Genomic DNA, 72,089 nt, shown 5'->3' on the forward strand with positions numbered 1-72,089 from the left:
CATATTTTCTCCGTTATTGATCATTCCTATTCGGAGTGCAGGATGTCTTAATGTTTTTCGCACCTGTTTCTTTTTAGATTCCTCAACCTGAGCCATTATTCATAATTATATTTCGGGTGAGAGGGAGAACATCAATTTCCTGTTGAAGGCCCTGGCTCGCCTGTAAATCTGGAACAGAGTGTGGGCCACTTAAGCTACAATGCCTTTGTGATTTACTGTATTTAAAGTACATTTACTAATATTTAAAGACATAGACTGTGTGGCCTTAAGCAGTGGTTCCTCATACTGTACTGTATTGTTATTGCACTGGTGTTTGTGGACATTAAAATGCATTGGTTAAACAGTGGCAAGGCAGTTAAGGGAGATTCAAGGCAGTGTACGCAAATAATGTTGTGATGATAACTTTACGATCAACATTTAAACTGGTTTCACCTAAGTGGATAGGAATGAAGACACCACAGTTACTGTAAATAAATCAACAGAGAGGTCAAAGCCAAAGGGAAGTCTATATTTTTAACTTAACAAGACCTGATTCTAATGTAAATATAGCATGACACAGGGACCCACAGAAAACTACAGCCAAGACACCAAAGGGTTTGTTATAGTAGCAGGAAAAGTTAACATTTCAGAAACATTCATAGACATACATTCAAAAATGTATTGGGTGTCTTTAAGGTATAACAAAAGTGTCAAGTGAATTTCCTTCTTAATTAAACCTTTCCTATCCACGTAACCTGGAATACTACAGTATATGAATTTAAAAAAATGTATCATGCATTATATCCATTTTTACTTGCCAGCAGTATTTATGCACATTGCTTCAATTGTTTGTGCGTTGCTGGCACCAAATGTCCATCAGCAGAATAGTGGAAAAAACAAGCACCACAAAACGGGTGTTCCTTTCCTTTAATATGGAAAACTGTGCCTTGCCAGTATTTGTAATCCACAAGACATGTCACCACCCAATGCTCTAAATTGGAATGAGTCCCAAAGTGTTTTGCCGTTAAGTGTGCTCCTTGCGTCGTACACAGATGTCTGATCATAAAGGCATAAAACACAGCCTGCTTAAACTGCTGCCTCGTGAGACAGAACACGTGTTAAACATGAGCCATTTACTGTGTTACTGCAACTGATAAAAACATCATGCCAGACAAGAGGCATCCGATTCCTTAATATATCTTTTTTATGTACTTCTAAAAAGGCAGACCAGACTCATAAAACTTCCCTTGGCAGTTGTTAGTCCTTTCGATTAACGACTGAAAAGAGAAAATGTCCGTCATCATCTTCAACCAACTTTATCAAAAACTGTTTTCCAATGACAAAGATCAATCCTTGCTGCACTAACAGTTCATGCCAGTGCAAGTCCAAATTGTTGGCTTAAAACATTGCCATGAGCACAACCCGCTAACTCCACTAACCTACTATGTGTGTGTGTGTGTGTGTGTGTGTGCGTGTGTGCGTGCATGCGTGCGTGCGTGCGTGTCTGTGTCTGTGTCTGGGTCTGTGTCATAGATAGTATATAAAAGGTCTGTGTGTGTGTGTGTGTGTGTGTGTGTGTGTGTGTGTGTGTGTGTGTGTGTGTGTGTGTGTGTGTGCATGCGTGCGTGCGTGTGTGTGTGTGTGTGTGTGTGTGTCAACAGTGGGGGTTTTTGTAGAGCCACTTGCATCCATTTTGCAGGGATGTCCTAAGTTGACTCAATGACCTCAATCATATGAGTATTCCTCCTGTTGTTTCTGGGTGGATAGGAGAGCTAGGGAGTTGATGCATACCAAATCACTGACAATAACCCAATGACATACGGCTCTGTTGTGTGATGATTGAAGCTAGAGTAGAAGTGTCCTGACCCCTTATCTGGCAGGTAAAATGGAAAAGTTTAGATAATTTGTTCCCTCCCATTTGTAATTCATACTTTGTTTTCACTATTTACGTTTGCTCTACATTACATATCCACAGACGTCAACAGGCACCCCAAGTGCAAGGAGTTCTGAAACAACATCCATTGATAATGTATGGCTTGGAAATTGTTTGACCTGGGAGCTAATAACTTTAACAAATAAAAGGTAGGTTTGTCAGGCTAGCAAAGAATACAGAAAAATAGTGTCAAATGGAAAGTGTTGCATATTTAAAAGATTGTTGCTTGAGTATCACTTTAATGCTGCACTTACCGATACTGTATATTTATATAACAATGTATCACGTGACGACTTGTTTGTGAAAGATTCAAGATTCAAGATTCAAGATTACTTTATTTTGTCCCGAAGGAGATTTGTCTTAGACGTACAGACAGAAAGGATGCACAAATGATAACCTCACAGACAACTGTAACCTGACTCTGCTGTTCATCACATCGCTCTCATCGGTTTCATGTCCAGCAGCAACAGGCAGTTGTTATCAGTGATAAAGCTCTAGAAAAAACACTGTACAATACGTACTTTGCACCAAAAAGCAGACAGACACAGTTGATGTCCAATACTGGAACCAGCTAATGAGCGAAGATATTTCTTTTCCAGAAAATTATTTTGACCAAAAGCGAGGGAATATTTGACTAGCAATCATCGGATAAAAATGAATGATAATGTTTGTTGTTTTTTAAAAGGAAATACAAATTGCATATCATTTGATTATGAGCTGAGTGTTATTTAACCTTTTCTTAATGAGTTTTTTAATGCTTTCAACACAACAAATGAAAATCCACTGACTTCAATTGTATTGGGTAGGCTGCAGAACTCTCTGCAGTGAAGCTGTCAAAACCTCAGCTCATATGAACAAGGCGCCAATTATGTTGACAATATCATGACATGTACAGTATCGACTTCTGAAAGATTTTTTTTTATTATTTGGTTAGATTTCAGTGATTTCCAAATTGTGATATGTTTTATATAGGCGCTGTATTCTGTATGCTGTATGCTATGGAGTGGGGGTTAGAAAAGATACTATAACTGAAATGGCATGGGTGAAACCTACAATGTAATGTCCGAAAATGTTCTTAAGATGGCCATTGCAAGCTAAAATTAAGTCCATGGAAACTTGGAAATGGTTATGAAGGTCTATTCCTTATACAGATCACAAGGCTCCATGATGCCACTCCTCGCTGTGTAAACAAATGAAGAGGAGACATGCAACAAATGGTTTCACTATCATGCTGTTCTGCTGAGTATTGTGTTTGTGTTTGGTCATTTGTTTCTACCAGGGAAGACGATTTGCTTGTGAAAATAAATCAAAGCACATGCAAAGTCCTTTACTCAACTGCCCAGAGCTGTAGGTTAGGACTCCATTGCGGTGAAAGAAACGGCCAAAGAAACCATCTCAGTTTGGGCTACAGACTTGTGACCATGGGAAAAATCCTCTTCCTAATTTTATTTTGTTCAGCTGTTGAGGGGGATTTAGGAGAACATATCTTTGTTAAGAAGCCGGCAGAGACATGGCTTGCTGCTCAGACTTACTGTAGACTCAAATACACTGACCTTTCCCCTGTCAATGGCCAGAGGGATTCAGACAAGATCAAAGTAGCTGCAGGTGGAACCTTTGTCGAAGGATGGATCGGTCTTTACCAAGATCCAACCGGCTTGAATCTCTGGAAGTGGTCAGGAGGGGGAAATGCAACATACCTAAACTGGGATGCTGATCAACCGGATGACGGAGAGTTTGAGGACAATGCAAAAATGTATGCTTATGGAAAATGGCATGATGTGGATGGGTTAACACCCTTGCCTTTTTACTGCCTCAGTATCACCACAGTGATGGCCACAAAGACCTGGGAGGACGCTATGGAGCACTGCAGAGAGACTGACACTGATCTCACCAGCCTGCAATCTGAAACCGAGCTCCTTCTGGCCCAAAGAGCCATCCGAAAAGGCAACCTCGCTGAGCGGGTGTGGATCGGCCTGCGTTACCTGCATGACCGCTGGCTGTGGGTGAACGGTGACCCTCTGGTGTACCAGGCCTGGCCTCAAGGAGGGGATCAGGACCACCAGTGTCCCATGTATAAACGCTGTGGAGCTTTAACCATAGAGGGACAATGGGAGAATTTGGACTGCGACGAAAAACTCAGCTTTATTTGCAACTGAGAGATTCAGAATAGCCTAGTCCATCTAGTAAATACAAATTCAAACGGCATGACATATTTCACCATTAGCAGTCTCACCGTCCCACTGACTACCACCAGAAGAAATTAAATGCAATTTACAGAATGTGGAGGCGGGTATTTAAAAAAAAATGGAGCTAGTATAAATCAGATCCATATCGTCCCCCTCTTAAAATAATGGCCTAAGTAATTTTTTCAGTGTTTTCAGGAAACACAAAAAACTTAACCAAAGATTGATTGATTGATTAAATTTTATTTCAGACATATCAAAAAAAGAAAAATTAAAAGCATGAAAATACAATAAAAAAAATATGTTCAAATGATTTCACAAATAAAAATAAACAAAAAATAAACAAAAAATAAATTTGATCCTACCCCTTTTCCACAGCTCAATAACTTTATAATAATTTTTTATATATATATTTTTTTATATTTATACAATCCATATATCCATATATACTCGACGCCATTGCAAATGAGGGCCACCCCTCAATTGGTCTCACGAGGATAAATGATATATGATATTCATTAATAATTTCACTCAAACAGGTTATGTCAAAAGATGACTCTTGACATTGTAATAACAATTTCTGTCAATTATGTAAGATATTAGGAATAAACCCTTTATAATAATGTTTAACTTGTGACTTAAGCCATTTTACACACTTGTGAAATGTCCTTGAAAAAAAAATGTACAGTAAATTTTGACTTAGGCAAAATAAAATGGCCTAAAACACACTCTTGACATTTTGGTAATATGGTATAATTTTTATTTATTTATTATTATTCTTTCGGACAATTCCACACAATACACAATTATCACTTTCACATCATACATCTTAATTTGTGTTGTCCGAAGGGTGACGGAAGAAGCCTAAGGCTTATCGAGTCCCGCCCCCAATAATGGCCTATGTCAAGTAAAATCACATGATCTGTTCAACTGAGGATTTAGGCCATTTTACCAGAGGTGGCCAGCATCATGAGGAGATGATTTAAGCAAAAAAATCATTTTGGCCAAAAAGTGACTTAGGCCATTATTTTAAGAGGGTGACGATATTTAAGTTGTCTTTGCTTTTCATTGGGATGGTATAATGCTTTCTCACTTTGTTTTTAGGCGACTGCCTGGTAACTGTACCTGGATATGTGTGCTTTCTTAGTGAAATGTTAATTGTTTCCATAATGTTTACCTTCTTAAACACCATCCCTTAATTTAGTCTCCATATTTGTTACAGTCACACCCCGAACACTGTCTTAGATGTTATTACACGAGTAAGCCTTTGTAAACCAGACATTGATGCAAATACTAGATTTCTGAACATATGTAATTCCTTTGACATTTAAGAAACTCTCATGTTGAGCTGATATTAATTTACATCAAGTACGTTTTTCACTCTGCTAATCTCATGAATACTAAATGTTATGTCAAAACCTTGTAAGTTAGAATCCTTGTAAAACATCACATTAAATTATAAATATAGCCTAAAAGTTGTGTGCTGTGTCAATGAAATATGCCTATTAATGAAATGGAGAGATGGAATCAATATATTGAGATCCAAAGAAAGCAAATCAGAAAAAGCATTCTAAATATGATATAATAATGGCTTGATTGTCCAAAAATGTTGGAAAGGGGTCGTTTCAACGTTCTGCAATGTAACTAAAGTTAAAGTTAAAAGTTAAAGTTAAAGTTAAAGTTAGTTTATTCGTCAAATGCACAACATAACAGGCAAGCAGTCATAGCTGGCAATGAAATTTTTGTGTTCCAAGCTCTCCTCAATAATGCAACAATAAAAAATTTAAAAATAGTATAGAGTATATAGAGTAAAAGAGTAACAACGTATAGTGCAATAAGAACCAAATTTTAGATAAAATAAACCTAGAATATATGTACAGTATATATATATATATATAGTATATATATATATATATATATATATATATATATACACACACACATACACACATATATATATACATATATATACATATATATATACACACATACACACACACACAACATGTAAACATGTATGTAAAGAATACATATATATATAAGTGTCTCAGACAGCAGTTAAGGGACTTGCGGAGTTCAACATTCTTGTGCTGCTCGGAAAAAAGCTGTTCTTGAACCTGGTGGTTCTGGTTTTGATGCTCCGATACCGTCTGCCTGACGGTAGCAGAGTGAACAGTTCCTGGCTAGGGTGGCTGTGGTCGTTGAGAATGCGCTGTGCTTTTCTCCAACATCTTCGGGTGTAGAGGTCATGTATGGATGGCAGATCAGACCTGGTGATGTGCTGTGCGGTTTTCACGACCCTCTGCAGAGCTTTACGGTCGCGGTCGTTGCAGTTTCCATACCAGCTGGTGATACAGCCGGTCAGGATGCTCTCGATGGTGCATTGGTAAAAGTTGCAGAGTATTCTGGAGCCCATACCGAACACCGAACTGTTGACCTGCTTGATTTAAAATGACTTAGTTGGGATGAATTGCTTATAATGGTTATTTGTTGGTGTGATTTAGATTTTTTTTAAATAGTGAAGTGTGGTCATTGTGAAATTGGACATATTTTTTTATATCTTATAATACACTAAAATAGAAAAGACAAAAGTATAGATTTGTATACCAGGTAAACTATAGTATTGTCTAGCCCAGGGGTGTCCAAACTTTTTTCACTGAGGGCCACTTACAGAAAAATCTACGAAGGGCCGGGCCACTTTGCAAAAATAACACATTTATCAGGACATGTAGCTGCTCTGATGTTTAGTTTCATAGTGTCTTCGTAAATTGTAATCCTTCTTCACGGCAACACTTTACTTGCACATTAAAAAGACACATCCCCCCTCTTGTTAAATGCCATTGATACACCCAGTGTTTTCTGCTTTTACGTCTAATGTCCAGCTTGGTGAAAATAGTAGCCAGCTGAGATCCCGCCCCTCCAAGGAGGGTCCGGGGGTATGCCCCCCCGGGAGATTTTTTTAAGTTTTTAAAGTGAAATGCATGAATCTGGTGCACTTTGAGAGGGAAATTAAGAGGCTAAAGCTGAAGAATTTTGTATGAAAAAAAATGTAAACACTGTGTCAGATGAATTAGAAGCTATTGGAGAAGGACACATGGATTTTCCATAATAATATTAATTTAAATTAAAATATTATGCAGGGTCCTCTGGGATGGCCTTGGTGCTCTTTTTCTTTTATGGGACATATTTCTCTGTAATATAATGAGTGCATTTAGATTATTTAAAAATTAAAAGGGCCATATTACATTATATTTTTAAAATGTGCCACGGGCCAATCAATCAGTTTTGACACCCCTGCACTAGTGGGTTAACTAAGAAATGCAAAAAAAAAAATTATTATTATTTATTATTATATTATCTTTTTACCTGCCAGGGTCTCCTATTATAGAAGTATTCACAGGTTATTCCTGAGCTGCTCAACTTTTATGCCCCCTGTCAGCCATCTTGGTTTTGACAAATTGTTGCTGCTTTTAAAATGGTTGGCCACTGGTTGGCAATGTATGGGATGACACACAAGAGTCCACTGTAGTGGCTGATATGCAACTAGGCGATCTACACCCATGCATATTCAAGAAAACAGCTTTTGAATAGCTGTCCACTGTAGTGACCACTATGCGCGAAAGGGCTAGTATGAATTCTAATAATGTATAGCATATGATCATTATGTTCGAGGCTTGTGCTTTGATGGAGCTAGTTTACAAACAGCTTTCTGCAGTACATAAAAACACAGCAGAAGAAAACTAGTCATTCCCATAAAAGGAGAGGGTTTTAATGTAGCATGAACTCCAGGTCGCTACTAACACTTGAGGACTTTACAAGAGGACAATGTCAGCAGAAAAATACACTGACACAAGCACAGCACCAACGGAAACCACTGCCACTCTGGGGCTGGCTGTGTTCCAGCAAACAGGCAATCTAGCTGTCTCCAAATATGGAGGCAGAAAACAATATCCAGTAAAGTCCCAAGACCAGCTAATCAAAAAACTTTCATCTTTCAATTGTGCCAGCTGTTTACAGAGTTAAAAAAATCCAATTAGACAGGTAAAGTAGCACAATAGCATTACTATAAAAAGCAGTTTTTTTATAAAGAGCAATAGTTTATATTCTTTTAGCTAATACAATTAAAAGTGCATGAAGAAAATGCAAATGAAGCTTCAGACTATCACATTGACTATCTGCACCGTGTTCTTTATTACAGATTTCTCCCTCTTTCATTCACACTCTCGACTAGTTTCTGCATCAACTAAATCAGCTGATTATGGGTGTTTCTCTCTATTAGCTTAAACCTCAAGTCACCCTAACATCTGTGAGACAATTACTTTGTTCCCGACTAAAGTTTAAAATCGTCCTCTCCTTGCTGTCTGTTGTCATTTCAGTGATCAATGTGTACATCATCGCACAGATTTTTTTTTACATGTTTCAATTTCAGTAAAAGGGAAATGTAATATTACACATCACAATGTTTCCATTGAGAGGTGCCGTTTAACCCTTATGCCCTATTAAAAAAAAGTTACACTGGGACCGTTAAGTACATTTTGTGTATTTTGACCTTTAAACTGCATTAAAATGATGAAAGATCAATATTTTTTCACAATTTTTTTTTTCATTTTTTTCATGAAGGGGTTGTTATTCAATCTATGTCATGATTTAATTAATCACAATTAAAAATTAACCCTTTAGATGCCAGTTTTGATCATATACCACCAACCGCTTTATTGAAAAATACACTAAAATTCAATATTAAATTTATTTTTTTAACTTTGATTATTATTAGTATCACCGGCTCACCTATCTGAATACTAGGTGAGAAAATTGAATTTGGGGCATTATTACTTTTTGTATAATGTCAGATTGAATAAAAAAGTTACACTGGGACCGTTAAGTACATTTTGTGTATTTTGACATTTAAATTGCATTAAATTTATGAAAGATCAATATTTTTTCACAATTTTTTCTTTCATATTTTTCATGAAGGGGTTGTTATTCAATCTATGTCATGATTTAATTAATCACAATTAAAAATGAACCCTTTAGATGCCAGTTTTGATCATATACCACCAACCGCTTTATTGAAAAATACACTAAAATTCAATATTCGAATATTTTTTTTAACTTTGATTATTATTAGTATCACCGGCTCACCCATCTGAATACTAGGTGAGAAAATTGAATTTGGGGCATTATTACTTTTTGAATAATGTCAAATTGAATACAAAAAGTTAGATTTCTACCATTGACTTACATTATAACGAAACTTTTTGGCAACCCGCCTTTAAATTAAAGTGAATTTTTTTGCCTCTGATTTCCCATTTTACTGCAGAAAACACAATGCAATTGGGTAAAATGAAAGAGAATAGTAAAATGTACCCATTATATCACCTTTTTATCATCAAAATATGAGTTTTTATGATGAAAACAACTCACTAAAACTACAAAATAACAGCTTTTTTTTTTTTTTTTTTTCGTGTGTGAGTGTGTGTGTATGTGTCTGTGTGTGTGTGTGTGCAAGTGTAAGTGCATGTGTGTGTGTGAAAGTGTGCTTGTGTGTGTGTATGAGAGGAGAGAAATTACAAGGGGTACAGATTTACAGCCCTAATATCGTATGACACATGCAAACACACACCCCCCCACACACACACACACACACATACACACACAATCTTATTTTGTCATGGACATGCAGACATCAGTCCTTACTATCCATATCAGAACACCTTTGACATTTTTCTTTAGATTTTTTTGTCACATTGGCCAGTAATCCTGAAGTTTGACAGAAAATATGAAAATTTCAAATTTTTCCTCGTTTGTGTCATTTGGCATGTTTGTTCCTCGGTTTGAGACCATATGAAATGAATAAATCAACTAGAAATTAGTTAAAACCTAAAATGTGATGCCTTACCTTCAAAATGAATGCAAAAAATTATATAAATTCTGATTTTATCTTGCCATTGCCAAGGAATCAAAAATACTGGTTTTATGGCTTTTTATGAGTTTACGAAATGGCATCTTTTTACACAAGGATTTCAGTGTCTGTGATTTGAGTTCACACAGACTGACTCCTGGAAAATATTTTTTCACTTCAACCATTCTGACTAAAAGATGTGTTCACTAACTACACATCAAAACCATTTTATTGTATATTTTTATTTTTGTTATTGGTTTGCAGCCATGAATTATAAAAGGATGCCAATTTGTTGTAAAGGGTCACCATAGAGGTCAGTGGGGGTGGGCTAAAACAGGGCATTTTTTTTATTGACCTTATTTTTACATAAGTCTATCAAGTTTACTACAGAGAAATGGAAAATTACAGTCAAAAATATTTTTCACTTTAATTTTAAGGGGGGTGTCAAAAAATGTCGTTATAATGGAAGTCAATGGTACAAATCGTGTAGTTAACGGTCCCAGTGTAACAAAAACATCTCACACAGTCAAAATGAAGTGGAAATGGATGAAACTCAGAATATCAAAACTTCATTGTAAAACACACCTTCTTACCAAATTTTATGGCTAAGGGACAATCACAGCCAAAATTATCTCAAAAATGCGACCCCAGATACACAAAATTCCACCAATAGGGCATAAGGGTTAAGGCTGCTGGCTTAGCCTTCTATACCATCACTGACTTTCCCATTCCTATCTCAACTGCAGGTTTTCACTTTTGCGCTCATAGCTGGCACAAGCCTCGAACCTGTGTGTCTATGTACAGGTTTGTGTGCTACAAGAAGAATTGCTGCTTACCAATGTTTTGTCAAATGTTTTATTTCATTTAGAAGCTTACTTACTTAGCTTACTTTTGTTACACTGTTTACTTCCACCAGGCATTTTGTTTGCCATTGTTGTACAGCATTAAGTTCAAGTAAAATGGTCAGTAACTAAAATCGTCAGTTCTATCTAAGCTCGATAGCTAACAAAACAATAAGTTCACAAAGTTTATCAAAAAGACGACAGAGGAGATAAGCAAAAAAGATATACTGTAGTTCAGCACAGCTAATAACCTCCTATTTCAGACGTTCTGACTATCCGTCCTCTTTTACCTCAACACTGATGAGAAAGCTTGCTATAATTGGTCAACAGTTGCACTCGACACAGAACATTTCCATGGGTTTATTTTGCCTTCTCTTAAACCATTTAGAAGCACATAGAAGTAAAAAAACATGCTACACGCTATACTACAATGTATAGTCTCCACTGGAAAGACACCCTGGAGTGCATTGCGTCATGTTTTGTCCACTGGTAGGGCACACTTGGGGGCACTTTATCATCCCTGAGTCAACCAGTCACGGGATCAGTACACTTCTCCCAAGCAAGAATAAATAAGATATGTGCCCTATGATGCCAAATAACTTTGTGTACATAGAAAATGTATCACAACAAATACAAATATTGAGAATTATGTATACAGTCTAATAGCACCCGAAGACAAACAACATGAAATTGATGTACTCGCATCAGGTTCAGTTAGTTGTATTACTGAACTTTTTCTAAATGCTGTGAAATAAAACACATAAAAAGGAAGCATTATACAGCATATCTGGCTGTAGAATCCTGGGAAGCAGAAAGCAGAAACCGTTTTGGACTCGGCACCAACACAAGAAAGCTGTGAGTGTGTTTTTGGACACTGATTATGATAAGAAAGACATGAAGAGACAAGCATAGAGAGTGTTCTGTTGGATAAACAGACTGATAAACCCATGCATGCATCTATTTTTACATATTTGTGTATCTGTTTACAATTATGTGCAATTCATTGATAGTGCTTGTTCACTGATCTCACAGCTGCCACAGTGAATGCTGCATCATCGCTGTGTGATTCATGTTTGCTATAGCATAAGCTTTTCATGAGATGCCTCATTCTAAAAAAGTGGAGAGTCTGAATGTATCATCACTTTTAAGTGAGTGAAAAGAATGCTGCATTGTGCCCTTGATACATTTTTCAGGGATTCAGGTTGCAACCTCTGTAAGTAGCTCCAGGTGCCCGGGTGAGTGAAATTGACTGTTTTCTGTCTATGGTTTGAATAAAAAATTATGTCTCCATCTCATACATTCACTTGTATACACTTGCATGCACATGCAAACTGCTCATGACTGCAGTCTTGCAAGGAGTTTGCTCATTCCTTAAGTAATGCATGGCCTTCCAAGGGTAATTGAAGTAGCAACATTGCTTCTTTTTCTAATGCTTTCATTCAAGTAACAAATTCATCATGAAACTTCAGACAGTGCAGTCTTTGATGATTCAGTTTATAAATATGAAACATGAAGACATTTTTACATGTCACAGTAGGAAAACACAGTGTAAATAATAAACTCAGTGATGATATTAATTTAGCTGCTTCAGTTCCTGGTGTTACTGTGAGAAGTCAAATTTCAACCATGACCTTCTTCAGTGAAAAGAACGTGCTCAGATGTCATTGCTGAGCTTAGTATAAAACTTCCATCATGAGATAACAGGTGTATGAAGTGGAGAGGGTAACCCGTCTCTGGCAATGGATGTGAATATCTTCCTTGATGTGTGTCCCGCTGTCCACTGATCTGAGTGGAAGACCTTTAACATTCTCCCAGTTGATGCTGTGACCAGTTATGGTCTGGTGTTCACTGACTGCTCATGTTGTCTGCTTCCAATGCTCTTGCACTCTTTTTGCCACCAATGTATTCATCGCAGCTGTCATACAATTTATAAATTCTTCTTAGGGTGTACCATCTGAGATAATAGCATTACATACTTACTGGAAGGAAAGAGAAGAGCTTTACAGGTGCTGGTAAACCGACTGTGTGATATTCACACTGAGCCGGGCTAGCTGTTTCCAATGTTAATGCTAGCTAAACTGAGCCAACTGTCTGCTGACTGGGGCTTGATATTAACAACCCATAAGTGAGATGTTATCATTCTTCCCATATAACTCTCTTTCTTATTAAAGGGGAATAACCATATTTCCCCAAATGTTGGGGTGACCTATCTTATAACACAGAGTTTCATGTTTAATCTGAATAACCTTGATATCAAATAGCCTCTTAATTTCCTCCGTAATTGACATCTGACGAACTTTAAGCTTTGGGGGTCTATATCGTGGCTGCTTAATGTCTTCAGCTACATCAGCAAAGCTCGTGTTGGCCTTTTTTTTCCACTGTTCCTTGTTGGGGAAAAAATGTTGCTGTGAACCTGTCAGGCAAGACACACTGAGGAATGAGAGAATTCCAAGGGAATTTCTCAACACAGCTGTGAAGGAAGCAGACGGGAGGAGGGTAAGGAAGCTGAGAGGCGTCGTTCATCTTCATCAGACCCCCATTCCATTAGGGTCGGAGAACGCAGAGGAAGAAACATAGGGATGGGGGGGCAGAGAGAGATGTGGGTTATTTGTAAATGTTGCAGACTGAGATATCTGTGTTAGTCTGATGCTGCTGATGGAAAGTTGCATTCATTGGTATGTTGTAGTCCAACAGCATTGGGATGGGAAGAAAGGGATTTGTCTATGTGAGGAATAGGTAGGAATGAAGTGATGGATGATGAAGGAGAAAAGGAAGGAAGTAGTTAGGGAGGACGGGATGCATGGTTGGGGACAGATGGAGATGACAAGAGAGGACTTCAAATGAAAACAAGAACAAGAACAATCAAAAGATAATTAAACTTGATGTCATAACCTTTCCTGCATTGACGGTTAGTTAGTTAAGCTTAGTTAAGCATTAACAATGCTTAGTTAAGCGTGAACAACTCTGAGTTAAGCATGAACAATGCTTAGTTAAGCATCAACTAGCACAACAGTTAGTTTATCAAGCATTGAAGGTGTTGCTACATTTGCATACAAGGAAAGTTACTGTGATTCCAAGATAGTATGACCTGCTAAAGATTATTTTTTAAAGTATACAATAAATAAATGTAAACATTAAATGCAACATTGTGTTGATAGGCAGAATAATTAAAGTCACTAAAGCTCACTCTCCAATTTCTTTTTTTTTATTAACAAAACCTTTGGCATAGAATTAGTTCCATATCGCTGTTTGACAAGAAGTGAACACCCAAGAACTTTAAAGATAGAGACTAGATTCACATTGATGTTATTCATGTTGATAGTGGTTTGTCTGTAGCTTACCGACTTTCTGGATTCTAAAATGAGCTCTTTGGTCTTGTTGATTTTGAGGTTATTGTTAGATCTCCTCTCTTACATCCTCTCTTTACGCAGACTAAACAGCACAGTGGGATCATCTATAAACAACCTGATAGTGTTCGATTGGAAAACAGCCATGTGTGAAGAGAATAAATGACTGTTTACTTAGGCCTACTTTTGCTGTAATGAGCACAAAATTAAATTTGTTGTTCTTGTTACACTGTACTCCAGACACCAAGCATATATGCAGCAAATATACTGTACCCGAGGCAGGCAAATGAATGGATAAAGGTAGCTTTAAGGTTGCAGAGGTGAGGATAGACAACATTTCTTAAACAGCCTGAGCAGCTTGCCAGCGAATGTCTCCAACCAACATGCAATGATTTTCTTCTCAGTGTAATTCAACACATTTCCATGTATTTGGATATTAAGTACCAAGGGTTTAATTCTTGACATATACACGATGCATCTACCCTCGAGTGGAACAAGCTTCCATATTTGTGCTTTTCAAACTCCATACTCCCATAAGGGAAACGAAAGGTCTAGCAGCTGGCCAAAGGGTTATCCCCACCTCCCAAACGAGAAGGGTATTTGGATCACAAGTCTTCAGGCAGTGCGACTACCGTGCCTGGGAAAAGCCTTTTTTCTTCCCTGAGAGTGGGCCGCAGTGAGCTCCAGTGACTGCTAAAGGGAGGCAGGTGGGAGTCAAATCAGGAGACCATGGGTGCAGAGAGACAAGAGTGTGCTCGGAATAAAACCAGGTTTAAAGTGTAATGGCTCTGCTGTCTGAGTCTGGAGAAAGACAGGGGCTGGAAGGAGAAGGAAATAGGGAGAGGAAGGGTTTAGTGAAAATAAAGTAAAGGTGGAGTCAGATTCTCGAGAATGTTTGTTGTCAAAAACACATTTGTCAAAATCAGTGAATATCTCCTCATGATCCCGATACCTGTCAGTACTGTGTGTGTGTGATAAAAAAAAATGTGGTTTACACACAGCCTAGGTTCTGTAAACTGGCATTTTTCTATGTAAAGTGGGCCCCTTTTGTTTGTATACTCTTTGTTTACATACCAGATTACAGATCCAGCTGTGTATTAACACTGGATTTTTTTTCAGCGCGCACATACAGGGAGGGACAGGTAGTGGATCAAAGGAGATATTCATTGATTTTGACGAAAAGTGAATTTGACAACAAGTGTTCCCCAGAATTGCTGACTCCACCTTAACTAAATAAAAATGGGGGTGGAAAAAAGAATGATAGAAATAGGAAAGATGCAGAGAAAGAGGGAGAGAGTATCCCTCAACTCCACCACCTACTCTCAGTCTGTTGAGTTTAATTTAATATCAGTCAGGGTGGACAAGTGAATGAGGAAAGGCGATTTTCCCGTTTCAATTTCACGTTTACAAAAAGTTGCAGAAATCATCTGCCATGACCACCACCATGTACACCTGTAACCCAAGAATGGCTATAAGGTTAATATTCTGCAGGTATTTAATGTACCTTTATCTATATAGCAGTGTTTGGCTCCATCTTGTGGAGGTTTAAGGAAAGACTTCAGTATTCACTGTGTGGCAAGGTAATTGAGTAATTCAGAGAAAGAAACAAATTTAAAAGGTTGTCAGACATTGATGTTATGACAGCAGCAGAGCAGTACAACTTTGTTTATTTAAAAAAACATGGTTAAAATTCAATATAAAAGATTTCACCTTAACAACTATAAACACTTGTATTTGTATGTATTTATTTATCAGTGATTCTTGAGAAGCGGGACAAAAGGCCGTCTTCCAATATTAACTGCTGTTATGTTTAAGTAAAGATATTTCAAATTGTAAATGTTATTAGGGATTAAGAATAGAATGTATGGAGCACAATTATCCCCTCAAATTTAATTTTATCATTATTATATCAAATATATGACACTTGTTATATTCTCACGATGTCTAAAACAGTGTGTCCACAGAGAAGGGTTCAATCATTCATATGCAATAAACCTATTAAAAATGTACTTTAAACATTAAAAATAGCTTTTTTTCGTCTAAAGCAACACTGAATAATCTCTCATGTCAATAAAAACTTTTTTTCTACAACACATTCATGTTTTATAAGGTTTCTATGTGGTGGGACACTTTTTGCCACCACCGTCAGATAATCCATTAAAATGTAATAAAATCAGGCAAAATAAGGGGCAGCTGTCACTATGAAGGACCATGATATGTCAACACCGACTTACAATTTCTGAAGAAGTTATTTGAAATGTTTAGACAATTTTATTTTCATACTAGCACCTATCATCAACAGAAAAACCAAATGGCTGCAAGATGAACTCCATTTGTTTTGTTTTTTGTTTTGTTTTTTTATGCTTTATTGATAGTGTAGAGACATAGTTGAAATGGGGCAGAGAGGGGAGTGACATGCAGAGAACGACCGTGGGCTGGAATCGAACCCGGATCCGCTGCTGGCCGAGGCCCATGGGGACGCCCTACCAACTGAGCTAAGGGCGCCCCGAACTCCATTTGTTTTGTTTAAAAAACTTTAAATATGTCAACACCGTCAGATTTCCTGTCTGACGGTGGTGAGAGGCCAATGACGGAGTTGACATTCAATGTGAAGGCATCATATTTGGGTGTTTTTCAAGTTATAATAATTATATTAAATATAGAAATAGGGTTTTGTTTTTCTAATAGGGGAGAACGGGGGAATCTGAGGCATTAGGTAATGTGAGCCACCCCCTGTATCTAGGCAACGGAAAATATTTTTGGTCATGTGAGATACATGTTTTCAAGCCCCTCTCATTTCCGCATGGCCCTGAAAGAAAGGACCTCATGGTGCTGTGGTAAGCATGTTTTTTCACCTAAATAGGTTTTTTGCATGTAAAAGTAAATTTTCTTGCTGTCAACTTAATCAACTGTTGTGCCAAAGCAAATGTATTCACATAGAAAAACTTATATCATACGTATTGATGAACTACCAACATATAAAAACCATGTGATGATATTAGCTAAAGATTAGCCTGAAATGCTAAGAGAGGTAGTTTTTTCTCAAATTGTGGTGGTGGGGGAAAGTGAGCCAAATGTTGTGGGGGAAAGTGAGCCACTGTCTCACTTTCCCCCACCATGAGGCACAAGTTAAGTTTAGTCTTAAACTTATTTTAATGTAATATTACATGACATATGTTTTATTTTAATGTCATACACATTGTAGAAAAGCCATCATGCCAAGGAAACACACCAGGAAGACGACCTGGGGCAACCACACGGAAAGAGCACCTTCTCATCTTTCCCTGTAACCTTCAGGGCTGGAATGTAGAGTAGGCCTAGTTGTAGAGTATGACAGGCTGATGTTATAATCTAGTTGGGTCTTCTCTTGTGTTCTGAGTCCCAGGCTGTTCTCGCTGGTTCTGATTTTCCTATGCTTTGACCCCCAGACACAAGCTGGCTCTAAGGGTCCTGTGTTCTGACCCCCAGACTGTGTTCTAATCTAACTGGTTCTATCTTTCATTTGAATCTTATTAAAACCTTTTGAATTATAATATGTTGTATTTGATTTTGTTCAGAGTTACTTTCAAGTGTTTAGAAAATTTGCTTTGCTTAATTGACCAAACCCCATCATTCTTTTACTAGTCCGACATTAGTCGTTGGTCATTAGTTACAATATGTGTTGTTATGGTAGTTTCAGAGTGGAAAAAGTAAGTGGTTCACTTTACCCCCTTGATTTTTCTGGTCTGTCTCAGTTTACCCCACAGCTGGGGTAAAGTGAGCCACATGACAACTGTTTTTAAAACAATCATATTTTCACTGCCCTTTGTCTTGAAAAAATTCCGCTAATGCCCATTTCTAGGAAACACCCTGAATTAATGGGAAATGTGTAAATTTGAGTGATAAATCATTTTAGCTCGCTTAGAGGGGAGCAAATGTAAAAAGTGGCTCAGATTACCCTGTTCTCCCCTACTGTATTTACAGGATGATGTAAAAAATTAGGCAATTTGGTGTGAGTCTGTTAGAGCAAGTCTAATGAAAAACTGTAATGTGAATCTTGAATTAACGCTCAAACAATAAAATGCTGTTATAAAATCACTGTTATTGATTATTGATGGTTAAAATGACTACATCTGAGTTTTTGTCACCACCGTCAGATATGTCAAATCCATAAGATGTACTTGTCAACTCCGTCAGATATGTGTCAACTCCGTCAGATTTGTATTATTTTGATAATATTGCATAATGATATTTGATAGTTGTTGAGGAATGGTTTGTCATATGTGAAAATCTAACCAGTCACCTAACATGAGAATGTGTTTTGAAATTTGAAACACATCTTGAGAGGAAAATCGATTTTGAAAATATTTCTGTGGCCTCTGTCAGTCTTGGTGAATATTTGTGATCACTAGACATGTCATGTGTTATACTGAGTTAGTGTTGCACCCCGGAACCTTTGGACCGACACCTGTGTACCCCGCCGTTGGGTTATTGTGTTTGCTCCACCTGCATGTCTCTGTACGTTTGGCTACTATGCTGTGAGCATTGGTTTCAGTAAAGTCCCAAAACTGAGTACAAGTGTGCGTGCATTATTGCCCTCGGGTTACCACACTTTTGGCGACGAGGATTAAAACATCGATGACGGAGTAACGTTAGTGTCGAAGAAGAAGTTCCGTGTGACTTTTAGCTTGCAGCATGGCTACTACCACGGTCGGCACGCTCAGTGAATTCGTCGAGCTGGATGGTGACTGGATTGAATATGTCGAGAGACTGGAGCACTTTTTCCTGGCGAATAACATTAAGGAGGTCGAAAGGAAAAGATCGATTCTCCTCAGTGCGTGCGGTGCCAAGACGTACAAGTTGATACGCAATTTAGCAACGCCACGGAAGCCAGGCGAATTGTCATTCAAAGACTTGGTGAAGCTGGTGCAAGAGCATCACAACCCCAGGCCGTCAGTGATTGTTCAGCGCTTCAAGTTCCACACACATTCACGCAAAGCTGGAGTTTCAGTTGCTGCATTCGTGGCGGAGCTGAGACAACTGTCGGAATATTGTGAGTTTGGACCGGTGCTTGACGACATGCTACGGGACAGGTTAGTCTGTGGTATCAACAATGACAGCATTCAGCGCCGATTGCTAGGTGAAGTCACGCTAACTTTCAAGAAAGCGCTGGAGATTGCTCATGCAATGGAAACGGCAGCTATCAACTCTAAAGACATTCAAGCAGCTAACGCCAGTGTGCCACAGGGCGCCGTTAACCGTCTGTTTAATGAAGGGAGAGGCAAGCCGATGAAGTCAGTTGAGTGTTACCGCTGTGGGGGAGCGCATCTTGCTAATGACTGTGGTTTTAAAGATGCCGCTTGCCATAACTGCCAGAAAAAAGGGCACATAGCCAAGAAGTGCAGAGGTGCTAAAAAGCCATGGAAAAAGGAGTGGGAAGAGTCAAAACCCCAAATGAAAACGCATCATGTGCAAAGTGAAGAGCCGGAGGAGCAGTGTTCATTTAACATGTTTAATATGGACCTGAGTGAACCCCGGGCAGAGCCGATCTGCGCAACGCTGCAAATAAACGGAAAACAGCTGACGATGGAGGTGGACACGGGTGCCTCAGTTTCGGTGATAAGTCAAACCACCTACTCCAGGTTGTGGTGCTCTGGAAAAGCGCCTGCTTTAAGGAAGACTAACATCAGACTGAGACAATACACCGGTGAGTGCATTCCTCTACTGGGAGCTATAGAAGTAGATGTGATGTATGAAGGCCAGTCAGCTAAAGTGAAGCTGTTAGTGGTAGACGGGGAGGGACCTAGTCTGATTGGAAGGGACCTCCTAAAGAAAATCCGCCTCAATTGGGGGGAAATCATGCACATGAGAGTGGTTGGAGACATCCTATCAAAGTATGCAGACGTTTTTAAGGATGAGCTTGGCACCCTCCGCGGCACAACAGTGAAGTTAACCGTGGACCCCAACGCAAAACCACGTTTTTGTAAACCACGCACGGTGCCATACGCCATGAAGGCTAAGGTGGAAGCAGAGTTGGACAGGCTGCAGCGGTCAGGTGTTATTGAACCTGTGGAGTTCTCTGACTGGGCAGCCCCGATTGTGCCTGTGCTGAAAGAGGATGGTGCGGTGCGGGTATGTGGTGATTACAAAATGACAATTAACCAAGCCTCACAACTTGACACATATCCCTTGCCACGAGTTGAGGATTTGTTCGCCACACTGGCAGGAGGACAAACGTTTACAAAACTGGACATGAGTCACGCGTACCAACAGCTGTTGCTGGATGAGGACTCTAAACAGTATGTGACCATCAACACCCACAAGGGACTGTTTAAGTACAACCGCCTGGTTTTCGGCGTCGCGTCCAGCCCAGCCATTTTTCAACGCACCATGGACAACCTCCTGCAGAACATTCCCCATGTCGCTGTCTACCTAGACGACATTTTGGTGACTGGTAAAACAGAAGAGGAGCATCTGCAGAACCTCGACCAGGTGCTAAAGAGAATGAAGGAGGCCGGGCTGCGTTTAAAACGCAGTAAATGTGTTTTTCAGGCTTCAAGTGTCACCTACCTGGGTCACAGGATTTCCGCTCAGGGTCTTTCCCCCATGACAGAGAAGGTGAGGGCGATAAAGGAAGCTCCTTCTCCAAAGAATGTGGCTGAGCTCAGGTCATTCTTGGGCTTAGTGAACTATTACGGGAAGTTCTTGCCTGAGCTCTCCACTGTGCTCGCCCCCCTCTATCAGCTGCTGCACAAAGACTGTTCCTGGAATTGGCAGCAAGCTCAAGAGACAGCTTTCCAGCAGGTAAAAGAACTGTTGCACTCAGCAACACTACTCGTGCATTTTGACCCGGACAAAGACGTTGTCTTATCCTGTGATGCATCGCCCTACGGCGTGGGGGCGGTCCTATCGCACTGTATGGAGGACGGAGATGAAAAACCTATTGGGTACGTGTCTCGCACTCTCACATCAGCAGAAAAGGGTTACTCTCAGCTAGAGAAAGAGGGGCTAGCTGTAGTTTTTGCTGTGAAACGGTTCCACCAGTACCTGTATGGTCGCCCATTTACCATTTTTACCGACCATAAGCCCTTGCTGGGCCTGTTTAGTGAGACTAAGGGTATTTCACCCATGGCGTCAGCAAGAGTGCAGCGCTGGGCATTAACTTTGTCAGCGTATCAGTATCACATTGTGTATAAAGCAGGAAGTGAAAATGCAAATGCAGACGCATTCAGCCGTCTTCCCCTCCCAGAGTCACCAAGCCAAACTAACCTACTTCCAGAGACTGTGTTTTTGTTAGACAGACTGTCTGACTCTCCGGTGACAGCAAAGCAAATCAAACAGTGGACTGAAAGAGACCCGGTGCTGTCACAAGTAAAGAGATGGTTATTGCAGGGCTGGCCAGTATCAGTTGAGCAGGAGGAGCTCAAGCCCTATGTCAAGCGTCAGCTGGAGCTAAGTGTGCTGGATGGCTGTATCCTCTGGGGCTCCAGGGTGATTATTCCACCTGCGGGACGGGCTCAGATAATGGAAGTGCTGCATGAAGCTCACCCCGGGGTGTCGAGGATGAAGAGCCTCGCCAGGTCGTTTGTGTGGTGGCCTGGGATGGACGGTGCTTTGGAAGAAAAGGTAAAAGCATGTTCACAGTGTCAAAGTAACCAGAAGATGCCCGCACCTGCGCCTCTCCACCCATGGGAGTGGCCGGCACGTCCGTGGTCCAGGCTCCACCTGGATTTCGCTGGTCCGTTTATGGGCCACATGTTCCTGGTGCTGATGGACGCTCATTCAAAGTGGATGGAAGCACACATCATGTCAAATATCACAGCCCCAGTTACCACTGACACGCTCAGAAGCATCTTTGCCACCCACGGGCTACCAGATACGGTTGTCAGTGACAACGGGCCCACTTTCACAAGTGAAGTTTTCAAAGAGTTTGTGGAGAAAAATGGAATCCGACATATCCTGACTGCACCATACCATCCTGCTTCCAACGGTTTAGCAGAGCGTGCTGTTGAGACACTGAAAGATGGACTGCGGAAAATGACAGGGCACACGCTGGAGACTAAGCTGGCACGTTTCTTATTCCAGTATCGGATTACTCCACACACAACCACTGGTTTGCCTCCAGCAGAGATGTTGCTAGGGAGAAAGCCCAAATCTCATCTGGACCTCCTTCGCCCGGATGTAGGAGCAAAAGTTGCCCGATCACAGGAGAACCAAAAAGTGAGACGGGACCAACATGCAAAGGAGCGGCTTTTACAGCAGGGGGACTGTGTGTATGTCAAGAACTTTGCTAGCGGCTCAAAGTGGCTGCCAGGAGTTATTCACCGCCAGTCTGGTCCAGTTTCTTTTGTGGTTGACTTGTTGGACGGCAGGCAGGTTCGCAGGCACCAAGATCACGTGCGTGTCCGCACTGATGCAGAGGAGAAGGGGTCTCGGAGTGTTTCGCACAAGGACGGTGTGAGTAGCTCTATGGACTGTGTTGCACCTGTGTGCATTGATGGACTGTTGCTGCCCCCTGATGGACTGTCTGAGCAAACTGCCTCACCTGCCCCTGCCGCTGCCCCAATTCCTCCCAGTGCAGCACAGTCTGTTACCCAGTCTGTGGACTCTCCTGTTGCACCAAGAAGGTCAGAGAGGCAACACAAGCCTCCAGAGAGACTGAACTTTTAAACTAACAAAAAAATGTTGTGCATTACCGGATGTTGTTGATTGCCTGTTGTTAGAATTCTAAAGTTGGAATGTGAATTTAAGTTAGTTTTAGTGCAATATAATTTCTGTACTTTATAAGGGGACATACATGCAATTTCAGTTTGTTTGGGTAACCGTATTATAAGTGTTTACTTAAAGGGGGAGAAGTGTTATATACTGAGTTAGTGTTGCACCCCGGAACCTTTGGACCGACACCTGTGTACCCCGCCGTTGGGTTATTGTGTTTGCTCCACCTGCATGTCTCTGTACGTTTGGCTACTATGCTGTGAGCATTGGTTTCAGTAAAGTCCCAAAACTGAGTACAAGTGTGCGTGCATTATTGCCCTCGGGTTACCACATCATGGGTCTAGCATAAATTGAGGGAAAATTCATTTGTGTTTTTGGTGTCTGACGGTGTTGACACAAAATAAGGAATGGCAAAGTAAAAAGCCCATTTTGATAAAAAAGGACAAAAGCTGGGAGGTTGTGTCAAAGCTTAGCTCAGTTGCTTAGTATATGTTGGATACAAACATGTTATTTAAATTTGCCTAAACATAGGGTTTGTATTTTTTCAACATTGCACCCTGTTTTGTCCCACTTCTCAAGAATAACCGTTAAAACAGAAGTTCATGTTGTTTGATGTATCAATTACCTTCTACTGAAACGTCCACTAGGAGGAGGCATTGCTCTAGGAAGTTGTCTTAGAGTCAAGTTCAGTCTTTGCCAGATCCCATTCCCCTCTCTTGCCATGCTTTCTTATGTAACTTTACCATGCTCTGTGAGTTTGAACATCACAGTTCATTAACACAGGAACCAAATGTCCATGCCAGATTTAGCACATATCCCATAACACATTATAATATTATAAGAGGAGAGTCGAGTATGGCGTCCGTAGTACACAAACACAGCCTCACCCTGAACTTTCCTATGCTTTTCTGTCTCTGTCAAGGAAAGTCAATACTCAGGCTTCTGTTCTGTTATTGCTTCTTCATTTTTCTGTTCTTTTTTAATAACACCCAACACACAATTCTCCTCTAACACACACACACATACACACACTCACAAAAAAGGGGTTCCCACACACTTCACTTTTTTTTCCGCTGTAGCAGCAGAGAAGCCAGTTTAATCACCCTGTCACCACCACTTGCACTCTCTTTCTTCCTCCCTTTTCTCTCAGGACATGACTTTTCTCCACACGTCTCAATTTCATGGTCCTATTTGGATAATTACTTTGGAATTATGTTATGTAACATGTATTTCTTTCCGTCTTTTCCATATGTATTTATGTATTTTAAAGTATATGACCTTGGTATCGTGTAATTTGGTTTGTGCGACCTTAAAAGTGGTGTGGGCTGAAATATCACTGGCCTGTTTTTGTGTGAAATACCATACTGCCCGACTGCCAGAACCCCATTGGGGCAGACCAGAACCGGCAGCGGGGCACTTGCTCACTCCTCCCCTTGAAAAAATAAACTCCCTTACCATGAAACACCTGTTGCCTTCCCCTCCTCTACCCATTTTTCCTCCCCCTCCTGTGCCTTTTCTCCTTTCTTCTTACTCTCACACTCCCTCCTCTTAACCTACTTTTACTCAGTTTTTTCCTCTGGACATTTCCTGTTTACCTAAATCAGCCCTTTGCCATAAAACTGCTTGTCCATTGATGTTTTTGTGTATATTGTGTAACACCCGGTGTGCACCTCTCAGGTGACAGGACTTTTGAGAGAAACAGAACAATATTAAGCCATTTGCCACTCTGACATCACTTTCTCAAGTTGCTATATTCATATCACCCTAGTATGTCTTGTTACTGTTGTTCCTTCAGGGGCATCAGTTAGTTACGGAAAGGCTGCAGTTAATACAAACACACCTTTACTTATTCATCAGAGGTGGAAAATAACTGAACTTAGGTACAATTTTGAGGTACTATGTTAAATGTATTTCCATTTTACATGTTATCCATCCTGCATAACAGATACTTTTATTTTGTTACTTTGAATACATTTTGCTTCTTATCCTTCTGTAGGCTAATTCTATTTTGAATGCAGCACTTTCACTTGTAACAGGCTAGGGATGGTACTTTGTCTTTTACAGTGCGGTATTGATGATTTTACTTAAAGAAATAGTTTGACACAAACTCACAAGCTAATTTGACTAGGACGTAAGCTTAGATGACAAACTTGAAGATTTACTCCACTCACATATATTTCCCTTTAAATAGTTGCCAACCGATTTGCACAAAGACTTGATTTCCCCAAATGTAAAGTATAGGATATACATAAGTAAAGGAATTTGAATATTTCGAACGACACTGAAAACAATGATAACTTGTAAAAACTAGAGCAAAATTCCTAATAAAATAGGAGCAAATTTGCGATTGACTGTGACTCAGAATCGGTCCAAATATGACTTGGCGACTTCATTAGGCCTAAGCCTACTTATCACACAAGATTAGTTTAACATCTCTGCCAGCCAGACTTCTGAATCCCTCTCGTTCAGCATCAGCAAAGAAATTGAAAACAGCAGCAGTCACAGGACTTTCAGAACTCTGTACCGTGACCACCGGAGGATTAAAATAGATGGGGCATGACTTTGTCTCCTTGGTCACACCATTAGAGCGATGACTGACAGCTTCCTGAGGTGGTTTCCTTTTTTTTTTTTTTATTTAGAGTCATGACTCCGCAACCGCTAATGTGTTTTTCAGTGAAACACTAGTCAGACAGGTAGCTACATGCTGGTTGTTGGCCTATAAAAAAAACAAGAAGGCTAAATAATAAAATAATAAAATAAAAGCAACTAGCCAGTTTAATTTCCTAAAAGCTAAAGAAGATTAAATTAATGAACATACTGGTCAAACACAGGTAAATAAGAGACATTTACAAAGTTCCAAGACCGATAGGCTATATAGACATTTTGTGAGCCAGCACTTGTTAGGCTAGGCTAAATCAGATGGAGTTCTTCTATAGTATCTAAAGTGACACTCAATGACGGATTACCGCATGGGCAAAGTGGGCACATGTCCAGGGCCCTGGCCAATAGGGGGGCCCTTGATTTTTTTTTTTTTTATTCAAAAAAATTGACGGGGGATTCCCCCCTGGGAATGGGTCGTAAAAAGTCGGGTTGTTTTATATTCGGGGTCTTATATTCGGCCGGGACAAGCGTGTGTGCGCTTGGAGAGAGAACGATGTGTCTAGAGAAAAAAAGGCACGGGAAATGGCCAAAGAGCTCCACATCCCCACTGAAATCAAAGCCTCGACTCATTATGTTGCGAGTCAACGTGTCAGAGGCACGAATCGACAAAGCGATCGACCATACAGTGGCTTTTCTGCTGTGGCAGTTGTAGTGAGGAGAGTTTGCCAACTGTGCGTTCCCTTTACGCACCAGTACCAGTGTAACGAGCGAGGCGGTTGTTTCACTTTACAGTTAGTCGGCAGTGAGATTGGGGTATCCAGGCTCGGGACATGCAATCAGATCAGCTCGCATCGTCGGTGTCTCTGCCCCAATCTAACTGTCTAGTAGGCTCCGGCGCAAAGAGTCTCTTTCTCTTGCGCAGCACCAGAGAAACTTTATAGAATTGTATTTCGCTCTATCTCTCTCTTTCTCTCTCTAGGCCGTGCACTGCATTATAATGTGTGTGATTGTGGATTGCACGGTGTGCTAGTGCGTGTATTTGCGTGTTGGTAGGGGTCCATGACTGGTTTGTGTCCAGGGCCCGTGGTCATGTTAATCCGTCCTTGGTGACACTAACACATTAGTTTGACTATTGTTTTTACATTGATTTGCTTTCTAAATTAGAGTAAGATAAGCCCTTTGATACTTCTCTCATATCTGAAGACAGCTTGCTTAGCTTAACTTAACGTAGCGTAAAGACTAGGATCAGGAAGAAACAGCTAGCCTACAAGGTAACAAAATCCACTCAACAACGCCCCTAAAGCTGACTTAATAAAATGGTATATCTTATTTGGTTGATGTACAAAAGTTCTGCATAAATAACAAGTTTTGGTTTTTACATAATATGTAACCGGACTCTTGCCATATCTAAGCTGACTGGCTGCCAGCTATAGCTTCAAATTTACTGTCCAAATTTTCAAGTGGTATACATTTTTTAATAGAACTCTGCAGCAAAAAAAGTGGATAAAGTGTATTTCCAAAATGTTGGACTATTGGTTTAAGAGGTGCTACCTTAACTTTCCACCCAGGCCAAGTTTTTCTTTTGAGGAAGGAATAGGCCTACCACTTTAAAGAATAACATTGATTTTGGAATGACCACAATCACCCATTTGAAAGCTCTTTGCTTTATAGAGGGAAACGTGGGTATGTCAAGACTGAAATCTTCTCTATTAATCACAAAATCTGCAAATCTGCCAAAGTTTAAGTTTGGCCAGGAACAAGAAAGATGAAGAGCTGAGGATGTTTACCGTGTCCGTTACTCATATTCATCAGTCTGCCTCTTATGTTGTAGCAATGGGGAGTTGGATGACTCCTGCCAAATGGCCATGGGCTGTAGTCATACTCTCACATTGAGGAGCACTGCTTGGAAAGGAACACCCAACATTTGTCACAACGAACAATTTAAAGGGAGTGTTGCAGAGGAAAGGGGTCCATCTGTTGCACAAGGCATGCAATTCTCATATTTAATAACATATTTCCCAGTAGATTCAAGATTCAAATGTCAGATACAGAATGGAATCGAAGTGACGCATGCAATCTTGATAGATTCTGGAAGTAATTATATAGCAGAGAAAAATAAATTGCTATAAGGGATATTATGGAGAACACATTTAGACAAAACAAAAAATACAGAACCAATGAGTAGCCTAAAGAAAAGTATTTACAGTACAGGAAATAGTCAGATTTTTTAAGTAGTAAAAAAGTTGACATGAAAAATGGAAAATGAAATGTGGAGCAACATTTTACAGTTCATTGACAATGGACAATGCCATATTAATTGCACCAGATTTAGCTAAAATGTAATTTTTTAACTAAGTGGTCAAGGTAGACACAAACTTTAAACTGAACCTATCACCTTTTCAAGCTTGAAAGTGAAAGTTGGTTTTTAATCATTACCTCCTGCAGAGAATTTGGTATATGCTGATATGCCAGCACCTAAAACCACCGCAGCTCATGTGAACCTTTAAGTCTAAGCCAGAACTCTGCTCGTACGCGCTGAAATTCATAGCAGGAACCTAACTTCCAAACCTCTGCCTATCACATTTCTTTCATCTTACAAGGCCTCTGTGTTGGGCCAGGTGTGGCTGAAAACATGTGGTTGAAAAGGAAGACAGCAGAGGAGGTGGCCAACCCTCATAGGAGCTGCACTTAAAACAATAATCTTACTTTCACCCTCGACTCAACCATTCTTTCCAAGTGATCATATCCTCACCATTCCCATGTCAGCAGCAGCATGTGGTTAGAAATAATAGACAGACACAGCCGGACCCACCTGAATCTCAAGATGAAACATTTGGAGGGCAAAACAATCAAAACATACCTTTAAAGCCATGGAAACACATTTTCTCGGTTTATGCCGGGCACAGACAAGGATGGGGGTGTTCACTCTTCTCTCTGACAACTGCTATTATCTTAATATTTGCTTAATACAGTCCTTACAACTTAATTTTCTGTCCTGGCACCTACATTGGTCTGGAAAAACACAGGGAATTCCTCCCCCCTTCTTTTTCTCCCCCCCCAAAGGTGGAGGGCTTATTAATGCTGTCTGGCCCAGCTGAATATATTTACCTAACGTTAGGAGAGTGGTGGCCACAAAGGCAGGAATGTGCTTAAGTGTGACTTGAAAGCGGCTGTTACATTTTCATTTTTTACTCATAAAATAAATACATTTTTATGAATGGCTGCATTCATTCCAAGACACGCCCACCAATCAGCAAACTAGTGCTGTGTTTAAGCCACACCCAATTGGAATATCTGGGCTGCTACCCGCACGCTGATTGGATAGAAGTATGGAGAGGGGCGGGGTCTCTCAGAGGCACACCAGTGAGTATAAATAAGAGTTTAGATACTAACCCTGGTACAAAAACAAGGACTGCGGTCTGGAAAGAGACTGAAACACAGTGTGAAACTACTTCAGGAGAACAACCGTTAAAGGGATTTTACCTTGAAGATACTTTTTTGTCTTTACTTTTGTATTTTTCTTAAACTTGTCAGAGGCTAATCATGGCTTTTCTGATCTACCTGACTTTACTGACAACAGCCGTCATCACACAGGTAGGCTGTCTCTCTGTCCTGACTGACAAAATCTCATGTAGCAAAGACTGAGCCAAAAGTCTGCTTTTAGAAATTCTATTTAAAGTTGAAGGTTAGTTTAATGTGTAGTCTGTCATAATAATAATGTAGTGGCAGGTGAAATGTGCTCACATTCTGACCTCCAGGGTTTGAACACTGTAAACATCCCCTGGTGTAAACAAAACTCAAATGTATTTTTAGAAAAGCTTTCCGTTTCCTTTTCAAAGCTTAGTCTTCCTAAAGCTAACATCAGATTGACTATGATTGCTTGTACGACTTTACGTCAGTCAAGTTTGGTAAATGCAGTTTAACTTGGGTTATTATTTCAATACTGCTTACATAAAAATGAATGTGGTTCTTCTCAAGTTGTTCGTCCTTCCCAGTGATCAGCATGTCTACTCATGTCTCCCTACTAAAGCACGGGACATGTTGATTGCTACAAACTGGAACAAGTTGACTCAAGTGCAGGGTGATGACTCAAATCTTGAGCCAGCAGGGGACTGGGTACAAAACGTACAAACCCTGAGCTGTCTAGACACTTGGGGCTGAGTGGCCAGCAGTGACTTGACTTACCATAGGGGCGTACCGCAAAACTTTGTCTGTGGAAGAATTCAAAATCCCTCACAAACTCTGGGGAGCCTAAGTGATGATTCAGAATGAGAAGGAAAAAATGTAACTCCCAGAACTCTCTTTGATGTTGGAAGAAAGGCTGAAACTATAGTGCACTGAACACCCCGATGATGACTTTACCACCCTGGTTGCCATGTAGTTATTTTGTGTCTGAATTTTCCAATCAAATACAGTTGTAGCATTGTGGCTCGGTTTCAAATGTGTTTTGAGAGCCCCCTTTCTGAAGCTGCACTGTAGATATCTGGTGTTGTAAAGTTCATTATTTTATTCCCTGTAGAAAATGTTGCATGTCCTGACGTTCACTCCATATCCTCCCCAGGTGACAGCTAGCTGCCCGGCAGTGTGTGAGTGCCCCTTACAGCCCCTAGTTTGCCACCCAGGAGTTAGCACCGTGCCAGATGGATGTGGCTGCTGCAAGGTGTGTGCAGCGCAGCTCAACCAGGACTGCAGCCCCATGAGGCCTTGCGACCACCACAAAGGGCTGGAGTGTAACTACGGCAACGATGTGACCATGGCCTGGGGCATCTGTCGAGGTGAGCGAGAGAGAGAGAGAGAGAGAGAGAGAGAGAGCGAGAGAGCGCGAGAGAGAGAGAGAGAGAGCAATGTGTGACGGGGAGGGAAGGAAATTCACTTAGGAAATAGCTGCCTTCTACATCTATTTGATCTTTTCCACTCTTCATGTCATCCCAATGAAGGTGATGGCATTAACATGCTTAGAAAAAAGGGTCCCATATTTAAAAATGAATACGGTGAACGTAAATGTGGTCAAAAAGTCGTGATGGCTGTGCAGCATTGCACATGAGAACATCAAAGAACTTGGATGTTAATTGACCCTCCTTTCCATGATGTCAAAGCCATCACAGCTCGTCTTTTAACTAACATGTAACCTTGCACATCCGGGGACAGACAGGGGGTATTTTAATGAGCAGGAGATGTTTTATGGCAGCGGCAGGGGGTTTCAGAGATAAAAATACTATTTCCATCTGCACCATGCCAGTGCTGCCCCACGAACTATGAATAGCTGGTTCTTCCGTGATTCCCTTTTAGACTTTACTGCCTGTTCTGTATATACTCAGAGATGCATATCCAAGATACCACCTAAACCATGGCTTGTGCCAGGGTTACCCCTGTTGCCCTTTGGTTTATTCATGGCAACAGTAGGCCTACACTTCAATATACTTTATTTGGTTCATTTGGTAGTCACTAAATGTTTTGGTTCAACTGAGTAAAATGTGTCTTTCCAGCAAAATCGGAGGGACGCACATGCGAGTACAATGGCAGGATCTACCAGAATAGTGAGAGTTTCCGTGCCGGCTGTAAACACCAGTGTACCTGCATCGACGGCGCCGTTGGCTGCGCTCCTCTCTGCAACAACAAGCTGCCGCCGGCGTCTCCATCCTGCCCCTTCCCACGGCTGGTCAGGATACCCGGGCAGTGCTGCTTCAGCGTGGACTGCCACAAGGGCACCTGGCGGATCCCACCTAAGTATAAGGTTTGATTTGCATATTATGACTAAGGAATCTGGCATTGAGTGACAAAGTGAGTGACAAACATGGCAAAAATGGGAAACATATTATATGGAAGCAGCCAAATTATAAAGACATTTGTATTTTTATTTAGAACATTTTCTTATAACAAGTCCTTACGGCTCAAGATCGATGGCCTCAGATTGCTTGTTTTTTCCTACACTTCACACACTTCAAGGCTAAAGATATTAAGTTAAGTGTCATACATCAGAAGGGAAATCTTACATTTTCAAACCCACAAATGAGTAATTGATAAACAATTGATCATGCAATCAAATATTTGACTACTTGTTTCAGCTGTTAACAACAGTAGCCTATATTTGGGACCTAAGTATATGCTCAGTTTCATGCATTAGCAGAAACAGAAGGCCACGAGGAATAGGTTGGGCACTATATCAGGTGACCCTCTTTAACTTCTTTCATATAATTCAGTCTCCTTTTTCGAAAAGCAAATGCAAGTCATTTAAAGCTCCCATATTATACACTTTTCGGTTCTATTATACACCATATTATATGGTCTTAGTGGTCCCTAATACGTTTTTCTATAATTGTTTGCTGAAAAAAACTTTCAGATAATTTATTGTACTATGCTGATGTTCAGCTAATCTCACAATGGCCTATTTTTTAAAAAGAGCTGCAGCTCCCCTCGTAAATATCTTTACGAGGTCTTTGAGCTCCCCCCGCCCCCTGTCCGGAAGCGAAGCCAGATACGCCTCGCCCTCTATCTGTCAGGGCCGTGGACCAATAAGAAATAGGGGTGTGGGCTGCACAGTGGAAGCTTCTGGCTTTTCAGTTTGTGAGGTCAGAAACGAGGAGAATTCTGACTGGAGTATATTGGGGGGGAGGGGTGGGGGTTTCAGAAAGGGGGAGAGTGAGAAAAGGAGAGATTGTTATCTTTTTTTATATTTTGGCAGTCTCTAGGCACACCGTGGACCCATGGATATGTTAGAACGCATTTAAAAAGTGCATTTAGCATAATATGTGACCTTTAACTTTACACTCATCACCAAAACATTAATGCTAATTAATAAGATACCTGTATAATGAATGTGGACGGAAAGTTTGCTTTAAAGTTTAACATTTTCATTTCAAATCTTCCACTTTCTAATAGATAACACGTCCTAGATACTGTTCAACAAGTGCCTTTAGTCATGACAAGATGCATGCAGGTACAGAGGAGTATAATGTCACTCTTCTGACATATTGCCCTGAAATAAACCCTTGATAATCAGAGCGCCATGGTGTGAAATTGAATGACACTATGAAAAGCACACAAAGGATAGACATGAGCGTGTCACAGTTAAATGCCCAGCGAGCAGCACCTAGCCTTATCTAATCGAATGTCTTCTTATCACAGGTGCCTCCACCACAACAAAACCTGCACAGAGCTCATCACGATCCTGCCACGCACCGGCCTGACAACGAGCTGGCCAATGAGCTTGTAGAAGTCAAGACAAGCGGCTGGGAGAGTGAACATGGCCACAAACACCTGCCTGGTGAGGGAAAGAGAGACTATTTAGCATTTATCAGCTCGGCATGTCATACATTTTTGCTTGCTTTTTTTAATTGGGTGCTTAATTTGTCTGAGACTGAAATTATATGCAAATGGTGCATTTACACAGAGTCTTGAACTTTGAACGCTTTTTGTGGTTTATAGCACTTTATCCCAAGACTATCCAATGAGAATGCTAGCATGTTAATGTTAAGCAGTATAATGTTCAACATCGTAGTTTAGCACGTTGGCAACATCTGCTAAGTAGCACTGAAGACAAAGTAGCCTACAGCTGAGGTTGATAAGAATTTCATTAGTAATGCAGGCATATGTTCATAAATCCAAGTGTTGGTTAGGTGTTTGTGCGACGGGAATTTGTTTACCGAATTTAATGGCAATCCATCCAAGAGTTATTGAGATATTTTGCTGAAAGGCAACAGTCATTAGGATAAATCATCTAGGCATCATGAATGTCTGCACCCCATGCCATGGCAATCCATCCAGTATCTTATGAGATATTTATGTCTGAACTAACAGACAAACCGACATTTCAAATAAGTAAAGGTTTGAGGAAAATCTGAAAAAAAACAGATATAATATTGTGTAGCAGATTATCTTTTCTGCTTTTCTATCCAGTTAATCCTCAAGCGACCCCTTCATATTTATCTTGTGACCCCTTATTTCTCCCTGCCACCCCCACACCCACCTACTATATGTCTCCATCGCCCCGCAGTGTGGAACCATCTGAAGGATAAGAAGTGTCAGGTGCAGACCACTGACTGGTCCCAGTGCTCCCGCAGTTGTGGCATGGGCGTTTCTTCTCGTATCACCAACAAGAACCCAGAGTGCAAGCTGGAGAGAGAGACGCGGATCTGCACCTTGCGGCCATGCAACAGCCTCACTGTCCCAGTCAAGGTGAGGGAACCTGAACTTGACATGAGCCGGAGGACACAGACAGACGGAGGGCATGGGTCGATTATTCACATAACTGCCCAGATAAAGTCTTATCGTGACTTATCTCTCACACAGAGAAACCTAACACCTTGTGATAACTCTTATCTATAAGGAATTATTTCCCCTCTTATGTATCCATGTTGACTACGCAGGGAAAGACAATACCTGCTAATTTATTCTCTGCGTCCTTGTTCACTCTTTTTTTTTAAGCTGAAACCGTCCAAACTGTGCAACAAAGAATGAAAGGAAATATGCTGTATGTGCTGAAGCCATCTTTATCCTGAGTTTAAGAACAAATATTATCTCAGCGGTACTTTCGGGAAACTTTACATCCACTGGGAAATGGGCAGTGCTGATTTACTCAGCGGTGTTTTGGTGGCAGGCAGACGACTTTTTAAATATAGTCCCCCACCCCCAGCATTCCTGCCAAGCAACTGTCCATAGCTAGGACCCGTCTGTGTACTAAGAGTCCAGGGAAGTGGTGTGTCTATATTAATCCACCATGTTGGACACACACACTTAGTTATAATATCTGGTGCCAAAGACAATCATTGCTAGTGTGTTTAACAGGAAAGGACACTCAATTAAAAAAAAAAATTTTTGAGAATACATTTCTCAAATGTATATATTTAAATCCCTCAATTGCTGTTATTTCCCTAATGATTTTGAGTGCAACGCAGCTTAAAATCTGCTGTTATGTAAAAGGTCAAAGCTTAATAGTTTCTATCCATAATTTGACACTCAGTAATTTCTCTTCTTTTCATCCTCCAACCACAGAAAGGGAAGAAGTGCTCCCCGGCCCAGAAAGCCACAGAGCCCGTGCGCCTGTCTTACGGAGAATGTGTGAGCGCCCGCCTCTACCGGCCCAACTACTGCGGGGTGTGTACAGACGGACGCTGCTGCTCGCCACGCCGAACACGCACTGTACCCGTGACCTTCGTCTGCCCTGACGGCGAGCGCTTCCAGAGGTCAGCCATGTTCATCCAGTCATGTAAATGCAGCGACGACTGCGGCCACCTCAATGAAGTGGCCCTCCCTCCACAGCACTGGATGTACGGAGACACACACAAGTTCCTAGACTAGTGCTGAGGGGGATTTTTTATTTCATATTTTTCATTAATGTAATGAGGTCAACTTTCTTGATGAAGGAAGACGCTTCAAGACCCGGGGCCACTTTTTTGTATCTGGCTCCAAGTGAGTGAAGACCACAGGCACCCACCTGACTTCCACACTGCAGGCAGGAAGGGGCCGCCTCAGTTCTATTCACCCTTCTGAAGGCAAACCCTTATTATAATTATATTGTGTGACCAGAGTGGTATGGACACTTGCCCGCTCCTGTTCAAACAGACGTAGGGCCTAAATTGAAGCCCTGAAGCGCCTCGGGACTTCCTCCACTTGGCACTGATTGCTGGTTCAGGTGTGGAGAATCTATTTCTTCTGAGACCCTCAGATTAGCCTGAGAGGAAAAACACTACAAGCGCAACAATGCACTTTGTTTAGCACTGAAACTTTGCGACTATAACTATGACAGCAGTGCAAAAGGATTGCAGCACATACTGTGATGGTGGATTGACTCCATATCCCACAGTGCACTGGGACTACTCTGACAAGCAACTTTTGCAGAGTGTATTGCCAAATGTGGAAAATATTTTTTAAATTCAAAATATATCAAATCAGCATGTCATACACATTAGGACAGACTCCATTGATTGTTCTTGTGGAATGCTGACATAAGCCATCTTTAAGTCTTTAAGTAAATTTAATTTACATAACAGTGAACGACATTGTTCCCTGTAACTCACAGACTGTTGAATGATAAGGAACGCTATCTGGAACTGCCAGGCGTTCAGCAATGACTGGACCAATGCCAACTAATTTCTTGTTTGTGCATTAAATGCAGCTTATATAGAAAGGTCTTACACAAACCTGTAATTGACCATTTATTTTGGATCAAACTGTGTATCTTCTCCTTATTTGGATGCAGGTTTGTATCATTGTCACATGTATACACCTCTGTGGATGTAGACACTACAATGTAGCCATCTCAAGTTTGTGTTGGTCTATACATGTGTTAAACTGGATACTTAACCATTGTGGGTTTTATTTTGGCTCAACATACTAGGCAGTCAGTTCTAAGAAACCAACTGTTTGGGAAAAGCAGTGGTTATCTTCAAACGATGATAGCGCCCTCTGCTTGTAGGGATAATTAATTACAGTGAAAAGTTTTTTTTTTAATGCTACTGTTTTCATGTAACTGTATGTCTACTGTAACATCCTACATACCTGCATTTTTCATGTGAAAAAATTAAATTCGAAAAGCGTTAAATAAGGTAGAAAAAGTTTATTTCTTCAACCAAAACAATATATCCATGGTTTTAACAAGGAAAACACTAAAACAAGCAAAGATGTAATACAAAAAAAAACTCATTCATCATTTTGAACTTGCAAACATTTATGGTGGGAGGGGACTTTAAAATAATGTTAAAGGGGTTTCTTTTTCTTCCACCAAAATACAGCAACACCAAGGGTCACACCAAATCATCACTGGAAAGAATCATCTGGACTGTTCAACTGCAAAGAGAAAAAGAAAATTATTTAACATGTGACGTTAGCCAAAGGACATGTACACACAGGCCTTCAAATTGTCGACACTGATCGGTGTGTTTGTATTCTGATGCTTTGCCTTTAACGACCATTCCATGTGTTTAACAACCAGATAAAACCTGATGTAGCCTCCAGTGGTGTGGTTATTTATTGTGTAGGTTGAAACAATAATGTCCTCATGTGTGAATTTAATGTTGACCAGTTTTTTTTTTAAAAGCTGTAAATGCCTGTTGTCAACTCCAGGAAAGTGCTGCCGGTTTTGTGTTTTCTGCCCAAACTGACTAATCCAAAGAGTTTAGGATGTACACATGTGGCTGCCTGAACCCTACTTCATTCAGCTTGAAAGTTTGCTCACCAATAGCAGAAGACCACACCAAAAAATCTTAATACATCCACAATGTTAACAGCAAAGGGATGATGTACACATGTGTAAACACAACTAGTTTAACCCCAAAAAAGGTGTCAAATGGCAAATCTGACTAAGCGCAGAACTTACTGTAGGAGGAGATATCAATCTCCTCTGGTAGCTCGGCTACATTGACCTCGAAGCGGTCTTGGACATCATTTAGGGTCTTAGCGTCTGTCTCATCTGACACAAAGGTGACGGCCAGGCCTTTGGTTCCAAACCTGCCAGCACGGGCCACCTGAGGTACAAAGGAAACAGTGGGGCTCAAAACACACTCTGCTCACAAGAATGCCACCAGATTTTCTATAATCGAGAAAGAAGGCTTCTGATCATTGACAAAGGTATTGTTTGAATTATGTCTGTAACTCCTATTAACACTTTCAACATATTAATTAGAATCCACTGATACTGAATACAGATCTCTGACAAGAGGTTACATATAATCATATTATAGCTGGACTGACTCTGTGAAGGTATGTGTCAGAATCCTCTGGCATGTCGTAGTTGAAGACGATGTTGACTCGCTCAATGTCCATGCCTCGGCCAAACAGGTTGGTAGCAACTAAGATCCGCCGCTGGAAGTCTTTAAACTGCTGGTACCGGGATAACCTGGGCAAGGGGTGAGCAACAGCAGGAAATTGAATAAGTAAGCAATAATATTAAAGTAGTGACTCTAGAGTTAATACAAATTAGTTTTATTTTTGATGCTAAAAAATGTGAAGTGTAAACAAAAGCAAAAGAATCAGAAGGAATGTAAAGCAGCAGCACATACCGCTCCTCCTGAGCCATGCCCCTGTGGATGGCAATGGCAGGGAAATTCTGCTCCACCAGCAGCTGGGACAGAGCCACACAGCGATGCACTGACTTAACAAAGATCACCACCTAACAGGAAATAACAGAAAAACTGTTGAATACTTGCTGAGAATGACAAAGACATCGATCAGATATTAGACTGGATAACAAATATATCCTCCTAGATAACAAGCGACAAGTAGTTAGTAGGAGAAAAAGGTTACAAATGTATATTTCCTAACATTAAGCCATTTCACAAAGATTTAAAATGATACAATAATAAGATAAAACTAGTATATAAATATTAATATAATAAAAATGTACACAACTGATTATGATTTAGTATTTCATTAATGTGCGGGAGATATACCTGGTTGAACTCGAGCACATCGAGCAGGTCAAAGAGCTTTCGGTTCTTCTCACTGTCCTTCAACTTGCAGTAATACTGCTGTAAACCATGGAGTGTCAGCTTCGTCTCATCATCCACAAACACTTCCATGGGCTACACAGCAAGAGAATAGCCAAACGTTAGTCCCTCAAAGACACATCACGGCAACCGGCAAATAAATATATATTATAATAAAACAACTTGAGAACACCACTTAGTTACTACAACTGCACAGATTGTAGGAAGTTTCACCTATCTTTTTTTAACAGAACAGTGCACAGTGGCTCACTGAACTTGTTCTCATGGACTGAAGCAAAAAAAAAAAGCAAAAGGATTGACTGTCCTGACCAAGCTAAATCAGCCAAGGAGGATCACTCTGCCCCTCAGATATGGCCACTTATGACACCGACAGTCACAAGAGGGCAAAGCTAAGAGGGACTTGGCAAGAAAAACACACCAAACTACCTTAAATATTGCACTTTGAGATTACCAATAGCAATAACACTGAATCAGACATTGACAAAATATATACAAACCACTAATAAAATAAAACATATTTAGTGTCTCTAGTTGCTAAAACAACCATAACATCAGTGATTAGTGTTCTACAGGGATAGTCAGCCATTAATTATCAAGGGACGCGTCGCTGAGAGGCCAGGCACTGTTTTTCCAAAGGTCATCAGAACAACCACAGACTGAGCAACTCCAGTTGTTCAAGTCCAACTCAGTGGCGGCGATGAGTAAAAAGTAGTTGTTGCTCTTTCCCTTTCCAGTGTAGTGAAATATGTATTGTTGTTGTTTGTACATATATTTTTAATAATTAAAAAGGCTAAACCAATTAACATTTACCTCACTGCGCCAAGCACACATTAAAAATGTCAACTTGTGCAAATCAGCTAGAAAACTTTTTTGGGGAAAAACTAAACTAGGAGTTCTCTTGACACTGAATGACGCCTTGTAGGTTAAACTTGAAACATCAGTTGAACCGTATAACTCACATCCTGCATGAACTTGCGGCAGACGGGACGGATCTCCTTGCTTAGCGTTGCACTGAACATCATAACTTGCTTCTCGTGGGGTGTGAGCCTGAAGATTTCCTGGACATCACGCCTCATGTCTATAAGAAATAAATATATTTTGTTGCATTTTTATTATTCCTTGTTGGTAATTTTTTTTACCATTTTACCTTAGCTTATTATCTAAAAGGTATTCATTTCTTATCTTTAAATAAACTATATCGCAGATTATTTAATTCCATATTGGATCACAGGGAAATGGAATCACCCACAATCCATTTAAATATTAAAAGACACACAGACAGTTCTTTAACTTGGAATCAGCATTTCCACTTATGAAAAGGAATGCTATGGAGAAAGACTGTAAAGACGTGAGCAGCGGGAGAAGACAACATGACATCCATAATTGAGATTTAAATTCACAGAGTCGAATGGCTCGAGTGTCTTACATACTGGCTACAGACCTTCACCAAAGCCGTTTCTGTAAAAACAAACAACATCTAACACTTGAGTTCCTATTACTCACCGAGCTGCTCAAGCATTTTATCACACTCGTCAAGTACAAAATGTTTGATGTTCTTCACACTGAGGGTCTTGTTGCGGATGAGGGCAAGTGTACGTCCTGGAGTTCCCACGACAATGTGAGGGCAGTTCTTCTTCAGGACTTCTTCATCGTTCTTGATGGCCAGGCCACCAAAGAACACGGACACTTTGACAGTGGGCATGTACTTGGAGAAGCGCTCGTACTCTTTGCTGATCTGGAAGGCCAATTCTCGTGTGTGGCACATTACAAGGACAGACACCTGGAATCAATATGAGGAATAAGGAAAATGGTGATATTAACTGGTTGGTCTTGTGTAATGAGTCTTGTGCTTTTGTGATGCCAGTTTACATGTTCTGCTGCTTCTTAATTATTTTATTTTCTGAATGACTTGTGGATTTTTACTAATACTAAAGAAATAGTTCAGTGCCGTTTAAAAATGTTATTTCAGCATTTTAAGCCTTTATTTATTTTTGACAAGATTCCAAAGGATAAGCGATATGATATGAGGTGGATCAATTGTTTTATCCATCCAGAAAGTCGTCCATATCACTGTAAGCAACTCCTTATCAGAGTAAAAAACTAAAGCAGACACAAAATTAATTGTTTAAGCAAGATAGACAAGCAAAATCAAATAGTGATCAACTCACCTGACCATCAACGGGTTCTATCTGCTGAAGGGTGGCCAGAACAAACACCGCTGTCTTTCCCATACCAGACTTTGCTTGACATAGGATGTCCATGCCCAGGATAGCTTGGGGAATACACTCATGTTGGACTGAAAATAAAACAAAGGGCACTTACAGCGAGTGATTTTTTTTTTTGAAACGCCTCTTGACTGGGTTACAAAAGAGAGATATTATTATATCCACCTTCTGAGGGATGCTCGAAACCACAGTCGACGATTGCACGGAGTAGCTCGGGTTTGAGGAGAAAGTCCCTGAAGCCAGAGCTGTGGATTGATACGTAGGATCCCTTCACCTCCTTCTTATTTGCAGGCGTCCCACTCTCGGTGGGTCCCTGGGGCTCATCATCTTCTTCATAGTCCAGAAGTTCATTATCAACGTCGGTCTCAGCCATCTGTATTGGGCATCAGTAAATTACAGCCTTTCAACTTTTCTCAAACCATAGAGTGAATCAAAGTCTCCTTGTATGTACTACTCAATCGAAATGATGGCCAATTAATATTAATTAACTGTTAAATAAATACATATAATCAGAATAATGATTCTAAACGCTTGTAATGCCATATAGCCTAATGGTTGTTCTGTCCAAATGCTTACTGTACCATATAACAATAACTCTAAAAATGGCTTGGGTGCGTTAGAAAGTAGCTGTTTGGGAAATTGAATGAATAGAAAAATATAGTAACGAGCTTCGTGCTATAATGATACGAAACCTCATCAGCTGTTTCGCTAACCAGCCTAGTAAGCAGGAGGATACTAAGATAATGTGGCTGCATGCAGGCCGCCGCCGCCACGCTTCACACCAAAATAAATAAATTAAAATGGAGAAGGAAGCGAACATCAACCCGTGCAAACGACCAGGGTTACACGGGCTCCGTTTAGCAGTTCAAACTACGCTGACTTAAAATGTAGGCTCCAACAGCAGAGACATCAAACCCATAAACAATGGACGCCTCCTCTTTCTCATTCATTCAAACTGACTAGTTAGCTAGCTAGTAACATACAGCAGCGATACTCACAAATCAATTTTAACAAACATTACAGCTGTGTTAACAACTTTTCTAACCTTACCCCGTCAGATAAATGGTATTTGTTAGTGGGCGTATGCTCAGAAAAACAAAATGACTTATTATAACAGTAATTGGTCAACACGAAACTAAGCTAATGATAATGCAGATAGCATGTTGGCTAAAGGAGGAAAAAACTCAAAGAACCCAACTGTGGCTCCTGCGATAAACTACAATTCTCCATCAATAATAATGAAATGTCTACATACTGACGAGTTCGGCCCAAAAAAAACTATATTGCTGCTGCATCTTTACCTTTTTTCTGTGATATTGTATTCCCGTGAATGTGCGTGATGGTCGCGAGTTAACCAGCGTTCATAGCACAGTGCGCAGTACGCAGAAATAGGTCCATAGGTAGGGGTACGCACACACACACACATGTATGGTGTGTTCATGAACACCTCGGACAAGAAAAACTATCCCTTTCAATTTATTTGTCGCAAAATGCCTGTAAAATCAACGAGTTGCCTATAACTGCTCGATCACAAATCAAAGCAACAGCCACAAAGCCACCAAATTAGTAATAGGAATATTATGTCACACGTGACATAGCTTTGGTCCCAATTTTGTCACTATAAGCAACGAGCCTAATTAAAACATGTTAGGCCTATGATTAAATACAATTTCAACCATAGATATATTTCAACACTTAACCTATCTATGACCGGGCTTTTGGCATCCATGCCATGTAATTTGTCACAAATTTCCATTTTCCCATGACTTGAGTGTCAATGAAGTCTGGCCCAAATTATTACGATTAACGTTATTTGCGATAATAGGCCTATCTGAACAGGCATTGGTGTCCCGCATGGATATATAAAGAAGACTGAAGCGACTGTAGGCTACATAAAAAAAACAGTAATTTTTCTAAGACTGTTATTGGTCAAAGTCATAGAGATCAAGGGTCAGAACCTCTTTTATAGGCCTACATTCTATGGTCAGAACATTCAAATGATTGTATTGTCCCTGCGCTGCCGTTCTTATAATGCAATACAAACACTATTTTCGTGAGAGGTAGCCTAATTTATAATTTCATTTGTTCTTATACTAGGACGTAGCCTAATTAGAAGAATCATATGCCTGTTGCGCAATGACCGTGTTAAATATCCTATCTGTAGGATCGTTCCCCTTCACAGAATTGAGCATTTGCTTTTCAGAATTTTATATACTATGTTCAGAATAGACAAATAGCCGAGGGAGCTGCAATATCCAATTCACCCACTTGATGGCAATAAAGTTAAGACATTTGGGCCAGATTACAGCTGGCATGAAATTTAATTTAAAGTGTGCTCATGTTTGGTAGCCTATATGGGGCCTCGAAGGCTGATAACATCCCTCAAAGCCTGCAAATAGTAGCCTAACAAAAAAGGGGGGGAAAGCATTGGTATAAGGGTCAACTCAGAAAATGATTAAAAGATGAAGATTTGTGTTTCTCTCACTGGGAAAGATCCCAGGCACAACGTCAAATCTCTTTACAATTTACAATTCAAATTCAGTCTTATTCTAAAAAAAAGTGATGACGAGTAAGATTTTCCAAAATGTTTAACTTATTGCAGAAAACAGTACACATTTTCTGAAACCTGCTTGCTGAAATGCTACTTACATAACACATTAATTAATGAATCAGCAATATTAATCTTATATATATAACACTTTTATTTTTGACATCCTAATTATTTTTTGCTTATGTTTTACTTCACTAACATTTTAAATCAGGTATTTTTACAGTGATAAGTATATAGTTCAATAAGTAAACGATTAGATTAGTCCCATATACCACTGTGCAATACTACCTGCTGCCCATTTCAGGACTATTTTCTGCAGGCCTATACGTTTACACCGATCAGGTAGGCCTATACTTAACCTACTTGAATGACACTAGAAGTTAAAATTGACCATTCATTATTTATTTTTTAAGAAAAAGCACAGCAATAGCCTATACCGAATACAGGTGCTTTAAGCTGTGACAAGACTACAGTAGGTTGCTGTTGTTTAATTAGTCACAGAATAAGAGACTGCCCTGAAACTGTAGCATATACACTTTTTGTCACATAATAAATTATTGAGTTGCCATACACAGAAACAGACACCGCTGTATGACACCTGCGAGCCCCGCCTTCCCGCAGAATAAAACTCCACACTGATTGGCTCGCCTTGTCGTCCTTCCACGGAGATGTCACAGTCCGAGCAGGCCATTGGTCTGCGACACGTCAATCACATCTCATCCTACAACCTGATTGGTTCACCGCTCCTCGTGCTCAACAGAAAGGCACAGAACGCCAGCCATTCTGTGTGATTTACTCGCGGTGATTGATGCTGTCGTTTATTCCAAAATCCCCGTTTAACCGTAGGCTACATCGCCCGGCGGTCACGGTTATTGTAGGGGACCTGAACAGGAAGATTTTCTCCCCTTCTTCGATTTATCCACGCGAGCCTCTCCGCCTGCAGAGGCTCGCGAGCAGCTGTGCGACGCCGCGCTGCCTCCCGGTTGAGCGGCGGGGCAGGAGGATGGCACTGCGTTGGACGGTCTCTCTATATTTGTCCTCGGTGGTCTATTAAGATTTTAATTAGCTGATAACATATGTTTGACGTTTACGAGGGACTGGTGCGGGAGCTAGGAGAAACGCACCGCTCTGAGTATGGAAAAGGGGTCCAGGTAAGCATTTAGGCTATTTAGAGCTTAATCTGTATCCTATAGCCTATCTGTGTTCATTTTTTTAAACGGCACATCAATGTTGTGGCGTGGATCCCTTTGACGGGCCCCAGAGCTTATTAATTTGTATCAATTCAACGGGAAAACCTGCATAGCAACATAGGCCCACATTGCAAAACACTATCGCTCCTAGCAATTGAAGCAGCTTCATCCGTGCGCTCCCTTTATGTCACTGTAAAATTCCATCGTAGGTTAAACCATGCCGAAGGAAGGAGACACGGCCCGTTCATTAGCCTATTAACCATATTCATTGCTAAAGCACAGCACGTTTTTTTCCTGTTTTCCCATGTCCTCAGCGTACCGTCCTCATTTTTTAATCGTTACACAATCGTGTTGTCACTGGGAAGCCGGGACATTTGGTGCCGCAAAGAAGGGATGATGTGTCATTTCGGCCACAGATGTTAATCCAGAGCCATGAGCCGACTGCAGAGCATGTTGGTCCCCGGCATCCTCCAACAGCAGCAGCAGGCCGGGATAATGAGCTGTCATGTCCAAACAACCCATTCAATAGGATTCAATAGACAAAGGATTGTAGGAGTCACTGTCGTCTTTAATGAATAGCTGTTCTGGAGCAACAGTGGATGGATGGATGGATGGATGGATGGATGGATGGATGGATGGATGGATGGATGGATGGATGGATGGAGTGAGTGAGTGAGTGAGTGAGTGAGTGAGTGAGTGAGTGAGTGAGTGAGTGAGTGAGTGAGTGAGTGAGTGAGTGAGTGAGTGAGTGAGTGAGTGAGTGAGTGAGTGAGTGTGTGTGTGTGTGTGTGTCCAGATGTCTGTTCACTGTCCTTGATAAGCATCTTAAACATAGAGCTCCTACCTGCCCATTCACTAGTCACCTAGGATACAATTGTCCTTTGTCAATTGTATCCATCTAATCTTAGATCAATTTACACAAAATTCCTTGAAATGTGCTTAAAAATGCTTGGAAGACAGAAAGCCAGCACTATTCAAAACACCACAGGGGACTGTCAACCACTGAGTTAAGTGACTCTTTGAAATCTAGGCCAAACATACATCATTTCTATACTACAAAATCGTTTTGGGGGGGGTATGATGTTGAAGGATTGTGCAAACCACAGACTTGTCACAAAATGGGAGGCTCTTATTGTTTCCTATAGAAGGAAAGAAATTAATAATCTTCCATCATTAATTGTTAAATGCCCCATGACTAAGCACATGTACCACTGGGCAATGGGTTCATCGTATCCTCCTTGAATGTGATACAGGCTGTGTGAAATCCACTTGTGCAAAAGGCACATTTCATGGTCAAGGAAGCAGGTATCTGATTCCCACATCCTTGTGACCTTGTTTTATAGTGGCGGTGCCTAAAACTTATCTGATCCCGTGAGGACACACACACTTCATCTGTGTGTGATAATAGTGGTAAGCTAATAGGCTCAGTGACACTGGACATTGTCATCAGGATCGTGTGTGTGTGTGTGTGTGTGTGTGTGTGTGTGTGTGTGTGTGTGTGTGTGTGTGTGTGTGTGTGTGTGTGTGTGTGTGTGTGTGTGTGTGTGTGTGTGTGTGTGTGTGTGTGTGTGTGTGTGTGTGTGTGTGTGTGTGTGTGTGTGTGTGTGTGTGTGTGTGTGTGTGTAGCCTCTAGCAAGAACAGGAGGACACGTATCATCTTGCAGCCTTCTCCTTGTGTTGGCCTACAGTACTACTGTGTGCAGGTTTTATTATTGTCTGCCACTGTGTTTGGTTGTACAACAGGGACAAACAGGGAGCCACATGTCAGGCTCTTGACTGATCGATTTCCCTCATGGCCGATGCTACGTCTTTTTTTTGGCTGGACTGCAAAGCGAGGCCAGCCTTACAAACGCAAATGTGGGTGGGTGAGTGACCAAATGCAGCGGTTCACAAACCGATGGGGAGAGGAGTCCAGTGCCCACATTGTGTACAGTGACAGGCTGGTTAAAGTCATGGAATTACATATGTTGAGCGAGTGATAACACATGCAAACAAGCTATTAACTGCCATGATAGTATTGCACAATATAGGCTACTGATAGTAGTTACTACGACACCCCACTGCCAAACAGGGACTAATTCACGCTTTATTGTGTGATGTCTCACCCTTGCAGACAAAGTAGAAACACGGAGCGATATATATAGTAAACCTGAAATGAGTAATCATAGAGGATCAGTGAGATTAAACGTTGTATTTGTGTTTGTATCTGTGGTTGTGTTGAAAACCATTATGGCACATGGTGCTGCATATGCTCAACATCGATAGGTGTCCACCTCTGTTTTACAGCTTTGCGGCAACGCTGCTTGAACACATCAGCCACTTTATCGTGAAAAAATAAATGAAACCTTCTCACATTGCTACTGAGCAGGCTTAATTCAGCCCCAGATGCTGTCTCTGTTCCAGTGCCTAACATAAGATGAGGAACTTCTCCTAAGCTTTATTAATTGATGAGGTTAATGCAGATCTCTTCCCTATGGTGGCTGATGGTTTGATGTGGGTACAGTCTATGAATGATGTAGAATCAGGCAACCACAATAATAACAACAACAACAACAAAACTAAGAAATTCATCGTTTGGTTCATAAAATGTTACGGAGGCCACGGTGAATACAGCAGTACAAAATGTAAAGATAATTAACTTGCTATCAAGGAAGACAAAGAAAAACTGTTAATATTCACATATGTGTAACACGAACTAGAGAATGTTTTAGCCTCAGTTATCTAAAATACTGCTTGTCTGAGTTGGGTGATCACAGCCTTTTTTTCTCATCTGCAACAAATGTCTCGCTTGTCTCATTTGCTTAAGAGCAGCACCACTCACACAGAAGGTAGTCAAAGGCTATAAATGTTGATTTGTATAAAGAAATAATGTCCCTCCTAAGGCCTTCATTATGTTCTGTCCCGTCTCATGCCTCGTGTCTTACTGGCTGGCCTGCTGCTTGTCTGTTCCATCTCATCTGCTGACACATGGAAACAGGGAGCAACTTGATGACCTGGCTGCCGCAGTTCAAGCTCACTACAAATGCAGCTCCTGCACAGCTCTCCTCTCTATTGTTCTTGTAGGCTGACCATTTGCAACTGGATCTGTGTAGCCCTGCAAATTGTTACACACTGACTGACCCATGATCTCCTTTCCACACCGCTATATGTTGGAATTATGCCACCAGATTTATACCAGGTTGTGAACCACCGCTTTAAACTTTAACAATGCATCATACATACTGTATAAGATACACATGATTTCTTTATGTGCAATCTTTCTCTGAAAAGTAACTCCTTATTGACGGTGTCAGATTAATGTAGTGGATTATAAGAATACAGTGGCATATAATACTGTAGATATACTTGAGTAAAGTACAAGAACCTCAATTTGTATTCTTAAGTACAGCACCTAAATACATGTAACCTACATTACACTATCCTTGGGTAAGTCGAGTGGTTATAACTTATCATGGGCGACACTTTTTCCATCAGCATTATTCACATGCTTATGGCTTCGTCACATGGTTTCTGAAATAGTCTGTATGGAACATTTCATCAGCAAAGTTAAAGAGTAACTCAGACCCAAAACCACTTGTTTCGGCTGTTGTTTAAAATGAACATGAGGGAATTATTTACCACTGGGGGAATCTGTGGAGGTATGATTAACAACACGGACTGTGTTACAGACAGTTACTGAGTGAGAGGCTGTGGTTTTCGAAAACCTGTGCGACGCTGAGCTGTTTGGGATGCGGCCTGTAACGCGATGTGCCCCATCAGCTAATGGGTCATCTTCACTGTTTGTGCCTGTGTTTTGGAGTATCAACATGATCGTTAAAAGTTTTTTTGAGTCTCAAATAATGGGTGGCACTAATATGCTTCAGATTGGTGGTTAGCTTTTTGTATCTATAGATGTCATGATGGATGAGGGACACAAATCATGTTTTACATATATTGAGTTTTCTGGTTAAAAAATTCCAACTGATACACAGCTAAGTCTGTCTCTGTGAACACCTGTCCAGATCTTCTGAACAGTATTGTAGTAAAGTTTGATTTGATTTCTAATTTTCCCCAGAAGCTTAAGCTAGTTATGAAATCCAAGGGGGAAAAAAGTAAAGACATTTAAATTAATGAAATTGTCAAGATGTTTGTGGACCTGTAGTGTTTAACTGCTCCTCTCACAGCCATTTCTTAAGCAGACAACAAATGTTTGTATTCATAACCGGTGATTAAACTAACGCTAGTGATCAGCGGGGCTTCTGGGAAATATGACATTTAAAAGACAAAATAATGACAGCAGGGGGAAAACCAATGTCACCCATCGCTTTAGCATCAAATTAAGTGGTTGCTATGTGCATATGGCAGCACCCAGTGTGTAGCTGTTACCCTCCATGGCACGCTCATGTATTTCAGTTTTGAGATTAGTGTGTGATTAGTGGATGTTTTGGTCTGTTTTATCACGCATTTTTTATTTATAAGATGTCAAATAATCTGAGCAGTATTAGCACTAATGCACTGACCTAATGTTGGTGTGGAAGAGCAGACGTCGCCTCTACTTGAAGGGAATTGATGGTTTGGCTATTTCTAGGCGATTTCCTCTCACAGTGGCACTCGGGGGAACCGAATCATCTGGAGAAGGATACTAACTAAATTTAAAGCAGGAAAGCATTAGTCATATAAAGTGAACATGGACACAGTAGATTTAGGGAACAAAGTCTGGAAAACATTTGTTGTTGTCAGTGTCACTTTAATTGCCCTAAATGTAGCTCCTCCTCATTCAGGCATAATATCACACTTAGTTGTTATTGGAAAACATTTACTATACACAGCATGGAACAGACATGAGATTGTTACCAATTACATCTCAATCATCTATACTGTGCAGTTTGTACACACACACACTGCTTTGGAGAACAGGCTGTCGTTACTGTAATGATGATGCTGGAAGGCTTATTGTCTCAGGGTTAATAGATAGCCATTTACAGTACACAGAGACATGAACATAAACCACTGTGTCATTTTCATTGTAGAATAGCTCAGACTCAGATCATTTACTTAAGTAAAAGTACCAATACTACAATTTGAAAATACTCCCTTTCAAGTAAAAGTCAAACATTAAAATTAGGAAAAAATGTAGTTTAAACACAAACTCAAAAGGGAAAGCTGCTCAAAATCTGATAAACTGACTCAAGTGAAGTCAAATTGTGATAATCATTGCACTGATATGTAAAGAGTACTTCAATGTTGTACTTGGTCAAGGCAAAGGTAGACTGGCACAGCCCGACCAAACTACAGCTAGTAGTAGTAAGGCGAAGCTAATTTTATTGCACTGTGCGTTACAGTGTTGTTGAAGAGTGGAGTTTAATTTATAACAAAGCATCATATCATATCAGATGTGTTGTATGTAAAATATATATATCTGTAATATGTTCAAACTTAACAGTATACAATAACTATAGTTGTTCCCTGTTCAATATTTTATAAATAGCACAATATGGGTATACTCAAGTAAAGTACAAGTACCCCCATATTGAAGCACAGTTCTTGAGTAGATGTTACTTTCCATCACTGTCAGGCAAATGCTGTATATACTTTAATTAAAGACAAATTGATTGGTATCTGCTTTACACACCATTACCCTTGTGCCCTACATATGGAGTGTGTTTAACCTGTCGATATGTCTGCATCAGTGCAGCGAGGACTAATTCAGTAGATCGGTTTAAGCTAATCGAGGCTTTCTTTCTTTATTTTCAGTTAAGGCTTACACAAACCATGATTGAGAGAGCTCTGAGCAGCAATATCCGAAAAAACAACAACATATCTCTCCTTTGCAATGTGATGCTTTGATGCCGGTCACATGGACAGTGGGTCCGGTAGATGAGTATCGTGGAAATCAGCCACGTGTCAGTAACCAAACATGAGATCATGAGTTGGGACAACAGCGAGGTTCGCAGCTAGGGATTAACGAAGGGGTCTCCTTTAATGTTAGAGCTGGAACGCCCCTAGGCACACACATGGAGGGAGGGGGGAGAGAAGAGGGATGGAGTGATGCGTGCAAGGTCGGGATTCCTATTAAAATTAACTTTATTGTTGTTGTTGGTTTTCTTTGGTCAGTTTTTAAAAGATTTTTTTTTTAAATGTCAGCCTCTGTAGAAAAAAAAGGCACCTCAGAATATCTGTGATGGCGTGTAACATTACCATTACCAAAATGGATGGATCTGTTGTACATAAGGGATCAAAGCTTTCCCTTTTTTTTTTTTTTTTACACTTTTGATTTTAATTGCACCAGCCCCCAGGCCAGCTCAACGTCACCAAACCCAGATGGAGAGCGTGAACAGCTTCTTAACAAAAATCAAAAGCATTTTTTTTTAAATCAGACACATCCTGCACTAAGGGTTTGCATGCAAATCACGCATACAACATTAATCAACACACGGAGGGGCAAAGGGGACGTGGGATCATGTGGGATAATCGGCGTTGCAGTGTGTGCATGTGTGTGCCTGCAGGGGGGCCAGAGGAGGAAACAATAGTCCTGTCTGTTTGTGTAGACAGTGAGAGCTCGGAGAGGATGCGTTGAGGAGCAGTCACAATACCATAGTTGTGCGTGGTGATATCAGTTAAAGGACAGACTGAACATCTTTAACACAGCAGCACTTTCACACACTAACTATGCTATTTTGGAAACTCACATGGCAAGCCCTCTTTTATCTATCAGTCCTCTGGAGTTTCTCTCAAGTACACAATGACATTAGAGCGAGCCTGCTGTCGTATACAGAGCAACAGCCAAGCTTAGAAAGCTGGTTGTTTTGCTTTGTCAGAGACCTTCACAGTGTCCTTCCATTAGCGTGTGTGTGTGTGTGCCTAAGAGAGGGAGGGGGGGAGAAAAAAACTCCCACTTTAATACCCACTCTGCTGCATGACTCACGGCTTTACAGTGGGTCTGACCGCAGTGACACAGCTGAAAAGCCGTCTGAAGTGATGAAATCTCTGGAAAGCGTCTCTTCTTCTGTTTTGTTTTTTTGTCGGCTTCGACAATGGGCTGATGTTTAAGGTGTTTTCACTGCACTGTTTTTTTTAATGCAATCCCTCAACCAAGTATCAGTTTAATCAGATGGTGTCCTCATAAAGTCCCACCAGAACCTCTGCTGTGTGTGAGTTTTTGGTTTTCTGCAGCACAATCCTGAAATGCAGTTTTCTTTTTGCATTTTTTTCTTCTTTTGTTTTGTTTTAGATAAATGGTTAGCAATTTTGGCTTAATGTTGGGATGAACAGCTTGTTAGTTAAGAATACTGAAGAAGAGGTTTTATTTGAAATGATCTGGACTTAATTGATGCAATGAAGTGCTATAATGATTAGTAAAAAGTATAACGCGCCCCACACACATCCTGCGTCTACCTCTGGAGCGCGTCGCGTTACCTTACTGCTGCCTCTCTCGGACTTTTCTCGGACACACATGCAACGTCTCAGCAGCTGCTGCTGCAGCGCTGCTTCTAAAAGCCCTATTTTTCTACATAGAGTTTTCATAGATAATTCCCATTAAAAATGAAGTTCTTTCATGTCATCTATGATGCATATGATTTATATTGAGTCTGGACAGTAATCCGTGCGCCCCATTGCCATTTTTTTTATTTTTTTTTGCCATATTTTCGCTTGTTGGAAGTTTTATTTTGAAGGGGACACACCAGGAAATGGTGAAACTACAGCGAAGGCTGCCAGTATGAGTATTTCAAAAATCACTTTACTGATTTATACGGGAGAGAGAGGGGGGGGGGGTGGTCTGGGAAGAAGAAGGCCGTAGACACAGATAGAGCAACGGAAAACTGTTGCGCTCATCATGATCTTTTTTATTTCTTCACTATATTGGATCTCTATATGTGTCATTTATCCAAAAATGAAATGCCAGAACTAATTGAAAATTAGGTTTTAAATCCCTCGGATTTTGATTGCACAATCAAATCGTGAAATAAAGGGATTATTCGCGTATACGACTGAGGGATGTTTTATTTTGAAATAAACACACCGGGTAAACGTGTAACTAGAGTGAATGCTGCTGGTATGACTGTCAGCAGAGTATTTCTCTATCAGTTAAAGCACAGAGACGCGAGAGAGACGCGCTGCTCTCAGAAAAAAATAGGCGAGCCTCCTGAGGTGAAGGGGAGCGTCGCTGCAGACGTGCCTCCGACGCGCCTCAGCAGTGCGTCTGAGGTTGGATGTGTGCTCGCTCTACGTTGATTTCACAGTCTGTGACTAAAAGTCAGACGCAGACGCGAGGTAGACGCGCAGTAGAGGTAGGATGTGTGTGGGGCGCGTAAGCGTTCATCCAAATTACCTTTCTTTTTGCCAAAATAATTGCTCTTAATAAGCAGTTCAGATTGGGAAAGGAATTCCATGGATTATCGCAAATGATAACTTCAAATACCTGGATGTATTTTGATTCTTAATTACTGGCTTTTACATCCCCCCATGACTTCAATTCTACAAGGAGGGGAGGACTGGCATCCTCAGTTCTTGGATCTTTGCAGTAAATTCTGCCACAGAGAGGTTGTTTGGTGTTTTCTAGATTCATACTGAATCAGGGAAAATGTGTTCTGTCACCATCTTACGTCAGTGGAACTACTTTGATTTTAAATGGTTATTTCAGATTTGTGCTTTGACCAAGCCTTCTTACAAATGTGTTTGGTCCCGTTGGCTTGTTAATGGCTCTTTTGATTGGGGCAGTTTCCCTGCATGAATGTGGTCCTTGTCTCTTGGCCATGTAGTGTTTTTCCTGTTCAGACTGTTATTCTGCTCCTCTCGTCCTCTGTACTCTCCTGCAGGCTATTTTTCTGTTCTCCTTGTTTTGATGTGTATGTCTGATCATATGCCTCAAAAATGATTGCACAGGCCACTGTGTTCCTCTCAACCTTCATGGCTGATTACACAGATTTTTTTTTTTTTTAGTTTTCATTCAATATACAGTGGCTCTATATGCTATTTTTTCGATCAATTCACTGTATTGTTGTTGAGTGTGCTGACTATAAACTACACTACTTTGTTTGTGTATGTTGTTTATTTAGTATCTGTGCCGTCTCTTCTCTATAAGTTCATAGCTGCTCTATTTATTATTTTGTTCATATTAGCCGGTCAGCGCGTGCGTGTGTGTGTGCGTGCGTGCGCGTGTGTGCATGCCCAAAAGTCATTTCCACAGGGCTGCCCCAGCAAAAGAGCTTATATTAGCCTTTATTATAAGGAGGAGGGAAAGTCAGGGGTGTGTGGACTGTAGCTTCACATTTTGCTCCCTATTACAGAGCAGCAGCTTGAGAAATAGGCTGTGTGTGTGTGTGTGTGTGTGTGTGTGTGTGTGTGTGTGTGTGTGTGTGTGTGTGTGTGTGTGTGTGTGTGTGTGTGTGTGTGTGTGTGTGTGTGTGTGTGTGTGTGTGTGTGTGTGTGTGTGTGTGTGTGTGTGTGTGTGTGTGTGTGTTAAAATAGTCTTCATCCTTATTGCCTCTGGTAAGAAGCTCTGTGAAATTTTCACACTGTCCCTCGATATTCAGCTCTGGTGTCTTTGCAAGGATTAATATAACGAGGGAAAGCTAGACACTCCTCTGATGTCTAACATTAGCAAGTTAAATGTTGTACTCAAGACACAAACGTCTGTTCCTCCTGTGCCCTTAACTTATTCATAAGCCTAATTTATTTAATTATTATATAATTAATTTATTTATTTTCTGGTTTAGGGATTATCTCTCTGATAGACAGCAGTCAGTTAAACTCGGAAAATACCAATCTGAGTTTTTAACTGTTACAAATGGTGTCCCACAAGGCTCAATTTTAGGTCCAGTTCTTTTCACAATTTATATAAATAACATTGTTTCATCGCTAAAAAACTGTCATGCCCATCTATACGCTGACGACACAGTACTGTATTGCATTTCCGATTCGGTGCACCAATCTATTCAGAACCTACAAAGCTCTTTTAATACTCTGCAGGACTGTCTAGTGGACCTCAGGCTGGTTCTAAATACAGACAAAACCAAATATATGTGTTTCTCCAGAGCAAGAACTACAAATTTGAATGATTTTAATATTTTTACAAATAATGGATTTTTAATTGAAAGAGTCACAGAGTACAAATATCTCGGCATCTGGTTAGATGATAAACTCACTTTTAATTTTCATATAAAAAATCTTGTTCGTCGACTACGACAAAAAATTGGCTATTTTTATAGGAACAAAACCACCTTACCTTTATTTAGTAGGAAAAGGATTATTGAAGCAGTTTTCATGTCTGTCCTTGATTACGGTGATGTGGTTTACCGGCATGCATCACATTCATGTCTTAAACTCCTGGACTCTGTTTTTCACTCTGCTTTAAGGTTCATCACAGGAGATGCTTATGACACACACCATTGTCTTTTATATGAAAAGGTTGGGTGGTCCTCCCTTAAAGAGAGACGTGACGCACATTGGCATATTTTAATTTACAAAGCCTTGACCGGGAAGCTTCCTCGTTATTTAACTGAATTGCTGCAAATCTCAGATGGGCTTTATCAGACCCGCTCCACTGACATGCTTATGCTTTATGTCCCACAAGCCCGGTCTGAGCTAGGAAAGACAGCTTTTAGCTTCAGTGCCCCTGACTCCTGGAACAACTTACAGCAACAAATTAAACTAAATAACTTCATATCCTTTAACCAATTTAAACAAACTATTTTAAATCTGCCAAACTCTACCTGTAACTGTTTTAATTAGGCTATATTGTACTCTCACCCATTTAATTTTAATTGCTACCACTTAATTTCACCACTGTGTAAATGTTTCAATTGTTTTTCTCTTCACCTGTTGTTGTGTATTTGATGTATTTGCGTTGAATATTGTTAATGTATTGTTGTTTTTCCTTTGAATTTGTTTGAACTCGACGTCATTGAAAATGAGGGTCACCCCTCAATTGGTCTCTCGAGGATAAATAAAAGTTAAATGAAATGAAATGAAAAATTTCAATACAATTGTATACATTTTCCACCAGGCGTAATATGTGAAATCCGGCCTAGATTTACATTAGAGACAAACTCCTGTTTCTTACCAGATGATTCAACTTGTTAAAAGCTCGGTGACACCTGCCTCATCTCTCTGAACTCTCACTCAGTTATTCATCTGATTAATTTATGCTCTGATTGACACACACTAATCGCTCAGGACGTGTGCCCATGGCTCAGTCAGTCCTTCTGTCTGTTATAAAGACCACTGTATCGGATCATTGTGCATGTAACACTGCTGCTGGTCGTTTTAAACATATGAGAATCTCATCACTTCACACCTGTTTATTTACATGTCACATTATTTCACTGTTAGGCATCACTAGGCAACTGCCTGTCTTGATGTGTCCAAAGACAGCTCTCCCATAGCAGAGCCATGTCTGCACTGACCGGCCCTGATGTTCTCAGTCAGGATGATGTCATCACAGTCACTCTCCTTAAAAACAGTTGTTTGGGCCGGGGATGTGATTGGACATTTTTGGCATTTTCAATTTGATTTGATCAGTAATCTAGGACCTGTAGGTTACTTGTGTTCAGTCCGTCAAGCCAAACAAGATGTATTGGCCCCTCAACAAATGTGTTAAGTCTTTGTACATGGGGACGACTACAGTATGATGTCTTCTTCATCTCTTCATGTGTTTGGGCATTATTCATCAGAAGAGTATTGCTGTTATCATCACAGTGTAATTTGCTTTAAGTATGTTCTTATATTTACTGACAAAAAATCAAAAGTGCATGGCAACAAGTGAAACAGTTCAAATCACTGAATTAAACAGAGCTTTTATTGATCATTTTAATTATATATATCAATGTCAAAGTATTTTGGATCCCTAGCTGTTACAGTTTAAATCAGCCTGAAAATAGTGTGACACCTCATGAAATAAAATAAAACTGTTAACATCATAGCTGCCCTTTTGTATTTATAGAAAAAACATGCTAGTGCTGAAATGATCAGTCAAAACAGTTAAACAATCAATTCATTGGTAAAGTCATTTATCGAGAATGAAGGAATTTGATGATTTTCTCAGTTTGAAATCATTGTAAATTTCATTATCTTTTAGTTTTAGACTTCCGTTCAGTCAAAAGAAGCGATTTCAAGACGTCACCCAAAAATCTGGGAAATTCATTCCTACTCTCTTTTAGATAACATGTGAACTCTTAAGGATCTGTAGTATTTTTATTCATAATTTTCTACCTCCACGACAGGTTTGAAGACCTCTGATCCTATTGGCTCCGTGGCCAGCCAGGTCAGCCTATCAGGTGACAGCCAGGCTCACAGAGGGAGCGAGACCAACAGAGAGACTGGAAGACCCTCTTACCACAACCGCACTGCTTCACCCATCCCACTCCATCGTCACCGTCATGTCTATACCCAGCGGCAGCCCAGAGAGAGAGGCCTCTACTGGGGCTCCCTCTCAGCTGGAGTACCCCTCCTCCCCTCTGGGCACGGACCCTGATCCCCCGTCAACAGGCAGCCCGATGCTCAGCCCGGACTCCTCTTCCCATGATACATTGCTTTCGGCGCCAGCGGCCTCACCGGCAGACTCCGAGAACCTGAGCCCTGATGAACTTGAGCTGCTGGCCAAACTGGAGGAGCAGAACAGGTGAGAGTTTCAACTATCGCAGTGGAAATAAAAAGCAGTTAGTAGTAGACATGTACAGCACAGCAGCACTGTCAACCAATAAATACTAAAGAAGAAAAAGTTGGTGTATAGTTTAACCTTCCATAATAATTGACCATTTGCTAAACCATGTCAATTTGTAGCCAACAAACAAAACCCTTTCCTTTCAGTGTGCCAACAATACTCTAGATAGTGCTACGTTTGCAAAGTACAACCATTAGTTCTTATCAGGCAGTCAGCCTTGTTGATAGTACTGTTTGTAAAGTTTGGAAGTTAAGCAGCAACACTTACTGAGGAGATTAGTGACCGTCAGTTGTAACTCGTGACAGAAGCAACTTAAAACAAAAGAATAACTTAATCAGAGAGGTAACGATGGATAAGAAGTCTAGAAAGTGTAGATAGTTGATGTTAGAAGTGAAATCTCTTGATCAAACAAGAACACAACCTCAAGAATACATAGATGAAAGAACAGATAATTAGGTCAAGTTAAAAGTGAGAAGAAGCTGAAGTGCATGGAATAATGAGGATTTGAAGGTAGAGTTAAAACAGTGACTCATTAATGAGATGGTCTGATATGGGAGATGATTAGAATTTTGTGATTAGGGATGAAAAACACCATCTCTAGGTGGCATTTGTCAAATGGAAACAGTGGAACATGTTCTCAGGAAACTGGATAGCTGTTCGTCATCCTTAAGTGTAGGCCTAAGAGTTTTACAGGGAACATCAAAGTGAGAAATAAAAGACCTTGATGAAAACACATAGAATATTGCTGAATAGCCACGTGTATGCAGAGCCGAAGAAGAGTGTCTGTCCGACCATGCAAGATACTTTAAATGAATCCCTGTTTTCTAAGAGTTTGTAAGAATATCAAAAACTGCTGAATATTTGTGAGCCTTAAAGTGACACTCTAATCTTAGTCTAACTTTTGAGTATGTGAAGAATGGGATTGATATAGAGTACAATGACTGTTTTGAGCATTCAGTTCGATAGAAATTGAGTGAATTTTGTCACAGGGCTGGTTTTGAAACTTTCTTTCTCCCAAACCTATAACATTCATACATCTCAAGCAGATTGCAGCAATGAAACTCCATTAAGCAATGAAACTGAATGTTTTACAATCAGCCTTTTAACCAACAGGGGTTGAAATCTTGATACTCCAGTAATAGATTACGGCTGCTGTGGTAACTGTGACGTCTGGAGAAATAATGGTATGCAGTATATATATATAATAATGCAGTATTTTGCAGCGCTTATACACAGACCCACTTAGGGCTTAAAACACTGTTATAGGGTTTATAGCTTACTGTTTGAGAAAACATTGGAGTAGCTGGGCATGGAGCACTTTCTTTAATGTACAAAAAATATTATGATTTTTATTTATTTTTTAAACAAAGAAAAGAAGAAAAGAAACAGCATTAATCAGTGTCTGTTTCGGGAGAGTAACAATACCATTTCCTTTCAGTTTTTGTCATACAGCTGTCACCTGAAATTCACTTCAGCAGTTTCTCAGTCACTAAACTGGATAACCATTTCAAAAAACAAAAGTGCATACATGCCTGTACCCTGGATGCTTCTGTTTGTTCTCTTTCACGAAGATCAATATTTAATCCGTTTCAGGAGCCGTCCCCTCTGCAATATCTAAAGATTTAATCACTTGGTGTCACAGTTATGTTTTAGAAAGGGACTTTTAGATTCAAAGGTTAAAGGTTTAATCCCTGTGAAACTAATATACAGAAACAACATTCAACATTGATTTGACATTACTAACCCTGGCACTGTGATATTTAGAGTGTAAGGAGTCACACAGAGGGTTCAAAGTGCAGGGCAGGACGTAGGAGTCAAGTGACTTAAAAGATCCAGACATTTGGAGTCAAAGTGGAACTAAACAACTGAACTTAACATGGTTGGGGGGTGAAGTGCGGTCTCTTTAATCACATCATCTCTGCTTCCTGCTGCCCATGACTTGTCTTAAAGGAATACATAAGCACATTTTATAGAAATAATTCAACAGTTTGGAAAAAATGCTGATTTTATTATTACCTTGAAGTATTAGGTAAGAGATAGATAACCACGCTAATACCATAAAGGTACAGCGAGCCGCTGATTAGCTTAACATGAACATACATTCTTATTATTCCCTTACAAGCCAAAAATACACATAGTCATGCAGGCTGTGAAATGGGACGAATATGTTGGGTCAGCCTCTGCACTTGAAGGTTAAAAGCCCCGAGTCTTCCGGTACCTCTACAAGGTTATCCACAAACTGTACTAAAAAAATATCTGCCTGCCATTACCCCTTATGCCTCACTCTCCAGTGTGTGTGTGTGTGTGTGTGTGTGTGTGTGTGTGTGTGTGTGTGTGTGTGTGTGTGTGTGTGTACCATCTTGTGTAAACAAGCTGGACCACGTAGTGCTGTACCTCTTACATCAAAAATGATCGATTGTAATGAGAGCTTCCTGTTCTCATGAGCTGTCTCTTGGCGCAGGTTGCTGGAGGCTGATTCCAAGTCCATGCGGTCGATGAGCGGTTCGCGGCGCAACAGCAGCGGCTCGCTGGTGTCCAGCTCCTCGGCCTCCTCCAACCTGTCACACCTGGAGGAGGACACCTGGATCCTGTGGGGACGCATCGTCAACGAGTGGGAAGAGTGGAGACGCAAGAAGGACAAGCTCCTGAAGGTGGGAAATCAAAGAGTGTGATGTCACATGCAGAATATTTAACTAAGAATGAGTCATTTAGTGTTGTTGAAAATGTTTTACTTGGAATGAGTCATTAATGTCCCTAAAAATGAGAACATCAGTAAGAAGATTATCATCCCCCTCATGTTATTTTTATTTTATTTTTATTTTTACATATTTTTGGTCTGCTTCTGCTGAAAAATTCCTGACTCATTTAAACTTTTTATGCAGAGGGTGATCAGACAGCTATATCCGCACACATGTATGCACCAATATCCCTTTCTCTACATCCTCATTGTGTCCTCTCTGTGTGACAAAAACAGAAAAAAACCCAGGGGGAAGAGAAGATAGATGGGAGAGCAAAGCAAGTCAGGGAGTGTAGACAAAACCAGCAACATTAACACTGGCTGCCTGCAAACTCTATAGAGCAAAAAAATAAAAATTGACATAGAATTTGGCTTTAGTTTAAAAAGTTGGTAAAGAATATTGATAACGTACTGAGTGTCTGTAATAATTACGAATTGAAACTCAATTGTCCATGTAAATATACTGTATCTATTCATCTTTGCATAATTGATTCCTCTCCTTTCACCCGCCCGCTCTACGCTCGTCAAGACTCTGCTTAAAATTGCATTCCTCGCTACATAAAGGAGGAGCATATTAATTCTCTTCAACGTCTCTCTCTGTCTCTCTTTCTGTTTGCCCCTTGCAGGAGTTGATCAGAAAGGGCATCCCTCATCATTTCCGGGCCATCGTCTGGCAGCTGCTGGGCAATGCCACGGACATGCCGGTGAAGAACCAGTACTCTGAGCTGCTCAAGATGTCGTCCCCCTGTGAGAAGCTCATCCGCAGAGACATCGCCCGCACCTACCCCGAGCACGAGTTCTTCAAAGGCCAGGACAGCCTGGGCCAGGAAGTCCTCTTCAACGTCATGAAGGTAAGCACTGCACATTTTTACATTGTGTTTGACTACGGCTACATCAGTTTAAATGAAGCTTCATAATAAGTTATGAAGTCGTATGGATGCAGTCACACTTGGCTAGTTGCATATATGGTGTTTAAGTAGGGCCAAATCAGAGAGAAGACGGTGTGCTGTTATTAACATAGTTAACAATCTTGCTTTCAAGACGACGACCATGTAATTGCAATGTTGCCTGGGACCTTTGTCATTGTTTAATTTCCTGTCTGCTCTCGACTCCTTCCTATCCAGTTTGAAGCAGTCTCCTTCTTCACTGCCTTTGTTTCTTTGACGGCAATAACTCTTGTGTGTGTGTGTGTTTTTCAGGCATACTCTCTGGTGGATCGAGAGGTGGGCTACTGCCAAGGCAGTGCATTCATCGTTGGGCTATTGCTCATGCAGGTAATAATAATCGTAAATCATAAAATATTCCTTAATGAGGATGTTTAGCCCTAAAAGCTCAGCACCGAGGGTCTGAGGTTATATGTAGTCAGTCCCAATAGATTTCTCTGATTTCTGTGTCCACAAAGTCTTGACTATGGAGCAGGTTTTAACAGAATTTCTCTCTAAAGCTGCTAGAGACATAAGTGGTCTAGTCGCTGCATAAATACACTGTTCAACATATGCAATGTTTATTTCATACCTAATGATAGAACTTTACTCACCCGTCTCACCTCCTCTCAGATGCCCGAGGAGGAGGCGTTTTGTGTTTTTGTGCGTCTGATGCAGGAGTACCGTCTGAGGGAGCTGTTCAAACCCAGCATGGCCGAGCTGGGCCTCTGCATCTACCAGTTTGAATATCTGCTGCAGGTAAAAGAGGAAGCAGGAGAGTCTATTAAAGAGGACCTATTATACTACTTTTCTGGTCTTAATTTCTTGTTTTACACTGCTATAGAGCAACCTGACACGAATCACATCACAAAAAACTATGTAGATTTTCGGGAAGCTCTTTCTCTTATTTTGGCGATCCAGCACATCCTGTCAACACTTGAGTGTGTGTGCATCGGCCATCTCCGCTCCCTCCGCCTGTGCTTCGGCAATCTCCGCTCCCCTCCCCCCCCCTCCTGCAAACCCCACTCCGTTGTGATTGGTTACCTTCCTTCCGGAACACTTTCAGTGGCGGGAAGCGCGAGCATGGACCTATAAGGGCGCGAGGCAGACGCGAACAGGGAAGTGACAGCATTACCATACATGGAAACATCCGCGTGGTGACTTCACACATTTTTTTGCGACGTCACAAATTATGAAAGGGTAGACCGCTTTGAAGACGTGACTTCTCGACTGGCTAGAATAGTGTTTAGTGCTCTGCACAGACACCCCAGACGGTCAGCAGGGAATACGTCGAAATGCATGTAAGTCATTATTTGATAATTTAGTATGGTTAAGCATGACTATGAATCATCATAACAACGTTTATAGGTCATAAAAGTCAAAAAGCATCATAGGTCCTCTTTAACAAACATGATGCAATGTGACTCTCCCCCACAAAGGGGCAGCAAACCATTCATTTATGTCTCCAGCACATCCCTTTCTTTTTAGACGTCTCTTTGACTATATTTTTTCATATCATCTGTGGCTTAAAATCATGCTTCTTTAAAACTTTACTTTCTTTTTTTTCTTAGGAGCAACTTCCGGAGCTGAACGTCCATTTTCGATCCCAGAGTTTCCACACATCCATGTATGCCTCGTCCTGGTTCCTCACCCTTTTCCTCACCTTCCTCCCTCTGCCTGTCGCCACGCGCATCTTTGATATTTTCATGTATGAGGTAGGAAACATTTTGATTGTGTTTTTTAACATGTGAGGATGTATTCGATGATTTGATGTGAACTTACACCGTAAGCACAGTGTTATTAAATGTATGACCTGTCTGTAGGGCCTAGAGATTATCTTCCGTGTGGGCCTGGCCATTCTGCAGTACAACCAGACTGACCTCATTCAGCTTGACATGGAGGGCATGTCGCAGGTGAGCAGCTGCGGCAGAGATTTATTATGTTAAAATGTATTGGGGTTGTGTAAGGGATGAGGGAAGAGGGATAGGATAAATCAAAATATGTTTTGCAACCTGTATTGTATTGTACAATACAGGCTGTGAAATGGTGGTGTATTCTATACTTATTTCTATTTAGAGACAAAAATATAAAAAGAAAATCAAAGGTTGTATCAGCCAGTACTTTGTAACTTTCTATAGCTTTTCTATTTATTTTACGTATACTGTTGTACTATTGTGGCAATATGCAGTGTAAAGGTGCTACAAGGAACTTTCTGAAAAAGACTTATTTTTCCTCTGATAATCAAAAATGACATGTAACAGCAAACGAGACAACCAGTGCAAAGAATGCTTTTTTTCTATAGTTTTTCTTGATGCCTTTTGTCATGGGTACCTCACCCAGGAACAACAGCTGGAGTGATAAAAACGCTACCCCCTTTTGTCCAAAGGGGGTGCAAGAATAAGCATTAACTGAAAGTTCCTCTGGGCATCTTTTAGATAGGGCTGAACATATCTAAAGCCTGGTTATTGTTTTCATCATTGATGGAATTTAATGATTATCTGCATGATTAATTGGAAAATCGTTTTGTTGAGAAATACCAGTAAATAATGAAAAAAGTGGTTTCTTCAGAGTCCTTGTTTTTTTAATGACCAACAGTCCAAAATGGCATGATATGCATTTTATTACCATGTCTAATAAAGAATACCAGCAAATGTTCATGTTTAATTTATTTCATGGAAAAATTATATCAGTTTATGAAATAGATTTTGACTCAAAATAAATATATCTGTATGAACTTATCTTCTGTGAATCCCATTGAGCCTCCTTCATAAAATATAAATGTGCATCATGGTCTGTCTTGAGCTCCCTAATCTTGTGTGTGTTTCCCTCCAGCATTTCCAGAAGGTAATCCCCCACCAGTTCGACAGCTGCCCGGACAAGCTGATCCTCAGGGCCTACCAGGTTAAATACAACCCCAAGAGGATGAAAAAGTAAGAGCGCTCATTATTTAACTAAGCAGTAGTGAGACCAGATGGGCTTCATGTAGCCCAGTGCGATTTTGTATTTCCGCCTTAATAATTCTGAGGTTCCTGCACAGTTATATGCTTTTTAATCGTAGTAATTACAGCAAGGAACCAAGCAGAAAAAACAAGCGAATTTGTGTTTTTTAGAAAACAAATTAAATATAACAGTTAAATAACGATGCCTAATCCTGTGTTGTTTTTGTTTGTTTGTTTATCAGACTTGAGAAGGAATATACCACAATCAAAAATAAAGAAATGGAGGAGCAAATTGAGATCAAGGTGTGTGTGTGTGTGTGTGTGTGTGTGTGTGTGTGTGTGTGTGTGTGTGTGTGTGTGTGTGTGTGTGTGTGTGTGTGTGTGTGTGTGTGTGTGTGTGTGTGTGTGTGTGTTTTATAATACGATACAAATCTCACATTTTGTTTGGATTAAAAAAAATATACAGGCCATATAACTGTTTTGCACCTCTCTCTGCACAGAGGTTACGCACAGAAAACAGGCTGCTGAAGCAAAGGATCGAGACGCTGGAGAAGGTAAGAGACGGACGGTTTTCCTTACAGTTCATTAAATGCTGCTAAAAACCCTGTTTGTGTCGTATCATTGAGATGAAACAGCTAGATTTCTTGACGTAGGACTCGTTCACATTTTTTGATCAGATCTAACAAGATAATATTTAAAAATATTTTCTTGTTATTGGGCCGGTTTGCCAGCAAGATTTTTCTCTCCTCTGCTCCTGCAGTTTTTCATTCTCCTCCTCTCTAATGTTCTTTTTTTCTCTGAGTGATCTCAGTGCAGCCTCTTTTTTTCTTAACAAACATCTTTACACTTGTTTCGAATGATTGATTCCTCAACCTTTGATCCTGTTTTGTTTTTTTCCCTCTTGGGATTTGGTTGTGGTTTATCCTCCCTGGTGTGCATCTTTTCTCTCTCTTCATCCTCTTGTTCTTCCTCTTCGCTGCTCTGTAGGAGAGTGCTGCTCTGGCAGACAGGCTGATACAGGTAGAGTACTATAAAACCACTTTCCTCGCTGTTCCCTGTCCTACTCACACCTCCTCCTCTTTCTCCTCTCCTGCACAGCTTCTCTCCCTCTTCTTAACAGTAACCAGCCAAAGATGCATGAGAGAATTGTGTTAATGTTGTTTAGCTGTTCAGTCCACAAGAGCATCCTGCAATCCCTGATTGCATGTAGGCCTACTATTTATCCATGATGAAAATGTAGGTGGTACACTCCCCGCATGTGGCATGTAAAAGTGTACTATTATCACTATTACTATCAATAGGCTTATAGTATATAATTATAAATATACACCATTCACCAAAATGTGTATGAAATGTCCCGTATAGTTTGAGATATTTGGAAATATGCTTATTTGTCTTCTTGCCAAGGGTAAGATAAGACTCTCGGTCTGTACGCAAGATATGAAGATACCGCTATGAGATCGTTAGCTTAGCTTAGCAGGCCTGGCTCTGTCAAAAGGTAACGGAATCTGTCCTTGAGCACCTCTAAAGCTCATTCATTGTCAATGTTATCTTTTTCATACATCGTAGTCATAAAACAATACATTGTGGTTTTAAAGAGGTGTCTTTAACAGAATATTTCTTGGCCAGCAGACATAAACAAAATAAATATGACGTGTTAATTAGTGAGCTTCAGAGGTGCTATTAGGCAGCCTAACTGTATCCCCTGCTAAGCTAAGCTAACAAGCGCCTGGCTGCAGCTTTGTAACTAACCGACAAAGATAAGATAGTGGTGTCATCCTCTGAGCTATTTCTCTGCAACGGAACAAATATGGAACTTATTTCCCCAATGGTCGTACTATTTTCTTTTAGGGCTCAAATAAATATTTTAGGTGCCAAGTAGCAAAATCCAAAAGCATAATAATGTTGTATTACTCAGATGCCCAAAATAAAGTGCACAGCTGACCTCTGGCCTACTGTTTCAGGGTCAGGTGACGAGGGCCCAGGAAGCAGAAGAGAACTACGTGATCAAGCGGGAGCTGGCGGTGGTGAGGCAGCAGTGCAACACAGCCAACGTGAGCCTGGAGAAAGCACTGGACACCATCAGAGAGCTGCAGCAGCAGAAGGTAAACAATGACCCTTTTTCTGTGCACAAACACTGTGGTAGCAACAACAACAATTGTTCAACACAGAGGAGGATGGCACGTGATATGTCATTTCCTCTCACATGACATATGTAGAGTAAGGGGTTCATGTCATCGTAAGGCAGGAGCAGTCAACCTGCTTTTCCCTGCTGAATAGTTCTAATAGTGAATGGAAGGCAATGGTTCATGACGTCAAGAGATAATTATCTGATATCAAAATCAGGAATGTATCTCAATGTGCAAAATCTTAAAATTAGTTTCTGGGTCAGTTGATTCAGGTTGTAAAAAAGGGTCACCCTTGTGTTCCCACGGCCCTATTTCTAAGATTTATTATTTATTTTCAAAATTAGGTCCTAAATTAGGGCTGTGGGAACACACGCTCCCATAAAAAAAGGCACTGAACTAAAAGTGCTGATAAAGTGAAAAGTAAATAAATTAAAACGTTGTAATTGCACACACGTGTACACACACACACACACACACACACACACACACACACACACACACGTGAGAAAAAACACGCTTTTAGTAATGGTAATACTGAATTACTTAAGGAAAAAAAATGTGAACTAAGATCTAAACTGAGTAAAGCAAAAATAGAATATAAGGATAAAGTTGAATGTCATTATTTCTCAGGAAATGCCAAGAAAGCATGGGAAGGTTTAAATGTGATGATGGGCAGGGAGACTAAGAAAAAGTGTACCCCCTTGTCACACCCCTCTCCATCTTTTGCAAATGATTTAAATGTCTTCTTCAGTCGTTTTGACAAGAATGATTTCAGTGCTGAACGTGATAGTGTGTGTAGATCCATTCCTGGATATGTCCCTATTACACTGAATGAACATGAGATTGTAGCCAGCCTGTCTAGTGTTAAGCCCAACTCGGCCCCGGGGCCGGATGGCCTGAGAGGGAGAGTTTTAAAAGAAAATGTTTATGAACTTAAAGGTATTGTGCTGGAGTTATTTCTGTGCTTGCTTAATTCTTTAACAATGCCCAAATTATGGAAAATGTCTCATATTGTGCCTATCCCTAAAAAACCTGGAACTACTGAATTAAAAGATTACAGGCCCATTGCACTTACTTCTATCTTAGGAAAATGTTTTGAGAGAGTTATAAGCAGACAAATCACAGCATCGGTTTCTAACAGCTTAGATCATCTTCAGTTTGCTTACAAAAGCCATAGGGGAACCGATGACGCAACCATCAGTATGGTCCACACTCTCTCAAAGCACCTTCAAGCCCCCTCCCACTTTGCTAGAGCCTTGTTTATCGATTTTACTTCCGCCTTTAACAGCATGCAGATTCACATCTTGCTGCAAAGACTTATCGAGATAGGAGTAAACGGTGGTATTATCCACCTTGTTAGGGACTTCCTCTCTGACCGTCCTCAACAGGTTCTGGTTAATAATACTCGGTCCGACATCACTGTACTTAATACTGGCGCCCCGCAAGGGACCATTTTATCCCCACTACTTTTTTCCATATATACAAACGAATTCCAATTAGATCTGGAAAACTTTCGTTTGTTTAAATATGCTGACGATATGGCCCTGGTTGCCTTATTAAAGAAGGGGGACACAGTCGGAGAGGGAGCATATAGAGCATATGTGGCATCTCTTCAGAAGTGGTGTGATGTAAGTTCCTTAGAGATGAATGTCACAAAAACACAGGAACTTGTTTTTCATGAAAAGGACCATGTGCAGCCCCTTACAATTAGGGGACAAGTTGTAGAGGTAGTAGACAGTTTCAAATATTTGGGTACATTTATTGATTGCAATCTAAATTTTAGTGAAAACACAGACTATATTTTTAAAACCTGTAACCAACGTCTCCATCTACTGCGCAAACTCAACTCATTCAGAGTGAGCAAGCACATTATGGAAACAGTTTATAAGAACCTTATTGAGGGCATTTTAACCTTTAATATGGCAATGTGGTATGGTAACCTAAACGTAAAAGGAAGAAGCAAGCTACAGAGAATAATAAACCTTGCCTCAAAAATCATAGGGACAAAACAGAAACATTTAAGTTGTATGTACGACGAAGTGCTGAGGAAAAAAGCTGTTAAAATAGCAAACGATCCATCCCATCCACTCCATAGGGAGTTTGAACTTCTTCCCTCGGGTAGACGTTACAGAGTGCCAAGGGCAAATCGTAACATTTTTAAAAATTCCTTCACTCCTAAAGCGATTGGGGTACTGAACACCATGTCCCGCTGATGTGTATACTGCCACTGCTGTCCTGCTTCTTGCCCTGAAGATGTCTGTGTGTAAATGTTGTTGTTGTTGCTTTTGTTGTTGTTGTTGTTGTTGTGTTGTCCTGCTTGTTGTTTTTTGTATGAGACCGAAGACGAATCTCCACACCGTGGACAATAAAGATTTAACTAACTAACTAACTAACACACAGTAATGCTTAGCTAAGTGTATTGCTGGAGGTTGTAGGTTTACTTTTTTTACAAATAGACATAGACATGAGAAATGTGTCAATCTTCTCAGCAATTTCTTTGATGCTGTTGGAGAATTAAATGATTACGAATGTATGATCACATCTTTTCTAACGAGTGAATAACACAGTTGTTTGATCGACATACACTAGCAGCTGAAAAGCTGAAGTTACTGGTGTTAACGAAGCAACAAAAATTCAAATCACACATATCTGTACGAATATGACGGTTATTGAAATCCATACTTGTTAATAGAGAATAAATAGCAAGTGAAAGGTATGAATCAAATCAAATATATTTGTTTAAGGAAAACACAAACAAGTGACTGATTTATTATCTTATTTTTTAATACATGGCTTCTGAGCTCTCTGAATGACGACATTGTGACGGGTGATTTTTATTCCAACTCAGATTGCCTGCAACCATCACCCAACAGAGTTCACACACCCCCGGACACTCATTGTCCTCTTTGATAACTAAGACAGAGACGCCCGAAATGACAAATCAAGACTTTACGCACGATATGTACTTACCCAATTTCAGGTTTTTGTATTTTGCCTCGTAGGAAAGTAATTTTCCACTGTTCTCACACCCCTTAACTTTTTCAGTTTCCCTCTGATGTGGTGACATACAAATGTACAGTAGCTTGCTATTTTCTGACATCACTTTGAGTCAGTGGGGGAGGAGTGACGCCTGATACCAACTTAATTTTGGTCTACTACAGACAAGTACTGAAAACACCAGTCGCAGTCGCAGACAGGAATATCTGGTGACCTTGTTTAGGCCTCATAGAAAATCGAAAGCCTCAAATGTCTTTCATTAAGTTGCCGACTATCTGCAGATGATGGCAAAATGGATTTATTTGTCCAAACACTTTTGCTTTTCTGGTGCCTGCCCCAAATATAGAGAAATGCAGAAAACCTAGTTTCCTTGTTAATGACAATGAAGATGCTCAGAAAAAGGACATGCAAGGATTCAGTGTGTGAATGCTCAATTTTCTGTTCAATTTTCTTAGCTGAAGAGACAAAAAGAAAGAGAAAGAGATCAGCTTGTGTCCGAATTATTTCAGCACTGTGCTCATCCTAGCTGTGAGATGTGCTCATAGTCGCAATTAACTGAATTTGCAACTTTAATTTGCAACTCTGCATTTAATAATAAAGCCAAAAGGCCCCAACAAGGTCAGAAAACTCCTGCCTTTGTAGTTGGTATATATCTACATGCCAACCAGATTTCAAGACAGCTGAGCAGCGAAATTATCCAAGTTTCTATGGAGAGTCACTCTTTTTTAACAATATGGCGGTTAAACAAGTGTTGTTTGTTTCAGTACACAGAGCAGTTTGTGAACAATCTGCAGACCGAGCTGGAGCAGTCCAGGATGCGCGAGGCCGAACTGCTGGGAGCGATGAAGGAAATGCAAGACAAGGTCCTCGACCTGGAGAAGGTGGGCTGACAGACAATCGTTCAAAGTGTGAAAGAGAGAACCGAGTGTGAAAGATGAGCAGAGGCGTGTGCAGATGTGGATCATGTTTCCGTAAACTACACTGTATTGCGTTACAATTTTCCAAAAGGCTGAAAGAAGCACATTTTAGGCTTCAAGGTGTTAGGATGCAACAGCTCTGCATCCTCTTGATGACAATTTGACTGTAACGTAAAACTGAAAGCCAGCTAAGTGGAATATGTCTCTGACGTTAATTGCTTTTTACAGTTTATTTTTTATATTCCTGGAACTCCTGTTTTTTACTCACACCAGCCATACTGTGGATGTCAATGTCTATCCGTCTGTGGTTCAGCTGAATCAATTAATGCATGCCCAAAATGACAATGTCAATGATAACCATGAGATTTTGAGCATACGTTCATGTCATCTATCACAATCATCAAGTCCGCTTTTTAAATGTCCCTATACTTTGGTTTATGACCAAATACCTGCCAAATGATTGTCAATCCCTTTAGCTTGACTGTACTTGTACATGTGTATTGCTGTTAGCAAATGTTAGCATGCTAGCAAGCTAAACTAAAGTGATTGTTTGCATTTAGCTTAAGGCACCACGGCGCCTTAGTATAGCCTCACACAGCAGCTAGTTGAATGGTTCGTTTGCATTAGTAACTGTTAACATGATGCTTTCGCCCCTCTAGAGGAACACTTGTCTGCCTGACGAGAACAACATGGCGGCTCTGCAGGAGGAGGCCAAGCAGATGAAGCTGAGGGAGCTGGAAACCCTGCGCTCCTTCAGGGAGATGCAGGACACCGTCACTGATCTCAACCAACGCTGGCAGGTAACGTGCACAAGTTGCTACCGTTTCTCAATGGACTCTCTTCTAACATTGACATCTCTGGTGTGGTCGGAGAGTCACACACAATGTGCACTCTGTGTTCTTGCAGCATCATATGTCCCGGGGCAGCAGCACGGGAGGAGGTGGCGGCGGTCACTGGAAGGAATCGCCAAAGAAGAACGCCATGAACGAGTTGCAGGACAAGCTGATGACTGTCAGACTGAGGGAGGCCCAGGCTCAGGCTGAGCTCAGAGAGGTCAAACTCAAGGCCCTGCAGCTGGAGAGCCAGGTCAGCCGGGTCTAGGGTTACCGTTTCACACCGAACTCTTCAGTAGTACCAAACCAAACTTTACTTTTCAGTGGAAACATGACACTTTAGACTCTTTTCAGTTTTTTTCTTACATTTCATTAACTACATTTTTCATTAACTAGTCAGGAAGAAATAAGCAATTAATTATGATGCAAATAATATTTTGTTGGAGCCCTACTCTCCCCCTCACATTTTACTTTGGTCATTGAAGAATCAGATCCACAGCAAGCTGATTGGACGCAACGAGCAGGAACGTTCTGCCCTACAGGACCGGCTCCAGATGCTGGCCAATCAGAACAAAGCTCTCCAGGCCCAACTCAACGAGATGAAAAGAAAGCAGGCCGAGTCCGACTGCAAGGTCAGAGCAGGGTGAAGATGGAGGGACTCAGACAGTTTATAATGCATCATCAATATCCGTCAATGAAATCCTCTATATCATATCATATCATCCACATTCAGCTACTAAACAGCAAATGTCCCCTTCTCTCTTTCTTTGGACCCTCTCCCTGCATACGTGCAGAATAAAGAGGAGGTGATGGCAGTGCGACTGAGGGAGGCAGACACTATGGCTGCCATGGCTGAACTCAGGCAGAGGATCGCTGATCTCGAGATACAGGTGAATGTACTGTATGTGTGTGTGTGTCTGTAGGGAATGTACCTACATAAAGTTTGTGTACGTGGGTGTATTTTGCTGTCCGTGTGTGGATGATTGATATGACATAGGCTACAGTGACCTTCACCTCCTGTGTGTACAATGTGACTTTTCAGAAGGAGGAAGGGCTGATCCAGGGCCAGCTGAACCACTCAGACTCAAGACAGTACATCAACCAGCTCCGGGACCAGATCTCTGAGCTCAAAAATGAGGTTGGAAAGCACACACACACACACATACAAAAAAAACACATCATAATGATTGTGGCACAATAAACTCTGGCCAGACTTGTTAGAATTTTAAAAATACATGTTATTTCCAGATGAAAAACACTTAAATTATCTCATGGTAACGGCGCTTGGTCGTGTCAACAAGTAGTGGAAGCACTACTTCATCAAAATCTCATATTCCACATATCCTTTTTCAAATCTTTGCTAAAAATCAACCATTTACATTTTCAAGATGCTATAAAGCCATAAAATGATGGTTAATATGGTGGGGGAGGAAATGTTGTTTACAAATTGCGGCTTTAACCGTGGTTCCGATTTGCTATTTCCGCCCCCTGTAGCTTTCCAGCAGGTAGTTGACCAGGTTGTCCACCCAGGTTGTGAACCTTGAAGGTCCTAGATATAATTTCTGGTGAACAACCTTTTACAACATTTCATGTCTGTTTTGTTTTTTGGGGGGGTTTTGCCCCTTCTGACATCACTGCTGCACACGTTTGTTTTTTGTTTTTTAATGGAGATGACATGTAAGTCAGCAGTGTGTTTACCGCCAACATTTTATGTTAATAAAGAATTGGATGGAAACTGATAATCGATTAACAATTGAAGTCCTTTGTGAGTAAAACTGTCAAATATCACTCAATTGCTTGTTTTTTTTTCTTTAATTTTTCCTCCCTCCTATTGTTCCACTAATGATCATTTTCAGTTTTTTACTTTGATCTAAGTAATATCTCGGATGTTAGAGAACTTACAACTGTAAGTCGACATAAAACAATATGTTCCAAATCCGTACTTTTTATGGATAGCTGCAGTATATAGTATGTTCAAAAGAAAGAGATATGGAATGCAGGGTGTATTTCTTCAGTAGAAATATGCCATCCCCATTCTAAATCACACCTACTAAACTCTACGGGTGACCGTTTTCTCCAACTAG

The 72,089-nt window shown here is 40.6% G+C and overlaps 3 protein-coding genes across 3 annotated transcripts in view; 2 read left to right on the forward strand and 1 right to left on the reverse strand.

Annotated features, from left to right (window-relative positions):
• Window positions 1-28,901: 28,901 nt before the first annotated feature.
• On the forward strand, window positions 28,902-35,905 carry LOC307251891 (CCN family member 1-like). The gene is made up of 6 exons (XM_080029336.1): window positions 28,902-29,075; window positions 30,043-30,256; window positions 30,968-31,215; window positions 32,607-32,745; window positions 33,475-33,656; window positions 34,473-35,905. The coding sequence occupies exons 1-6, from the start codon at window positions 29,025-29,027 to the stop codon at window positions 34,776-34,778; spliced, it is 1,140 nt and encodes a 379-aa protein (XP_079885462.1). The 5' UTR covers window positions 28,902-29,024; the 3' UTR covers window positions 34,779-35,905.
• A 116-nt stretch (window positions 35,906-36,021) lies between these two features.
• On the reverse strand, window positions 36,022-41,544 carry LOC307251890 (ATP-dependent RNA helicase DDX39A). The gene is made up of 10 exons (XM_080029335.1): window positions 41,451-41,544; window positions 40,315-40,522; window positions 40,093-40,220; window positions 39,428-39,704; window positions 38,884-39,002; window positions 37,868-37,999; window positions 37,478-37,587; window positions 37,170-37,314; window positions 36,796-36,943; window positions 36,022-36,266 (listed from the first exon to the last, which is right to left on the reverse strand). The coding sequence occupies exons 2-10, from the start codon at window positions 40,520-40,522 to the stop codon at window positions 36,250-36,252; spliced, it is 1,284 nt and encodes a 427-aa protein (XP_079885461.1). The 5' UTR covers window positions 41,451-41,544; the 3' UTR covers window positions 36,022-36,249.
• A 14,702-nt stretch (window positions 41,545-56,246) lies between these two features.
• The window catches only part of evi5l (ecotropic viral integration site 5 like), a gene marked incomplete at both ends in the record, with an annotated part of 23,685 nt that continues 7,842 nt past the window's right edge, over window positions 56,247-72,089 (forward strand). Inside the window, 18 exons of the mRNA XM_080030099.1 lie at window positions 56,247-56,488; window positions 58,992-59,181; window positions 59,894-60,118; window positions 60,467-60,541; window positions 60,824-60,949; window positions 61,762-61,905; window positions 62,014-62,103; window positions 63,023-63,120; window positions 63,372-63,432; window positions 63,630-63,683; window positions 64,117-64,149; window positions 65,094-65,234; window positions 69,020-69,136; window positions 69,832-69,972; window positions 70,079-70,258; window positions 70,491-70,637; window positions 70,800-70,895; window positions 71,048-71,143. Of these exons, the coding sequence (XP_079886225.1) occupies window positions 56,247-56,488; window positions 58,992-59,181; window positions 59,894-60,118; window positions 60,467-60,541; window positions 60,824-60,949; window positions 61,762-61,905; window positions 62,014-62,103; window positions 63,023-63,120; window positions 63,372-63,432; window positions 63,630-63,683; window positions 64,117-64,149; window positions 65,094-65,234; window positions 69,020-69,136; window positions 69,832-69,972; window positions 70,079-70,258; window positions 70,491-70,637; window positions 70,800-70,895; window positions 71,048-71,143 (2,256 nt within the window). The remainder of the gene's footprint in view (window positions 56,489-58,991; window positions 59,182-59,893; window positions 60,119-60,466; window positions 60,542-60,823; window positions 60,950-61,761; window positions 61,906-62,013; window positions 62,104-63,022; window positions 63,121-63,371; window positions 63,433-63,629; window positions 63,684-64,116; window positions 64,150-65,093; window positions 65,235-69,019; window positions 69,137-69,831; window positions 69,973-70,078; window positions 70,259-70,490; window positions 70,638-70,799; window positions 70,896-71,047; window positions 71,144-72,089) is intronic.

This window comes from Ammodytes marinus (genome assembly GCF_949987685.1).
Source record: "Ammodytes marinus genome assembly, chromosome: 6".
NCBI lineage: Eukaryota > Metazoa > Chordata > Actinopteri > Uranoscopiformes > Ammodytidae > Ammodytes > Ammodytes marinus.

Coding starts and splice junctions, on each gene's coding strand:
- LOC307251890 (XM_080029335.1), bottom strand. CDS start 40,522: ATGGCTGAGACCGACGTTGATAATGAACTTCTGGACTATGAAGAAGAT. Junction 39,003..39,427: donor TAAAATGCTTGAGCAGCTCG/GTGAGTAATAGG, acceptor TATTTCTTATAG/ACATGAGGCGTGATGTCCAG. Junction 36,944..37,169: donor CTGACACATACCTTCACAGA/GTCAGTCCAGCT, acceptor TTTGTACCTCAG/GTGGCCCGTGCTGGCAGGTT.
- LOC307251891 (XM_080029336.1), top strand. CDS start 29,025: ATGGCTTTTCTGATCTACCTGACTTTACTGACAACAGCCGTCATCACA. Junction 31,216..32,606: donor GGATCCCACCTAAGTATAAG/GTTTGATTTGCA, acceptor TTCTTATCACAG/GTGCCTCCACCACAACAAAA. Junction 33,657..34,472: donor GCCTCACTGTCCCAGTCAAG/GTGAGGGAACCT, acceptor CTCCAACCACAG/AAAGGGAAGAAGTGCTCCCC.